This window comes from Rutidosis leptorrhynchoides, chromosome 5 (assembly GCF_046630445.1).
Source record: "Rutidosis leptorrhynchoides isolate AG116_Rl617_1_P2 chromosome 5, CSIRO_AGI_Rlap_v1, whole genome shotgun sequence".
Lineage (NCBI taxonomy): Eukaryota > Viridiplantae > Streptophyta > Magnoliopsida > Asterales > Asteraceae > Rutidosis > Rutidosis leptorrhynchoides.
Window position 1 is genome coordinate 382,437,583 of NC_092337.1, and position 72,089 is coordinate 382,509,671.

Here is a 72,089-nt window from a genome sequence, read left to right on the forward strand (position 1 = left end):
GTATAGGTATTCTATATAATTAGAATATCATCCGACATCCGAAAATCATTTCATATCGAAAACCCTTTATCTAATCATACGAAATGGAACTCACCACTAGTTCAAGTCCCTCGGATTCCGATATGGAATTTTACCTAAGCTCCAAAAGCAGCGTCACCAGAATGAATCAATCAATCAGCCATCCCCAATTCATCCGATAGGTTCGTAACCTCCTCAATAATTGGAGATAAGGAGAAGGTGATCCCTTCCATCCACCACATTGCCCTCTTGGCGATGAACCTGAAGCACTTACCGGCGAACCGGTCTGAAACACCATTTTCTCTCTTATTTCTAGAGTATCTCGTCACGATTACATACTACACCAAATTCTAGATTTTATTTATCCGCTCGTCCGAACCGACAATCACCCCGGTGTAATAGAAGAAGTCAACGAGCTTCGCGCTCGGGTAGTGGCTTTGGAGAATATGGTGCAAAGGTTACAAACACCAGCAGCAGCACCAGCAGCATAAACAGTACCACCATCAGCAACACCAACAGTACCATTACCACCACCAACAACAACCGCATCGCAAACCTCAACTTCACAATCTGTCCCATGAGCATCGACGTCATACGCCCTGTAGATACTAAGAAATACCACAACGATGAAGTATTGATTCATAACTTCATTGGGAAAACATTCTACGACGATTATGTAATTTCTAAAGTTTAGAAATTATCTATCCTAGCCTTAACCATAAATCAAGTGAGTTTAATTTAATATTAACTCATTAAATCTATATTACATCTGAAGAAATATACACATATATTTCCATAAAGACTGTAATAAAATTCTGTTGTACAAAATATTAATTGTGAAATTTTTTTTAAACGGGTAGGTAATACCCGAGAGATATATAAATTCACAATTAATATATTACATTTTTCGAATCTGATTAAGCAAATCATCAACTATACTCCCAAAATCTCACAACAATATACATTCTTGTATAGAAATCAAAACAACCATTCTCACCCAAATTTGATTACGCATTCTGATTTTGACAAATCAAAATCCAAGTCATGATTTAACAGAAGACATCACTCTTAGATTCCTACATCTTTCAAAGCTATACTTTGACTTCAAAACCGTGTTAGAACATCATATGTATATTAACGATTACAAAGTGTGTTCAAACTCTCCGAAGTTTTCGAAGACACTTCAAATAATGAACAATCGTGATGATGATCCAACCACATATTACCCACATTTATGTACCTAAAAAGCTCTCGAAGCCATAGTCATAGTTCGACGCGTATCCGTGTCAGACCCTTTGGCATTTATTAGCTAAAATAACTTTTCAATTCCTTTTCAAAGTAGACAGTTTTGTCACAGCTCCAGCAAGTCAACTTCGACTTTTCAGTCGGATTAGTCTTATTATAACCTCGATAGATACGTTGCCCTTTCGTCATCGTTACTGGGGACCTTTCATATCTCGCCACCTTAGCAATAAACTTACCAACAACTTCAATTATCTTTGACTTTTCGAAAAATCATTATATTTAATGAAATCATATCATTTACTCATTCGCATCTTGTAACGAGAATTGTCATACGAATCATCGAAAAACAGTAACCAGAATTTTGAAATCTCGCAGCATGTCTACGCCAACAGTTATATGTGTACGTAAAACGTCTATTTCCAGGACTTACATACTTTGAATGTGAAGTTCTGAAAAATATTTTGAACTGCAAACTAGTTCTTGAAATGCTGACGAAGCATCAAAAACTGTAAACGATCTTAACAGTAAAAAGTTTGATGACAAAGAATAGTAAGGTGGTAAAGCTGAGAAAAAGAGAAGGTTTGGAACTGGAAAACGGATTGAACAGACTATGAAGGAGGCTGTGGACAAATCACAAAGACTAAATCTACCTTCAAAGAATCCAAATGATTCAGTGCCTGCTAAAGTCATTAACGAATACCTTACTCTTTATTCTAAACCTTTACAAACAAATCTTCATCATCATCCATCAATATTAGAAATTCTAAGATATTATCATATCTTTCATTATAAATATCCGCGATATTTCTGAAGATATTTTCACAACTAATCTTATCTGAAGTCATTTATCTCTTTTCGCTATCAGTGTTACATCATATAAGAAACTATTAGTTTCTATATTCTATAAACTTTCGAGTTTAAATTATGAATGTTTTAAAGTAGTGTTGGGAACTGAAGCATGAGTTAGTATAATATAATGACACTTGATCAACGTGATTATATTACAGTAAGTCATGCTGAGTTTCTAATGGGACATGACGATTCACAGACCATGCCGTCATCATGTTCCATGTTACACGACTCTTGTATTCTATTTAATCTCTAAAAATATCAAGAATATATTTTCTTGATGATTCGGTCTTTTCAGGGTATTCTGGTAAATTAACAAATCAAGATCGTGCCATTACCATTTCCTTCTTAGAACATTAACTATGTTCATTCTGAAATTCATATCTGCGAATACTGGACAATTACAAACGTTGCTTAATCGCAAGAAGAAGAAACGAAAGGACAAAACTCCAAAATAGAAATTGGAGTATAAATCGCAGCAAATAGAAGGGAGCATTAACTGTGGATGTCAATGATTATAGAAGACAAAAGCAGGGGCTTTGAAATATAAGGGAAGATATAAAACCCAACAACCACCCAAAAATTATAAACCGTATATATCGATGCATATAGCAATATAAAGACACGGAAGAACTAAAAACACTATAAAACCGAGAGTATAGTAGAAGTAAATAGATTCTTCCGGAGGCAGATGAAAAAGAAGAACGACAGATATGAAAGTGAGGAGTATATCGAGAATCAGTACTGGATAAAGCATATTGACAAATACTTTAAAATATGAGTTGAGGGAGAAAGAATAGAAGGTGTGAGTTGTAAGGAAACGAAGGAGGTGGATTTATAGTGAAATACCTGACAGAGAAATCAAGATGGATTATCGTATTAATTCGAAGAGAATCATAATCTCCTTAATCACCGAAGCATCAAATCCAACATAGATTACAAAGATTTTCTTTAAATTCGGAGATCAATTGTGATGACGTCAAAAGATATGACGAATCACTATAATCTTATTTCCTTCATTTACGATAACTTCCCTCATACACTTTGAGTAATCGAATTATTTTATCCATACTTCTTAGACATGATAAAACTTCATAATCATCATAATAACATTCTCATTGTTAGCCATAACGACCTCTATCAAATTTCGGGGACGAAATTTCTTTAACGGGTAGGTACTGTGACGACCCGGAAATTTCTGACTAAATTTAAACTTTATCTTTATATTATTCTGACACGATAAGCAATGTTTGTTAAGTTAAATCTCAAGGATTTTAAACTATGTTTATACATTCATTTAAACCTCGACCAAATTCTAATGATTCACGAACCATTAAATGAACATATATGAATATGTATGTATATGTGTATATGTTATAAATTGAAAATGTCAACAAAGTATTTAAAAGTATAATGCTTTATATGAACGTATTTATTTCAATATGATTATCGATGAAATTAAAAAAATATATATTAAATGATTGAATTATCAGAAACATTGAATTATGATTACAAGTCTCTGTTGAGAGGTCCACTATGATTTGAGAAATCTATTCCTCTTAACGATATTCGGAATAATTTGTAAAGCTATTTATAAATAAAAATAAAAAGTGTCATTTACGAAAGTTAGACAAAAGCTAGTAGAGAATTGGTTTCCATAATATTCTATTAATCTATTTTCAAACGTACAAAAACGTTTTCAGTTTAAAAAAAATTTTATTATTAAACTTTTATAAATATCTAGAATCACTTTTGACAACTCATTACTTAACCAGTATAATAAATATAACGATATTTATATTTTATTTCATTAAATATATATAACGATTTAAATTAATATTATATATATTTATACACGTATTATACATACATAGTTTTTATACTTTTACTATACTTTAACTTTACCTTTACTTTACTTTTACTTTACTTTAACTTTAATAATTCATACTTTAATAATTCACTTTAATAATTCATACTTTAATAATTCACTTTAATAATTCATACTTTAATAATTCACTTTAATAATTCATACTTTAATAATTCACTTTAATAATTCATACTTTAATAATTCACTTTAATAATTCATACTTTAATAATTCACTTTAATAATTCATACTTTAATAATTCACTTTAATAATTCATAATTTAATAATTCACTTTAATAATTCAAAAATCTATTATAAATAGAATTCAATAGGTTTCATTATTTCATAGAAACTTGAAAATATATTTCTCTAAACTCTCTCAATCGATTTACATATATATATATATATATATATATATATATATATATATATATATATATATATATATATATATATTTGCTCTGTATTATTTCAAGATATTATTAGTATACATAAAATATTACGACGGAGTGATGTCCGAGTGATTTCAAAATAGTTTTTTTTTTAATGAGTCGAAGCTAAGAAAATTATGGGTTATAGCTATGGAGGTGATGGGTATGGTTCATGGGTATGCTCGTGAGGTCAATCTAGTGTTTATCATCTCCGTTGCGTCTACGTACTTTCCTGCAATATTGAATCTCAATATTGATACGTGAGCACTCATAACTTAACTTTTATATATCAATAGTGTATCCCTGACTAGTGATCGAGTATAGAGGATTATGCATGCTTGTACATTCGATATTGTCCTTAGATAGGTTTGTTGAATCCTAAATTAGATACATATGATACTGAGATAGGGTATATGATATGCATGTCATTGGAAAGCTAGCGAAAAATTAAGAACTTTTCATTTAGATATCGAATGGTTTCAATGAACGGATTTGAAGTTATAGTCAACTGAATTTTAGTATTAATGTTAAAGTGATTATTATTACTATCGTCGTTATTATTTTAATAGAAATATCATTGTTATTATAAAATATCATTATTACTATTATGTTAGTATTATCATTTTATCATAATAACATTTTTAGTAAATATAAATATTGTTATTTTTTTATAGAATAATAATAATTATTATTACAAAATAATACAACTTTTACTTATTATTATTATGATCAATATTATTTTATCAAATAAATAGGGGATACAAAGATATTTTTACCACGCGTAATATAATTACATTAATAATACTTACCACTATAGTTTTAAGATATTAAGTGAACTTTATAAATTTTACTACTTAAGATATATAAAAGTATATTTTATCATATATAAACGTTAATATAAATTTTTATTAATAAATGACTTTTATTATTATAAAATCTAATAAATATATTTAAATATATAAAATGACTATAGTTAAGTTATATAATAAACACGTATAAATTTTAGAAGTCATTTTGGGTCAAGTTGACTTTTGTTGACTTTTGCATATTAGTTTCGAGCATTAGGATTGTGGTACACTATGACTTGACCAAAAATTGTTAGACAAATATTGACCAACATATAAATATATATAATTAATATAGGTTCGTGAATCCAAGGCCAACCTTGCACTTGTTAAATGACGTTATATGTATTTTTACTACGAAATACAGTATGGTGAGTTTCATTTGCTCCCTTTTATATATATTTTTAGGACTGAGAATACATGCGCTGTTTTTATAAATGTTTTACGAAATAGGCACAAGTACTAAAACTAATTCTATGTGGGTTTAAACCAGAAATATACCCTTAGCTTGGTAATATTAAACTACTTGTCTATGTACGGTAGGCGCGAATCCTAAAGATAGATCTATTGGGCCTGACAAACCCCATCCCGACTATGGGATGCTTTAGTACTTCGAGGTTATTTTAAACACACCTGATCTGGTGTACTTCAGAGGGTAAAACATGAACGTTAAGGCTTGTTACCGGGTGCCTACAATTTATAGAATACTTTTATACACTTGCGAGTGTGCATATATTTATAAACGGAAATCTTGTGGTCTATTAATATATTGAAATGATTGTTATGATAAACCTATGAACTCACCAACCTTTTGGTTGACACTTTAAAGCATGTTTATTCTCAGGTATTAAAGAAATCTTCCACTCTGCATTAGCTCATTTTCAGGATATTACTTGGAGTCATTCATGGCATATTTTGAAAGACTTTGCATTCGAGTCATTGAGTTCATCAAGATTATTATTAAACCAATTATAGTTGGATGTATTATGAAATAGTGTGCATGCCGTCAGCTTTCGTTGTAAAGAAAGTTTGTCTTTTAAAAATGAATGCAATGTTTGTAAAATGTATCATATAGAGGTCAAATACCTCGCGATGTAATCAACTATTGTGAATCGTTTATAATGTATATGAACGGGTCCTTTCACTTACGGTTGAGATAAGGTATAAGATATGCATGTCCTTGGAAAGCTAGCGAAAAATTAAGAACTTTTCCTTTAGATATCGAATGGTTTCGATGAACGGATTAGAAGTTATAATCAATTGAATTTTCGATATTTTTATTAAAAATGATTATTATTATCGTCATTTTTATCATCGTTCTAGTTTTATCTTATTATTATCATTATTATTATCTTTATCAATAAAAGGGATTTATCATTAAAAATTGTTAATTTTTTTTATTATTACTATCGTTATTATCGTTAAAGTTATTATTATTATTATTATTATTATTATTATTATTATTATTATTATTATTATTAAAAGAACCATTATTTTAGAAATCATCATTATTAAACTTTCCAATTTCATTAAAAATTTATTCGTATTATCAAAGTTGTTATTTAAAACTTATCATTTTTATGAAATATCCATATTTTATAACCATTATTGCTAAAACTACTTTTTATTTAAAATTTCATTAATCGTTGTTAATATTATATTATTATAACAAATATTTTGTACTTATACTAAAATTAAATTAACATTACCTATAATTATATATTAAGAATATTAACATTTCTATTATGTATATACAAAATGAATATATATATATATAACATGTAAATTTAAGATATAAAATATATTAGAATTCAGTACAAAATATATATATAAACTACAACACTAAATATATAAATACTATATAATTAATAAATAGAATTATTTGATGTTTATTATATGTTTTGATATATAAAATTGATATAGGTTCGTGAATCCAAGGCTAACCTTATACTTGATCAATGATGTTATATGTATTTTTACTACAAAATACAGTGTGGTGAGTATATAGTCCCTTTTAAACTCTAAATATTTTGGGATGAGAATACATGCATTTTATGATTTACGTTATGGACATAAGTGATCAAAAATAAATTCTATGTTGAGTTGTACCATGGCATATTTCTTTATACTTGGTAGCTAATATTTACATGAGGAATGTAAACGCGAATCCTGTTGATAGATCTATCGGGCCTGACAACCCCAACCGGGCTGGACGACCAGTTTTCAACGGTTGCACAGTACTTCGTTTCTGTATACTACACTTGGTACGGTGTAGGGATTATTTAAGAATATGCTGCGATGATTTAAATGTTAAGTATGGTTACCAAGTGCTCAACTACTTTTACATACACTTGCGAGTGTATTATGTTTAAATATATGAAATCTTGTGGTCCATAGTTATAACGCTGCTAGCATCAAACCTATATCTCACCAACTTTATGTTGACGTTTTAAAGCATGTTATTCACAAATACGAATTAAGTCTTCCGCTGTGCATTAGCTCATACTAAGGACATTACTTGGAGTCGATCATCGCAATGGAACCAAATGTTGATGACTTTGTCCAGTGGATAAGGACGGGTTTTTACAGGTGGTATCAGAGCAGTGGTCTTAGCGAACCAGGTCTTACATTAGTGTGTCTAACTAGTAGTTGTTAGGATGCATTAATGAGTCTGGACTTCGACCGTATCTACATGTCAAAAAGTTTTGCTTATCAATTCTAGTCGGAAATCATCTGCTTATCCTCCTTAGAAAATTGCATGCTTATTATTCTTAAGTCTAGACACGTCTTACTGCATTTAGTGCATCGATAGTGTAAAGACAAAATTCATATCTTAGCATATCTGTTATTGTTACCTTTGGCTGACATCTTTTCAAATATTCTCCGTAATTTACGGGATTTTGGTATTATATATACATATATGAATTATGTATTGAAGAATACCAAATCTAACTCCTATAATCTATTCCAAAAAAAAAAAAAAAAAAAAAAAAAAATTCATTTCCCCGATTATACAAGATGGATTCCGCATCTAGTTCGAATTCCTCAGACTCCGACAGCTACGCCGATATGGATTTTCATTCGAGCTCCGAAGGCAGCGTCACCGGAATGGATCAACCAATCTCCCATCATCTATTCTGGATGAATTGGGGATGGGTTCGTAATATACTAAATTATTGGAGACAAGAAGAGGGTGATCCCTTCCATCCACCAAATTGCCCTCTTGGCGATGAACCTGAAGCACTTACCGGCAAACCTGTTCGAGAAACCATTTTCTCTCTCATTTCTAGAGTATCACGTCACGATTATATACTATCCCATATTTCGAATCTCGTTCATTTGCTCGCTCCAACCGCCAATCATCCCGGTATAATAGAAGAAGTCAACAAGCTTCGCGCTCGGGTAGTGGCTTTAGAGAATATGGTGCGAAGGTTGCAAACACCAGCAGCATAATCCGTACCACCATCATCAACGCCGACAGTACCCTTATCACCTCCAACCACAACCGCATCGTAAACCTCAACATCGTAATCTGTATCTCGGATATCAATATCACACGCCTCAATATCACCATCTGTACTTTGAGTATGATCTTCGTTCTACATATCGTTCTACATCGATTATCTTCGCTTTATATATCGTTCTACCTCATTTATCTTCGTCCGACATGACGATTATGTAATCTCTAATGTTTTAGAGATCATATAATCTAGTAATAACGATAAATCAAATGAGTTTAATATCCTATTGACTCATTAAATTCATAATTACATCCGAAGAAAATATATATGCAAGTATATTTTCATAAAGATTGTAATTAAAAATTCTTTCGTACAAACTATTAATGATGAAAATATTTTAACGGGTAGGTAATACTCGAGGAATATTTAGATTTCACATTAATAAGTTACATTGTACATTCTTCAAATCTGATTCAACGGTCATTTACTATCCTACTTACAACCACCGATATACGTATCCGTTCACCAAAAATAATCATTTTCATTCAAATTTCATATTTGGATTTTGACCTATCAGAATCCAACAAGTGGCATAATGAAGAAAACATTGAACAAAATAAAATTTGTTAGAAACAAACGGATTAACTAATTGAAATTTTGTTAAGAATCCACGCTAACTGTTCCTAGCTAACTGTTCCTAGCTAACTGGTTACATTTTATTTATCGCAATTTAATTATCGCAATTTTATTTATCATCATTTAATTTCTGCTATTTACTTTTACGCACTTTAAATCGGGACACATGTACACAATACGTCGGATTAATTCTGAGACAATACGTTGTACACGGGTCATGATATATATTTATTTATTTTACTCACTTTAAATAACGGGACATGTGTACAAGGTTTTGACCTATCATATCGACCCATCTGTACATATATTTCGGAACAACCATAGACACTCTATATGTGAATGTGAGAGTTGGCTATAAAGGGTTGGAGTTGATTCCGAAATATATATATATGGTTTGAGTTGTGGTCAATACTGAGACCGGTACACGGGTCACGATACGTATTAATTAATTTGAATATTATATATTAATTTATATATGAATTTATTGGACCATTGGACAATCGGACTATTGGACTGCTAACTTTGGACAATTAAAATGAGTTAAAATATTGATTATAACATATGAAACTAAACAATTCTTCAAGTTTGCCACTTGATTTCATCTTGAACCTCAGTTGTACCTCGATAATTACAATCCGCGTTCAAATCTTTCATGATTTCTGAAAACACCTCGATCGGGAGGATGAACCAGCTGTACTTCATCTACGGAAGAAAAGATTTATGCCCCTGAAAAACTCTCGAACCCAAAGTCATAGTTTAGCACGTACCTGTGTTGAATCCTTTACCATTCATTAGCAAAAACAACCTTACAATTCCTATTCAAAGTAGTCAAATTTTGTCACAGCTCCAACAAGTCAACTTCGACTTTTCAGTTGGACTAACCTTATTATAACCTTGAAATATATACGTTGTCCTTTCACCGTCGTTACCGGAGAACCTTTTATATTCCACCTTATTACCATCGGCGTTTAATCATCTAAAAACACAATTCTCCTGAAACCACCTCAGTTTGATAACCGATGACCCAGATCCGTTAACTTTGAAAATGATGACGAAGCAGCATGTTGTAGATGATCTTAACGGTCAAAAGTTGATGATAAAGAAGAAAGTGTTAGGAACACTCAATAGAAAATTTAGCACCGAAAAGTGGATTATGTGAAACTATGAAGAAAACCGTGAACAAATCACAAAGAATAAGTTTGACTTCAAAGGATCCAAATGATTCAGTACCTGCTGAAGTCATTAACGAATACCTTGCTCCTGACTCTAAACCCCTGCGGACAATATTCTTCATCATCATCTGATATTAGAAATTCTAAAATATCATCATATATTTCATTATAAATATCCTCCATATTTCTGAAGATATTTTCTTAATTTTCTTATTTGAAATCATTTACCTCTTCGCGCTATCTGTATTACATCATAAAAGAAACTATTTTAGTTTCTAAATTCTGAAACATTCAAGTTTAAGATAGGAATATTTTGAAGTAGTGTTGGGAACTGAAGCATGAATTAGTATAATATAATGACACTTGATCAATGTGATTATATTACAGTAAGTCATGCTGAGTTTCTAAATGGAACGTGATGATTCACAGATCATAACATCATCATGTGCCATGTTATACGACTCTTGTATTCTATTTAACCTCAAAAAAATCAAGAAAATATTTCTTGATGATTCGGCCTTTTCCAAGGTATTCTAGTAATTTGACAAGTCAAGATCGTGCCATCACAATTTCCTTCCTAGAACATTAACAATGTTCATTCCGAAATTCATATCTGTGAATTCTAGACCATTACAAGCGGTGCTTAATAGCAAGAAGAATAAACGATAGGACAAAACTCGAAAATAGAAATTGGGGTATAAATTGCAGCAAATAAAAGAGAGCATTAACTGTGAATGATAATGATTATAGAAGACAGAAGCAGAGACTTTGAAATATAAGGGAACATATAAAGCCCAACGACAAACCAGAAATTATAAACCATATATATCAATGCATATAGCAATATAAAGATACGGGAGAACTAGAAACACTATAAACCCAAGAGTATAGTAGAAGTAAATAGATTCTTCCGGCAGTAGATGAAAAAGAAGAATGACCGATATGAAAGTTAGAAGCATATCGAGAATCAGAACTGGATGGAGCATATTGTGAATACTTTAAAACATGAGTTGAGGGGAAAAGAATAGAAGGTGATGAAATATGACTAGGAACTTAGAAATCAACAGATTTAACTCACACAATGGCGGAATAAGTGAATCAAACCCTCTAGTGAATAGGTTAAGTTTTTTTTTTGATTAATTTAGTCAAACCACAACTAAATCAAGTGTGATTAGATCAACACCTAGAGCTATTATTCATCACCTGGGTGATTTGGACTGAGAGAGAATCGGAGGAGCTCACTAGATCTGAATGTGTGTAGCAAATGAGAGGCTTAACCTAAAATGAAGAACATAAGACTTTATATACCCCTGTTGTTAACTCACCCATACGATTCATTCATCACACGTACGAGTTGGCTTCATCAGCCGTACAAGTGATCACTCACTCGTGTCTTCTCATTTAGGTTGTAATTGTGACTTAGCTCAGCATCAACCGTGTGTATGAGCCTGTCAGCCGTACTAGTGAGGCTTCACTCGTACGTCTGACTAAGTCTAACATAGTCAAACATCTAAATCTCATTCCTGCAGTTCCTGTAACCACATACAAACACGAATAGGATAATAACGAGTAATCATGGTGGCCTATAAACTGTTGTACCTGCAATAGACGTGGGTAGATGTCTAGGGACTTGCATAAAATGCATCAACAGAAGGTGTGAGTTGTAAGGAAACGAAGGAGGTGAATTTATAAGAAAATCTCCGACAGAACAATTAAAATGGACGATCGCATTTAAATCGGATCCTAATTCCCTTGATTACCGGAGAGTCAAATCTTATTAAGAAGATTTTCTTCAAATCCCTTGAAATCTGGGAATCAATCATATCTACGTCAAATGATAAGATGAATCTACACTTACTCATTTCACTCTTCTATGTTAGCTTCATTCGTACTCTTCATATAAATGGACTGTTTATCCAAATTATTCGCTGATGATAAAACTCTAATTTTCAGCCCGTATGCATCATGAAAACATACTTATTATCATTCACGACCTTTCCACTCAAATTTCGGGACGAAATTTCTTTAACGGGTAGGTACTGTGACAACCCGGAAATTTCCAACCAAATTTAAACTTTAATCTTTATATGTTTCCGACACGATAAGCAATATTTGTTAAGTTAAATTTCAAGAATTTTAAACTATGTTCATACATTCATTCAACCTCGACCAAGTTCCAACGATTCACGAACCATTAAACGAATATGATTATATATGTATATGTGTATATATATTATAACTTGAAACGTAAACAAAATATTAGATTAAATACTTTATATGATTGTATCTGCTTCAAAATGTTTATCAATGAAATTAGAAGATAAGATCAAATGATTGAATTATCAAATATATTGAATTATGATTACAAGTCTCTGTTGAAAGGCCCACGTTGATTTGAGAAATCTTTCCATTTTAACAATATTCGAAAAATGGTAAAGTGATTTATAAATAAGAACAAATTGTCAATCATTGAGAACTAGACAAAGGATAGTGGAAGATTGAATCTCATAAAGACTCGATTGATCTATTTAGTTTCAAACGTACAAAACCGTTTTCAGTTTAAAAAGAACTTTATTATTAAAACGTATATAACTTTTATAAATATCTAGAACTACTTTTGACAACTCATTACTTAACTTGTATGATAAAGATAATGATATTTATATTTTATTTTATTAAATATATATAACGATTTAAATTAATATTATATATATTTATACGCGTATTATACATACATAGTTTTATACTTTTACTATACTTAAACTTTACCTTTACTTTATTTTTACTTTACTTTAACTTTAATAATTCACTTTAATAATTCATACTTTAATAATTCACTTTAATAATTCATACTTTAATAATTCACTTTAATAATTCATACTTTAATAATTCACTTTAATAATTCAAAAATCTATTATAAATAGAATTCAATAGGTTTCATTATTTCATAGAAACTTGAAAATATTTTTCTCTAAACTCTCTCAATCGATTTACATATATATATTTACTCCGTATTATTTCAAGATATTATTAGTATACATAAAATATTATGACGGAGTGCTGTCCGAGTGATTTCGAAATTGTTTTTCGAGTAGGATAGGATTAAGGAAATTATGGGTTATAGCTATGGAGGTGATTGAGTATGGTTCATGGGTATGCTCGCGAGGTCAATATAGTGTTTATCATTTACGTTGCGTCTACGTACCTTTCATGCAATATTGAATCTCAATATTGATACGTGAGTACTCATAATTTAACTTTTACATACTAATAGTGTATCCCTGACTAGTGCTCGAGTATTTAGGATTATGCATGCTTGTACTTTTGATATTGCCCTTAGACAGGTTAGGTTGAATCTTGAATTAGTTACACTTACGGTTGAGATAAGGTACAAGATATGCATGTCCTTGAAAAGCTAGCGAAAAATTAAGAACTTTTCCTTTAGATATCCAATGGTTTCGATGAACGGATTAGAAGTTATAATCAATTGAATTTTCGATATTTTTATTAAAAATGATTATTATTATCGTCGTTTTTATCGTCGTTCTAGTTTTATCTTATTATTATCATTATTATTATCTTTATCAATAAAAGGGATTTATCATTAAAAATTGTTAATTTTTTTTATTATTACTATCGTTATTATCGTTAAAGTTATTATTATTATTATTATTATTATTATTATTATTATTATTATTATTATTATTATTATTATTATTATTATTATTAAAAGAACCATTATTTTAGAAATCATCATTATTAAACTTTCCAATTTCATTAAAAATTTATTCGTATTATCAAAGTTGTTATTTAAAACTTATCATTTTTATGAAATATCCATATTTTATAACCATTATTGCTAAAACTACTTTTTATTTAAAATTTCATTAATCGTTGTTAATATTATATTATTATAACAAATATTTTGTACTTATACTAAAATTAAATTAACATTACCTATAATTATATATTAAGAATATTAACATTTCTATTATGTATATACAAAATGAATATATATAACATGTAAATTTAAGATATAAAATATATTAGAATTCAGTACAAAATATATATATATATATATAAACTACAACACTAAATATATAAATACTATATAATTAATAAATAGAATTATTTGATGTTTATTATATGTTTTGATATATAAAATTGATATAGGTTCGTGAATCCGAGGCCAACCTTATACTTAATCAATGATGTTATATGTATTTTTACTACAAAATACAGTGTGGTGAGTATATAGTCCCTTTTAAACTCTAAATATTTTGGGATGAGAATACATGCATTTTATGATTTACGTTATGGACACAAGTGATCAAAAATAAATTCTATGTTGAGTTGTACCATGGCATATTTCTTTATACTTGGTAGCTAATATTTACATGAGGAATGTAAACGCGAATCCTGTTGATAGATCTATCGGGCCTGACAACCTCAACCGGGCTGGACGACCAGTTTTCAACGGTTGCACAGTACTTCGTTTCTGTATACTACACTTGGTACGGTGTAGCGATTATTTAAGAATATGCTGCGATGATTTAAATGTTAAGTATGGTTACCAAGTGCTCAACTACTTTTACATACACTTGCGAGTGTATTATGTTTAAATATATGAAATCTTGTGGTCCATAGTTATAACGCTGCTAGCATCAAACCTATATCTCACCAACTTTATGTTGACGTTTTAAAGCATGTTATTCTCAGGTACGAATTAAGTCTTCCGCTGTGCATTAGCTCATACTAAGGACATTACTTGGAGTCGATCATCGCAATGGAACCAAATGTTGATGACTTTGTCCAGGTGGATAAGGACGGGTCTTTACAACAGCTGCCAATCCATAGGGAAAACCAGCTAAATTTGAGTTTGAGCTGAGAGGGGTACAAGGATTCAGGAGTATCACTAAAGCTGACTTCAGGAGGATATTTCAGCTTCCTCTTGTACAGAATGCTCCTGCTTTTCCTGCTACTCAGCAGATGATGAGCTCAATCTTCCAACTTGGTTATGTTGGAGCTACCAATGTTCCACCAGCTAAATTTCAAAAGAAGTATCTGCACTCTCGGTGGTATGTGATCTTCTTGATCATTAACAGATGCTTGCTGATGACAAGGAGTGGATCTGACAGCCTAACTGTGCCAAAGCTCAAGCTGTTCTACTCATTCACAAGAGTGGAAACTCCGGATTATGCAGAACTCTTGTGGGATTTGGTTCAAGCACAAGTTGATAAACCAAGGGGTTTATACATCCCTTGTGAAAGGTTTTTCTGTATCTTTATCCATGATGCTATAAATGCTTGCAGAAATGCAAATATTTTTGTACCAGGTACACATGGATTACAGATGAAGAGATTTGGGGAGTTGAAGATGAATACCCCGGTGATTTCCGATAATCAATTCAATGCGCCAATTCCAAATTGGCTAGTGAGGTTAGCTGAACCCCAAGACGCTCGAATGCGTTCTTATTTTGAGGATGTAGGAATACCTCTACCGAACCCGGTACAACAAGTAAAAGTTGAACCCGCCACGGTTCCAGCCCCAGAGGTTGTAGAGGAACTTATAGTACAACCACCTGGGCCAACTAATCCTCCACTTAGGATAAACCTCAAACGCTCTAGGGTAGCTCACCAAGCTCAACCCGTGAGGATCAGGGAACCTAGTTCACTTAGGATTGAACCAACCCTTTTCACAACACCTGAGGAGATCAGTGAAACTGATTCTCCAGCAACTGAATCATCTCCCAAACATTCTCCAAAGAGAACACGATATATGCCTGATGAGATGATTCAGATTTTGCCAACTCAACGAGTAACTAGATCTAGGACTACGACTCCTATCGTACACCAAACAGTTACTCCAACCATTAGTGATACGGACCAAGACCTAGAGCCTATTAGGTCACCTTCACCCATCTCCGTATCACATCCAACAATAACAGTAAGCCCTACACTAAATGAAGCACAAGCTTCGGTAGGCAAGAGAGCTGAAAGCAAGGATGGTAAAAAGACCAATCAGCTCATCCAATCTAAACAGGACTTAATAATAAATCTTACTGAGCAAGGTGCTTAGGCATCTAAGGAAGTAAAGTCTTCCTCTGCAGTAAAGTCTGCATTGACTCAATCGATTGAGGAAACTCAATCATTGAAGTCCAGAACGGCAGAAGGGGAGCCGAAAAATCTTGAAAAGGCACCCTGCGTATCGGATGGAAATCCTCATGTGCCTCAATGTACAACAGGGTCTAGAGGTCCGGCTTATCTTGATGAGGGAGATCTGTCGCGTCCCATGGAAACGAGTCAACATGACAATCCTTTGGGATATTTATCAGACTTCCAGCAGACTGTTCCTTTGGTTTAAGAAATTGATCCATTGGTTTAAACCACTTCTCTTTCGGATTCTGAATCTCAGGGTCTGGAGGAAGAGTCGTTAACTGAAAGAGATGTGCCACCTCATGGTATATCAATGATTTCAGGAGTCAGAGATAGTAATATCTCTGCGAGAGCTAAACCGACGGGTAGTTCTGCTACTCTGTCAGAGTCCCATGAGACTAAAGTCATGGAGGCGGGTGATTCGAAAGAATCTTTGCTGGTGACAACTCCGGTTGTTACCCAACCTCCATCAGAAGGGGATATCATGAATCTGACTAGTAGTTTGTACAACCCTACATATAAGACAATCTGATCCGGTAACGGAAAGTGATGATGAAATGAATTCTTCTGATGAAGATGAAGACAATCTTTATGTTAATCTAAATGATGATGATATCTTTGATCATATTGAAGACGATAATGCTCCAATAGATGACACGACAAATCCTACTGATCATTCATCAAATTCTACCCCATCATCGTTTTCAAATCCAACAAATGCAGATGAAAGTTCAACTTCTAGTACTTCTACTTCAAGTGAAACAGTAAATTCCAGATTCAAATACAATAACGGTATATTCTTTAAGAATAGGGAACAAAAAATTCTATTGTGAGTTGAACATGATTTCATAACGTTACGAAACACATTCATCGAAGAAAATGTGTATAAGATCTTCTGCATTAACAAAACGCCAAGAAGTAAAAGGTTTACCTATATAGGTTCACGATTTCTTTCAGCTAATGAAAGAAACTGGTATGAGTTTATGTGGAGGAAACATATCAACAAGAATGAAGATGATTTGTGGCTTCAAAGAAAATATCGTATTTCAGAAGTGTTAAAGATTACTCTAGTCGGAGTAGATATAAGTGAGAAAAGAGACGTCATCAGTCAGTTCCATGTTATTAGAGAAGATGAGAAGGAGTACAAGTTCACAGATGCTGATTTCCAGAATCTAGATATGCTTGACATCATTCACATCTACAACTACCTCAGTATCATCACCAATCGACCTTTTGCTAAATCTCAAGCTTTGGAAGCTGTGAAAAGATACATGATGGAGACAATTGAACTGATGAGACGTAAAGATTTTCAAATTGGTCTCAAAGCGAATAAGAAAAAGATTCGAATAACTTGTCCGAATCAATTCACAGAGGGACTGAAGGATATGGGAATGTTTCAAATGCAATTCGAACCCGAAGGGTTTGTATTTGTGAATTCTCAGAAAGAAAAAGTGTTCATCCGCACTGAAGAGTTAAACAAATATTCAGATTGTACACTCAAGGCTGCACTGAAGTATCTTAAAATTCGTCAATGCAAGTTTGATGACATTGACATGAAAATGGGTCTTGGAGAGTTCATAAAGCATATCAGAGATCGTTCCAGATCCGTACTAGACAATTTGAGATTCTTCGTGGCCAAAGAAAACGAAGGTATTTTAAAGAAATGGATGAATATCCATTACATGAGGGAGATCCAAGAAAAGCGTGGGGCGTCTGAAAACCTTCCAAGCAAATTTCAGAAAATCAAGTTGAAGTTTCAAAACCAGATGATACACGATGGAAACTAACGTTTGGACCTCTAAAGACTACTAAATAGGATTATATTGTAAATTTCACAATTAACACTAAGGGAGAGATTGTTAGGACCCCGAAGTTGTATAGTGTTAATGTGAAACATGCTTAAATGAAGGTTCCTTAGAAGAGGGCTATATAAGGAACCTATGTAATTCTAATTAGATAGCCATTGTGTTGTAACTGAGTTCTAGAAGCTGTGGAATGTAAATTTTACCGATTCTCTCTCATACCGAGTCTCCTTCTTAATTACCGAATCTCATTCTAACTTGTCTCATCTTTCAATCTCAACATGATCTGACCTATCACATATAACCTACAAATTCTTAAAGTATAAACGAATATAAAGGTTCTGATACTCACAATTATTACATTGTTACTAACTATATTCAAAGTTATATATTTAGACTAGTTTAAAAGTATATTTACTTATATTGTAACGTACGTTGCTCAATTAAATTCACATTTGGCGACAATTTAAATCAAAATATATTTAACAAACCAAAAATATAAAGATTAAATATTTATATTTGTTATATTCTATATTAAATGGTCAATATCAGCGTTAGATTAACATCTCATGTGATATCAAACGGATATCCATTAACCCACTCAATCCAAGATGTGAATATGGGTGAATGAACTTAAATTAAATGGATATGGATGAACAAAAATTTAATGGATATAGACGTGAATAAAACATCATCTGATCCATATCTAATCCATTGTCATCCCTACTTGGAGCACCATGGCAATGGAAGAACATTTGATAGCATCGGTATCCTTCCTACTGAGCTCCCAACCACGCTCCAAGGACTAACCGATAAGTATAAACTCTACATCGAAACCCGTTGTAAAATTCCTTATAAACTACGTTTGTCCATACAATTTAATTTTTCCGTACTTTCTAAAATTTTTTTTTTTTTTTTTTTTTTGCTTAAATCTATTGTTAGTTGTTGACGATTAATAAACAAATATTTATATATATGGTTAAGATTGTATATATCATTGACATTACTAGAGATAATATTGTATAACAATTCCTAAAATAAAGGATTCATTTTTTAGGATTGTAATCTTGGATATATTTGTACAACATTTTATACAGGACCGCATAATGAATGAAACAAAACACATAATTACATTCCTTTATGGTATCAGAGGTATAACACGGTTTTACCTTCACCTTCTCAAAAGTATTCGGCATCTTCTTCCCTCTTTTCTATCTATTATTCCGATCAATCAATTACATTAATCACCATGTCTGAAAACAATAAACTCCATCCATCAATCAATGTCAACAATATCAGTAACATCATCCCGATTATGCTCGAGATGGAAAACAGAAAGTATGAAAATGGGCCGAGTTATTTAAGATTCATTGTCGTGCCTTCCTTCTTATTAATCATATCGTTCCTGTTATTGTTGTTTCTTCTTCCGAGTCATCGAAAACATCCTTTGTTACTCCTCCTTCTAAAGAAAGTTGGGATCGACTAGATTCTTATGGTCCTGTAATAAATTTATGGCACAATCTCAGCCAAATTATTGTCTACCATCTTTAAGACGAACAATATTGCACAAGCAACTTGGGGCCACTTGTGTGATAGCCAGCGCCAACCCGTAGTGGATGTTCTCCGCTTTGGCCGACACAAGGTAGCTCACGGTTTTGCTTCTTGAGACTCACCCTCAAAACGCCTCCACTAGAAAAGGTATCCACACCCTTATAAGGGGTGTTTTGTTCTCCCCCCACCGATGTGGGACGAGTTCTCACACTCTCCTCCACTCATGACACTGCATCCCCGCAGTGCACATCGATGCGGGCCCCAGATCTGATACCACATGTAACAGCTAACGCCAACCCGTAGTGGATATTGTCTGCTTTGCCCCGACACACGGTAGCTCATGGGTTTGCTTCTTGGGACTCACCTCAAAACGCGTCCGCTAGAGGAGGTATCTACACACTTATGAGGGGTGTTTTGTTCTCCTCCCCCATTAATGTGGGACGAGTTCTCACAACTTGAAAATACATGTTTCATGACAACCGACATACCTGTGTTGTTCACCTTCGTCATCGGTTCACCAACACCAAGCCCGATGACTTTTTAAACATGTCCTCGTATTGTCAAGAGCTCAAAGTTATTGCCGATCAGTTGTCTAACGTCGGTCCAAAAATTGAAGATGATCATATTGTCTTGCAACTTGTTATAGGCTTGAATGAATCATATGAACACATTGCTTCTCATATTAATCATATGGAGCCTTTACCTAGTTTCCATGAGGCGAGATCTAAACTTCTGCTTGAAGAATCACACAAAGCAAAACAAACCGTTGTTGCAGCGAAGATTTCGAATACGACACTTGTTTCGATGACTAACAACTCAAAGCCTTCCCCAATCTAAAATTCGAGTCAAACTCCGCATCTAGAGGTATCAGCCAGTACAACCGCGGTCGGAATTCTCACCGTGGCAACTACAGAGGGCACGATGGTTATGGCCATGGCAGGGTCGAGCATTTTTGTTTTCTAGTAACAATTATAGTTGACTGAATGGTCCTTACTAATGTCGATTTACAATTGAAAATGCGTTCGTGTCAATTTACAATTGAAATGATTTCAAAATATGTACAATAACAATAAAACATCATTAATTTCTACTACATCTTATTGAATACGTAAATATAATTCTAATTATGTTTTGCATAAAACTTAAAAGTAGTGTGTTAAATTGAAAAAGCTTAAAACTATACAATTCATTCATAATTTTATTTTTTTGAAGGGTATTAATTTGTAAAAGTTTAAAAACTGTGTTAAACTAAGAAAATTTAAAACTATATTATTCATGACTTTATCTTTTAAAAAACGAGTAATAATTTCCCTAACTCTAATTGGTCGTATGGCCGTTGGCCGTGCGGCAAAATCAGTGGGCTTCACCCTCATGTCCGTACCTAACTACACCATGGACCAAGACTAGTCTCACAAATGGCCAGCCCTGGTATTGTTTGGGAGTGTTAGGAATATGAGAGAGAAGTAATGTTTTGCCTTATTTAGTTTTGATTTTGTATAGGTTATTTAGAATTGAAGCATTGTGATCGTTAGGGTTTTGCACTTAAAGATGATTTTGTGTCATGTTATTAACCCTTTATTTAAAAGGACAAAGGGTTATGAATAGTAATTTTTGTGCTTAAAACGTTTGTACATGAAGTTCCAATAGTTGTACCCACAAGGATTATAAACTAAAACATAACCACCAAAAAATTCAGGAGCCGAAATGTAAATTACTTTGGATAACAATTGTAACTTCATACGTGTGTAAAGGTTAACTTCAAGGGGTTAAACGGTAATTTCTTTATTTTTTTTATAGAACCCCCACTAAACCCACCTAAATTTTTGACGGACTTTATCTCTTCGTTGGACTCGAGTTATGTTTCACCTACATAACCATTAAACACGAAATAATTTTATGGACTAAATGCAATAAGTTATATTTGAAACGGAACACCGACTCATAACAATTGCTTTTCAACTAGTTACAATAAAACTAGTTACAAACAAATGCCAGAAGAAGAAAAAGAAGATATATAAGAACAATAAGTTTGATTAGCTGATGAATCCTAAATCGGTGCCTAAGTTGAAGTTAGTTTGAGTAGTATTTGTATTTACTCAGCGGTATAGTTAATTTGTTCTTCTATGCAGGTGCACTTACTAGTAAGGCATATGTTATTGAATAGAAGCTAAGAATCTGTTGAAAATATGTATGCTGTATAGTTAAGATTCATGACCCTGAACCCATTATGACCCCTCAAATATCATCTAACATATTTACAATTTAGATCAATCCTGCTCTAGGATTAATTTTCAAATCCTTATCTTGAGATATTCTGTATTATAAATGTTAGTATTTGTTAGAAATTGAAAACTAGTAGAGTGGTAACTAATATGAAACTTGAATCCAACCGTTACAAGACGTAAACTGCTACTTCCCACAAAGTGCAAGATCCTTTTTAGAAGGTCTAAAACTCAAAGCATATAGACTATAGATACAAAGATTGGCTTGCTTTGATTTAACCGAAAATTCGTTAGAAGTGGTTATGAAGGCAGGAACATTGCATGAAGGAGAAGTGCTTTTAATCAAGGTTGCTCTACAGTTGTTAAGAAATTCAGCTTCTTTTGCACAGTTAATCCCATCAACAGAAGGTATATCAAGCTTGTACACTCCATATCTGTCTGTTGTTCTGTTGACGGAAAACGATATCTGCTCTGCTGTTCTTGGTGAAGCTACTTTAAATTTGCAATCTATTGTTACCTCTGCCGCTGTATGTATTCTCACAAAATTAGTATTTCAAAAGATTAACAACATATACACAAGGTGTGTGTGTGTGTGTGTGTATCAGGGCCGTCTCAACAATTAATTCATAAGTCCCTGATCGATTATAAAATAGGCTCTATAAACGTTAAATTTTTCAATACATATAATTGATCTTTTTAAGCTAATGATATGTAAAATAGGTAATTACGAAGTAAAATTAAAAATTTTAGGCAATGTTCAGTTGCACACTTTGCACATGCCCTGAAGTCATCTCTGGTGTGTGTGTGTGTGGGTTAGTTAGGTGCCTGGGCGGCTGCAAAGGAGTTAGGCTTTTATCAAGATACAAGCTTTAGTGATCAAACATATTTCCACCGAAGGCTAGAAACACGCTTGAGTGCAATAGAATGAGTTTTTTTTTAGGTACAAAGATGTTAACTCTCCGGTCCGGTTACCATGACATGCGGAGTGTAGGTAAAACCCTAGAGGGGAGTGAAAGAGTTAGGAGCCGTATGAGGCGTCCCTTAGGGTGTCTTTTGGGTTGAGGGTCTACCCTTTGTTTATAGAGGCGATAACATGGTTTTGGGGGAAGGCATTTGGGCTGCTAACGGACCAAGCCCAAATAGAAGCTGATAAGCTATATGCATCATCATTTAGCACAAAGAACAAGCTTGATCTTATAATGCCATTGAACTTATGAAGTTCTTATGTAATATGCAAGTGTACAAATATAATCCACATAAAGTGAATTATGGATAGAATATATTTAGTGATAAAATTTTCACTATTATAACTCGATATTCATTAGAGTATTTCAAGATAGCCTATTGGTTGTGATCCTGATATCCTCATAAGAAGTCTCAGGTTCAAACCTCACTAGCACCAGCATTTGAAGTGCCCAGTTGGCCAAGAAAAAGGTCTGTAACGGTCACGAGATAACCCAATTAAACCGCGTACATGTGACCCTTCCTCGGATAGACTGAACAAGATAAAACTTTATCCGTTAAGCGTTTATTTATATTTGAAAAATGTGTTTGGTTGTTGGATATGTTGCAACCTGGTAAGAAGTAGCTGTGGGTGGAGAAAGAGTTGTCGGAACAGGCGTCACAGTATACAACACCAACGACCGAGATACGAGGATTCGGGTGTTTTGAAGCGTCAACTTGTAAAGAGGTTGAGATTGCGATTAGTAACGAAACGACGACAAAAAGTGTTGATGAATCCATGGAAGTAAGTTAGTATTCAATTGGTAGGCAAATGTTTGGGTTTGTGGTGGTGATGATTGTGAACTAAGAATGAGATTCAAGAGTTATGGATAGACAGTGAATTGTTGTTGGAAACAAAAACATGTGAATGTATTTTGGCTTCATGTGCACAAGTGATTAACAAAGGCTCGTTGCTTGTTACTCTTGGTTAAAAGTCACTAGCTGCTTTTTGTTACTGATGAATTTTTAGAAGTTTTTTTGCTTTCACTTGACAGATTAAACAACTATTTGTACGTCAATTTAGCTTGCCCCTAGTCTCTTAAGTCCTATCATGAGATTGGTGCTTTTTGTGATAAAATAATTTTTTTGAAGTTTGCCTTGTTTGTGGACTCCATGGTGATATAGATACACCTTTTCAACTATTTTTATAGACAAGCATTACAGCTTTCTGCAGCAAACCAAAAACCTTCTTTAAGTCCACAATAGCCTACCCAAAATTTCAAACTACAATGTGTCTGGTTTACAATTTTGTTAGTTAAATCAGTTTGGTTTTGAAATTTTTGGGAGAAAAATCAAAACGAAAATCAAACAAAAAAATATCACATTTGTAAAACGAACCGAAAAACAAAATTGAGTTCTTTTTGATTTTCGGTTAAAGTCAACAAAAGTAAAACAAAATAATTATAACTAATACTACTACAACAACAACAATAACAACAACAAAACCCAATACAACATGCGTGGTGTATGGGGATGTGAGATGTAGACGATGCTTCCCCTATCTTTAAATAAAGACAAGTTATTTCTCCACCCAGAGTAATACACTTCAAGAAGTAGAGAAAGTCCTCCCTCTCTCTTCGATAGATAGATAAAGAGATTGCTTTCGAATGAACCTCCGGCCAATAAGTAGGAAATTTTTAAAAAAATAATATAATATAAAAGATAAAACATGAGACGCCATAAAAATGGTAGGATCAAATTTCCATGGGTTTTAAATCCTGCACATTCAATTTATGCTCTAAGTGGCAGCCAAGTCGTCAATAAATCGACGCTTGCTGTTGTGCATTTGTTTTTCGGTTTTAAACTAGGTTTGTAATTTACATATATTAATATATCGATATATTATTAGTTGAATTTCAGTTTTAATCAAACTCGAAAAATTTAAAACCGAACTGAAAACGATTTAGAATCCGGTTTTTTTACTCGGTTCGATCTTTAGATTAAAGAGTGTTTCAAAAACCAACATTGAACACCCCTACTACATTGTTTAATTTGTTGCTCCAATAATCGCTTTATTAAAATGTTATATAGTTGTAAAAGTAAATTTTTTGTTTTGTGGTAGTATTTAGGAAGTAAATAACTATCCAAATAGCCTAGCAGTTGGGTCATGTGCCATGTCTCATATTTAAACGTCACTAACATTATATAATGTTAGGTGTCAGAGAAAAGGTCGAAAATGTTTTCGGGATAACGGGATAACTCAGTTAAGCCGTATACATTGAAGCGTGTACATTGAAGTAAAAATATTTATCGTACCCGAAAAGCCTGAAAGAGGAAATATCCGTTTACCCGTCTACACAATGGTCTTATACTGATTAAACGACAGTCACAGAAGATCTGTCCTTATGACAATGGGTTCGAGTCCAGTTTAGCACATTATTCGTGTAAATTTATGTAGGGGGTGTGAGTTTGTCGTTCTAAAAAAACACACACACACATGGTTAAAGCATAAACATATTCACATAAAATTGTATATACACACCACTAACAAAATGTTGACCATGTCTGTACATATAGTAACATCATACTCTATTATTTACAGCATGAACAATTGACTAACCCATACCTGCACTTGAGGGAAGGAAGGCCGGTATAACTGTCCGTCTATTTACAATGACCTGCATTCCCTTCGTATATATATATACGTTCTTCTACTTTGTGTAAATACTAAAATGTACTTGCACCTTTTCGACTATATACGGATGATGACATCACGAGTATGACCTGACCAATGACCGGCCTTTAAACAAATTTCCAAACAGAAAGCTCATTGTTGTTTCTTCAGGTGGTGGCTCGGGTGACTGACTAGCGTTCCATTTTACATGCAGTGCTGCTTGTTGCCCGATTTGTCTTTGAATAGAATCTATAGTCTTGGGGTCCACGGGGCTGTTACCCGTCATTGCAGTAACGTAAAACTTGTCTTTCGCTTTTCCTCGTTCGGTTGAAATCTCGGCTCGTTTTATACATAAACTATTTTCTCTAAAAACCCTGGTTACATCAGAAAGAAGTCCAACACGGTCTGCTGTGCACAATTCCAGTTCTAGCGCCTGCATAAAATTTAAGTAGATAAAATTACAAGGACAGTCCCTGTGGTTTGTATCATTGCAGGTTTAGTCCTTCAACCTTTTTTTGACAAGGTCAGTCAGTGTGGTTTGCAACTATTGCATAAACAGTCCCTTCGTCTAACGGACGTTAACAAAATTCCGTTACACGAGTGTATTATCGTCATTTTAACTATTACTACTAATCATAGAACAGATTTCAAATGAACCACACACACATATATATATATATTTGCATAATATTACATATACCTCAAAAGTCCTCCGCTCAATTGCAGCTTCAAGACATTGCATCACACGCTCTCGCTCTGCCTCTGAGCTAACTGGACTCCCATCAACATGTCGAATATAATATTCCTGCATCCATAGGAAAAATTTAGTCTAATTTCAGAAACTAAGTAAAGGCGAGTTCATGGTTGCAAACGGCGGTTTGGTGACTAGCCCGTCCATATTCGAAGAAAAAAGTTAATCGGTCACCGTTGGTCAAAAGTTGACTTTATGTCTGGCCTTGTTCTCGTGTAAACGAAAATTCCAAGCCCATCTAAAATTAGCTGAGAAAGACACAGAACATAATTATATTATAGAAAACATTATAAAAAAACCTATATATTATTTAAACTAACGTCATCTTATTTGTAAATCAATTTTTTACAATTATTTTGTTTGAAATATTTATATTTAATATATTTATATTTAAAAAGTCAGCGTTGGTCCCGGGTCCCGTCTCGACCCCATTTTGACCGACCAGACCATTCAACTCCATTTCGTGTATTTTTCAACCTTGATGACTTGTATAGGATCGTTGCATAATTATCCTTTTTCTATTCCATTGACCAGAACAAGATGTTTGGAGAAAAAAATAGCTCTTTGGTGCATTTGATAAGGCATTATTGGTGGAAAAAAACTGTTGGATAATAGCATTTAGGTTGACTTAATGAATTGACTAAAGAGGTAGTAAACATTTATATAAATATAAACTAACTCATTATCTTAAATTTTTAATGTATAAACTAGGGTACCTGAAAAGCCTCCATTTTGCCTGTGTGAACCACACCATGGAAGACTACATACTGCATATCAGTTAAAGTGCAGATAATATCAAACAAAAGCTTCGGCCGGTCCCTACAAAACATAGTAATAACCGTGTAATCCTTTTCAACACAATCTAAAACCGTAACTTTAGGCCTTAAACTATTTTCCTTATCTTCTTGTTCCGCTTTTTCATAATCCCGCTCAGCAAACATAATTTGATGTAACCTTCTCTGTCTGTGTGTCAACCCAGGGGTCGAAAGTGTCATTTTAGCAGTCTTTAAATCATCGTTTCCCTTCAGAATATTACAAAGCAGTTTTTTAATAGTTGATAGTCTCTTTGGATCTTCAACTGCACATCCGGTTTTTTCATCTGTTACATGTACAACAGCTGCAGCTCGGGCATTATGGGTCCATATTTCAGCATTGACTACATTACAACCGAGATCAGTTAAAACTGCGGAAACTTCGGATAATAATCCGGGTCGGTCTGTTCCAACTAGTTCGATTGCCGTGTAATCTTCAGAAGGCTTAAGTCCAACTGAACCGCTCAGTGATGGTACGTAGAACGCATCACTTTCAAGCACCTGCCAATACACCATCAAATTTACCTAAATGAAAATGCTGCATAACAAACAAATGATGAAAAGCACAACAAAACAAATAGGTAGAAGACACTACAAAATCATAACAAATAAAATAACTAAAGGTTGCAATATCAACCCATTCACATATTTATCTGTTCACTAGTGTCACTTTTTAATCAATCTGGCCAAAAGAAGGCATTTATGAAAAATAAGTTATATAAGGAATGGGTTAAAATGTCCACAAACAATTTTATTCAAATAATTTAATATTAATATTTTTGAAGTCAAATCTAAGGGATTAAGTACTTATGAGAATATGAGAATATTACGTTATAAAGAAAAATGCCTTTTGGTTGCAACCAGACCAGACGTGACCTGACCCGTATTAGAAATGACTTCTTAGATACAACCCACCTCTAATTTAACATCAACCTCTTCCTAAATTTAACAAAACTTTAAGCTAACTATTAGTATAACCAGCAAAAGTACATTCCAAATAAGTCGAATTCGATAAGGATTTATACCAAATAACGTTTCCTACCGTTTTTATGTAGCTGACCAACTCTTGATCCATAACCTTGCCTCCATCACGGTAAATAACATTAAACACTGTCAAAATCAAGAAAATAGAATCAGATACTGCTAGCAAAAGAACCATACAAAAAGATATAAAGTTAAAATTAAAACACCATATACCATCCATGAACCATCCCCCATCTGACGAAATATACGCTTTCGTAATCACAAGGTCTAAATCCGCAAGAACTTGAACAACTTCCAATAAAATACCATGCTTATTTACACTTTCAACCTAACATACAAACCACTAATCATATGAAAAACTAATAACATCAACAAGTTGAAACACATGATAGCATAATTCACACTAAACATACCTGAATTATAGTTGTATCTGGTGATGATTTGTTATCAATTGTAACTCTGCAACAAAAAATACATAAAACTTGAACAACAAACATAAAAAGGTGCGCACACAGATACGCAGTCACACATATAAGGCATACTATAAACCCTAATTGAAGTACAGTTTCAGAGCATCATACTAAACGGTAACAAATTACTTATTGATTAAGGATGAATTACATGATATTAAAACAGAAAGAACAATTTTAATTTAAAATTAGAAAAAATACCTAGGTGGATTCATCCTCCTGATGAGTTTTGCATATTCATCTTCCATTATAACCGTAGAAATATCAACAAGTGAATTGATTGATTGATTGATGGAATATATCTATGAATATGTAACTGAAATGAAATTAAATAAAACTGAGAGAATTTAATTTTTATTTATATACAGAAAAAGATAAGATTGGAATCAGGTCTCCTCCAATTGGTAAGGGATTGGAATCAACTCATCCAAATCCAACTAATATTAATAATAAGTTCTTTTTATTAATTTTAATTTGGAGAAATTTGATGATAAAATAAAAAGGGAAAGAAGGATGAAAGAAAGGAGCAGTGGGTGGGTCACTAGATACTCCAGCCAAACGTGAAAAGTGCTTCGCTAAAGGCTACTGTAATGCATTTTTTTTATTTTTATATTAATACAATATAAATAAATTAGTAATAAAAAATTAAATTAGATTCAATTTAACTAAATAAAATTGCGTTATTATTATTTAAAATTTAATACGGAGTAATAATATCGTAATTAATTAAAGTAATTAACCCACGCGCACCAACAGTCATGAAATCGGCGTTACTTGTTCACATGACGGATTCATTTTCATATTGACTGATAGAAACGAAATCAATTCATATCAAGGATCTCTTTATTATCTATATATTTCTAATCTCTTATGTTATGATGTCATAAAAAAATAATTATCCTTCATAAAGATAAAAACGAATAATTATTTATCTTCTAATTTTTAGTAAATTATTTTTTTCTTTTTATATTAACAACTAAATAATTATTTCGTATTATTTTTTCCTTCATATAATAATTGTGATTTTAAATTCTTTTAAAAAAATAAAGAGACATTTGTTATTACTAATAATTATTATTAAAAATATAAATACTTAATTTTAGAGCAAAATTTATTATTATTATTCAATTGTTTACGAGATTAATTACGTTACATATGTATACAAAATACACGTCTCAATAAAATGTTGTAATGTAGACTTTTATGACAAGGAAAAATAGCAATTGTGGTTCCACGCGTGAATATGTTTACGTTCATTTATTCTGACCAAGTTAAGTATAACAATATGTTTGTAAAAACAATGACAAGTTTCTTAGTCAGAATCTGTGGTTCCATAGGTCATCAAACTAAATGTTTTAACATTTACGTTCACTTAATACCTAAAACATATCATTAAATTATTTTATTAAAAAAAAAACGTGGTTTCACGGGTCATTTAACTGGTTTGTTATATACTCCATATTTTTTTTCTGCTTTGAGAGTAATGATAATGATAATTCTAATTATTTTTATTTAGCAATGGTACACACATCAATTTTACAAAAAAATATACCAAAAATAAGCGTTAAGTAATTCCTATCAATTGTACCTTTTATGTGCCAATTTAATTATAATATTTTTCAAACTATTTTTAGTTAAATACGTGCTTTCATGAATAAGGTTGAAGTTTCTATATGGAGAAATAGGATGTATCGATTGTTTTTATTTCAATTAGATGAGTGTGGTATTGACTTTCATTCTGTTCGTTGTTCACATCGTGATGATGCTATCGAAACACTCAAGCACTCTTTGATTCTTTGTAAACATGCGTTAGAGATTTGGGAGATTGTATATAAATGGTAGGGGTTGAGTGATCATATACATAGGTACGTATATGTATATTTTAAGTGCAAAAAGCAATACGAAGGCAAAACCAATCAAAGATGCGTGAATTAACAAGAACCACGCAGGTCACATTACTGCATTGCAGAGTCAAGCACAAATCAAAGACTGCAAAAACATCCCGCTTGATTACTGCGGTATAAGTCGGTATGCGCAAATATGGCATCCGCGAAGACTCCAAACCTATAAATAGGGAGCTTGGCCTCTCATTTTAGGTTGTTGATTTTGGAGTTTACCTTAGCCCTTGTGAATTACTTGTGACTTCGCCCAAGAATCATCATAAGTTCGGCACAAGGTAAATTCATCAAGATCGGGACATGGTGATTGATCACTCGATATTAGTAAAAGACGATCATAAGGTCCCAAAAACAATCTCAACACCCCATTCCTGTAACGACCCGACTTTTTCGACTTATATTTTTGTGCTCTAAACTTTCACGAAACTGCGTATTTATGCGTACTGTGTTAGATTATATTATGGGATCATTATTCATGTTAATTACTTTCGTTAATATCTTACAACGTGATGTTAAGTGCGTAACCACTTAACTTGATCCTCGAATGCTTTTATGACCGTTAGTATCACTTGACGTTTAGAACGAGCTATGTACTTTGTACACGTTAAACTTTGGTCATACTTGAAATATTATAACTACGTAATACTAATTGTTATTTTCTAATGACAATTACTTGGCTTATTGGTTGCTTAATTACGCTTAGTAATTTACTAATGCACACTAGTTAGTCTTGTTGGACTTTCTACCTTATTGGACTTAAGCCCACCCTACTCTAGCTAATGGACTTTTAAGTTAGCCCAATTTTAATGGAATTATGACCCATTAAGAAGTAGGACAAAAACCCATTAAGATGAGCCAACATACTAGCATTTTTGTTAACCATTACTACACATGTTGCATGGGATCCCAACAATAAGCACCACCTTTAGACCACCACCATGCAAAAAGCAAAAAGTTGTCCCCTTGTCCCCCATGAAAACCATGGCTATATGCACCCTCCACCACTATAAATATCAAGCCTATTTCACCCATTTCACACTTGATCTCATTCTCATTTTATACACACTTTCTCTCTAGTCTTTCTCACACTAAAATTGTAAGTTTTAAATTTTCTTTTTCTTCTTTTCTTCTTAAACACGACATCATCATCATCATCATAAGATCAAGCTTTTTAGCTTTTTGATCTTGTTATATCTTGTAGATTCAAATTTTGATTTGAATCCTTCAAGAACATAAAAGATTCAAGCTTTCTAGCTTTGGATCTTCATTACTTTGTTGGATCTAAGTTTTCTAGCTTATGATCTCTTTATTTTTGTTAAAAGATCAAAACTTGTGTTTATGATCTTCATGGAACTTGAAGATCTAACCTTTTACTTTAAAGATCTTCAAGAACATAAAAGATTCAAGCTTTCTAGCTTTAGATCTTCATTACTTTGATGGATCTAAGCTTTATAGCTTAAGATCACTTTGTTTTTGCTAAAAGATCAAAACTTGTGTTTATGATCTTCATGAAACTTGAAGATCTAGCTTGTTGCTTTAAAGATCTTCAAGGACATAAAAGATTCAAGCTTTCTAGCTTTGAAATCTCATAATTATTGTTAAGAAATCCAAGCTTTCTAGCTTAGGGTTTCATTACTTTGTTTGATCTAAGTTATGTGACTTAAGATCTTGCTTGATTTGAATTAAAGTTTGTAGCTTTAATCTTGAATAGAACTTGTATTTGTGTTAAGACTAAGAACATGATGTAACCTTGGTTCATCATCCTTCTAAAACTCTTAAGTGAGTTGTAATTCTTCTTAGTCTTGACATAGTGTGTTGATGGTTGAAACTTGGTCAAAGTGATGCTAAAACATCAAAGAGTTGTACATTTGAAGCTTACATGCATCAAGGATGAGAACCGTGATGAGCATCAAGCACCAAGAAACCCACCGGAGCACTTGTTTTCTGTTTTTCGGGGTCTGATCAGACTCCTGGAACTTCTGGAAAGTTATTTTTCAGATAGTTCGGTTCGATTAGATGAATTTTCGTTTAACACTCGCCTAAATACGATATACAGTTTAGGATTTATAGCCTTCCGAAAATCACTACGCCTTCGTAACGACGTGCTGAAATTTCTGACCTACTCGCGCTTGAACCGTCGCCACGGTAAAACGACATCGAGTTAGGATCTGAAAATTGGACAGCGGTAAGAGGACTCACAAACGGAGCCTTGGCCAATGGCCGCGCAACATTTCAGTTTGTATAGAGGTCGTAGCATCTGTCCGAAGTCAGCCCTTTGTTTCGATCTCCATTCTTGTTGAAAACTTACTTTATCTTTTACAAATGATGATGATGATGATGATACTTAAGACTTAAATTATTTACTTTTAAACTTTTGGGGACAATTTACTGACTTAGTAACCTTTGACTTAGGTTAAGGACCTTTCGGACCGACTTACTACTTGCATACTTTTCATATCGACTTTTACCGCACATTCACTGTGAGTTATAGCTCCCTTTTTACTTTAACTATTTTTGGGACTGAGAATACATGCGCTTTTTATGTTTTTACATACTAAACACGAGTACTTAAACTTTATATATGTGTGGGTGATATAACGGCACAAAGATTTCCCTTAGCACGGTAACGTTTAATCATTGGTTTTTGAACCGGTGAACGCGAATATTAGATATGGATCCATAGGGTTTGACATCCCCACTCGAGCTAGTCGCGCTAGCATTTAACGGGTGTTTAATACTTCGAGAACATACGCACTCGCCAAGTGTACTTTTAGGGAGTGATATATTATTTTACGTTAAGTTAGTTACCGGGTGCCCACGGATAAGCATATACTTTATCATACAGATTTGAGATACTGTTTTGAATACGAAATCTCGTGGTCTACATTACTTTGCTGCGCACATTAAAACTATAGCTCACCAACATTCGTGTTGACTTTTTAAGCATGTATTTCTCAGGTGCTTAGACGTTGTTGATTCCGCTGTTAGACTTGCTGTTACAGACTCGCTGTGTTAGACTTCCGCTGCATTGTTTAGAGATGTCTCAATCATGGAACATTTATTTTGCATTCACAACTTACGTCTTTTTAGTTATGGCTTTGTAATGACCTTTGTGTCACGTACTTATGTTAATGCTTTCTATTCGTAGAAGCACTTTATCTTTTGTAAAACATAAGACGTTGGTAAATACGTTATCTTTTCATGAATGCAAAACTTGTTTTAAAACAGCATATAGTGTTGTAACCGTGTAATGATCCTGTTGTTGATGATCCGTACACGTTGATTTTCTACGGGGCGTCACAATTCCACCCTCATTGCACTCAATCCTTTAGGATTGATCAATTGGCGCCATCCGTGGGACACGAATTGGAATTGAAATTCGAAAACTTACTTTCGTGAAATCGAATGATTAGATTCGAAATTCAAATCTGATCGTGTTCTTGTTTGTAAATTGCATGTTGCTACATCTGACGACGTTAGAGGTTGCTACATCTGACGACGTTTGATTTCCAAGAAAATTATGAATTGAGCAAGAAAATGAAAGAGTTACTTGCTAAATCACTTGGAAATCTTGTTACTATGGAAGAAACTCGGCTAAGTACCGCAACTAAGGAAATAATTGCGGCACGACGCAATCCTCAACAGATTACTACTACCTACGAAGAACATACCATAGAGGAAATTCAATTAAAATCCACCTTCGCAAGCTTGCAGAGAAATGCGGCTAAAAATTCAGCACCTAAGAATACTGCGAAAATTCCAAAATTTCAGCGTCAGCAAAATGATAAATTAGAAGATAACTCAAAGATTGAAGATATTGCAATACTAAAGCGTAAATGGACGGCAATATCAATTTCTCGCTATGAAAAAGGCGAAATTTCACAAGCAGCAGATAAAGAGTGCGCAATGGTTGATTGTTTCATGCAAAGAAGTTGCGCTAAATCTGCCACACATGCAAAAAATGTTGAACACAGAAATAAGGGTTCAACAAAAATGAAAAACTCTTGTGGCTAAAATTTTTTCCGATAAGACTGAAAATCTGCAAGAAGCGCAAATAATAAGCATGGTGCAAAAAATAAGAGGACTCAGAAAAGAAAGGCCGCAGAAATGTTAGAAAAATGGCAGTTAGCGCCAATAACGTTTCCACCTGATGTTATGCGAGGGGTATATGAAATAGTATTATTTTTTTACAAGGAAATACTATTAAATACGATACAATTTTACACAAGTGATTTATTTATTTATAGAATGGATATACCTAAACCTTGCTACAACACTTATAGGCAGTGTACCTAATCGTACAATAGTGTAGTTTTTAGTAAGTCCGTTTCATTCCACAGGGAGACTTAAACTAGTTCAACGCTATATTAGTTTTAACTTATAATTGCAAAAATACAAAAATATAAATATGTAATATTATTATTATAAAAGGGGGGTTTTTTACCGTTTAATGACCGGTTTGTCGATTTTAAAACTTTAGTCGCAGTTAAAACTTAATGTAAAATATAAATATAACTTAATTTAAAGCGTAAAGTAAATAACGATAATGAAATTGCGATAAATAAAAGTGCGATAAAATAAAATTGCGATAATTAAAGAGTACGATAATTAAAAGTGCAATTAAATATAATGACAATAAATAAAAGTGCGATAATTAAAAGTGCAATTAAATATTAAATAAAGGAAATTAAATATGAAATAAAGGAATTATGCTTATTTAAACTTCCTTAATCATGATGTTTGACGTGTTGTTTTTAGTTTATTCCCATGGGTTAATTGTCCTTTGTCCTGGATTATTCGATATGTCCATATGGATTTGTCTATAATAGTCCATCAGTCATAATCATAAAATGCGGAAGTCTTCGTCAAATTATTCTTATTCCCGAAGTCAAATATTCCAACTAATTGGGGATTCGAATTGTAACAAGGTTTTAATATTTTGTTTAATGAATACACCAGGTTATCGACTACGTGTAAACCAAGGTTTTACTACTTTGTTAACAATTACACCAATTATCCTTGAATGTAATCCACCCCTGTTTCAACAAGTCTATTAACTATTAATCCAGTTCCGTGTCCGGTAAAATGAACAATTATTGGTAATTATAGATATCCCGCCCACCGTACCCAGTCAAGCGTACGTGGTTATATATAAATGCATAAAATTATAAGTCTATATATTAAATCAACGAGGTGTTGTTTAGTTAATATAAAGCCCATTAATAGCCCATAGTCTAATTTCCACAAGTGTCGTTCTTTTGTCCAAATCCCAATTATGGTACAAAGCCCAATTACCCAATTTTAAATATTTTAGTCCAACATCATGATTACTTCATCTTAAATAAGCATAATAATAATTTAGCTACGAGACATTAAATTAAAAATAACATTAACCATAACTTACAGTGATTAAAAATAGTGTAGCGTTACACGGACAGAATTTTGACTTACACCCTTACAACATTCGCTATCATACCCTTATTATTATAATTTAAAATTAAAATTAAAATATAATATATATATATATATATATATATATATATATATATATATATATATATATATATATATATATATATATCTTACGAGTGAGTAAGAAGGAAGAAAAAGATGGATGAAGGATATATGATCAACCAAAACTGTGAATTTATAGGCATGTGGGCTGTCACCTACTGCCATGCGATCGCATGGATTTTTGCCTTCCAGGCCATGCGATCGCATGGCCCCTTTTTCCAGCTCACAAGAGTTTGGCTCCTAGCTTGCCGACGGTTTTTATTATAATATATAATATATAAATAATTTTAATAATTATTTAAATATTATATTATATTTATGTGCATAGTTGACTCGTAATTTTTAGTCCGTTGCGTCGAGCGTTGAGAGTTGACTTTGGTCCCGGTTCCGGATTTTCGAACGTCCTTGCGTACAATTTAATATCTTGTATTTTGCGTTTCGCGTCTTGTACTCTTGTAATTTTGAGACGTTTCTCATCAATAATTTGAACCACTTTGATTGTACTTTGTACTTTTGAGCTTTTTGGTTGTTTGCGTCTTCAATTCATCGAATCTGTCTTTTGTCTTCACCTTTTATTATTTAAACGAATATCACTTGTAAATAGGACAATTGCAACTAAAAGCTTGTCTTTCTTGAGGGATAATGCTATGAAATATATGTTCGTTTTTAGCATTATCAAATATTCCCACACTTGAGCATTGCTTGTCCTCAAGCAATATAGTCTTGAAATAAAAATACTAGAATCACTTCTTTATTCTTCACACTTTGTACATCAGTGATTTCTATACGGCGGTATAAACAATGGTAGTAACGATGTGGTTTACAGTCCCACATGACTATGAAAATTTAGATTCTTAAGGAAATTGGATCTTTATGAAAACATTTGATCTTTTGAAAATACTATTTAGCTTTTACCCTAGATAAGTTTTCCGGAACAACCCTTCACCAGTGTTTGCAAAATGTTTTTGTGGGTTTGGTGGGTTTCAGATTTGAAAATTTTAGCTCAAAACTTGCGGTTTTGTGTCACCCACTTGCTAACCTTGTATTGGGAAAGCAACACGTCCAGTATACTTGCTCCGTATATTACCTTTTGGTAAACTACCGTCCGGTTGTAAAGGAAAGCGTTGAACAAGCAACTGTTAAGGCAATGTCCCCTGACATGCTTTTAATTATGGTCTATAACGTGTCGGATGCAATTACTCTCCTTGGTAGGAGCAATAGTAAAGCTCACCCTATAGTTTTTCGGTCTGGCACAAGGTCATGTCTTTGACCATGCTATGCAACCACCGTTCTTACGGTTGACACCCGATTTGGTTCAGGTGACCTAATGAATTCCAGGTGAATTCCTAGGATTTTACGTTCAATGGTAATGAACGCATTAAAAATGGGTTTTTAGAAAACAAATCGGTTTTAATTTTGATCAAAATATTTTCTCGTTCAAGCTCGAGTTTAGATATCATCGAATTCCATGAGTTTGTAATTCTCAATCTTTAAGGTCAATCTCAAGGATTGAGTAATATCAGGCTTAAAAGCTGATTTTTAATCTTTTAAGGAGATTATCCTTACTGGGGGTCTGATTCATTAGTCTTATCAAGCTAATTTGCACGGCGTCCTCCCCATTTTACGAGACAGATCCTCTCATGTTTAGGATAAGTCTGACCACTTGGTGACCCTGTTTGATGCTGAGGTCCGTGGATTTCCTGCTGATTTTAGAGATGACTTTTCTAGATTTTTCGTCAACCTACAGCTGGTCTGGACGACAACTTCCTGACCTAAATCAAGAAGCGCGTTTCTTTTTCGGAAGACTTTACTTCCTTTTAATGATGGAATTGATTCATCGTGTAGATCCATCTTTCTTTCAAATATAGTACAGTTTTCCGGGTAAAATGGTTAATTTTGTCAAAAACAAAAGTATCTTTGTACAAAATATGTGATATATGTTTTAAAGAACTTGGTAAATTTTTCCCACACTTGACTTTTATTTTCCTTTCTTTACCTTTTTATTGTCCTCTATTCCATTTTAAATGAATTCTAATATTTTAGGTTGTTTCTCAATTTATGTCCTTTCTGAGGTAACAATAATTTCGGTGTTGACACCTAGTTTTATCGTTCATAAATATGTATAAACATGATTTTGAATTCATTTATTTGAAAATTTTAAAAAATTTTACTAGAATTGGGTAGTCGGTATATAAGACTAGGGCTGTTCTTTATTATCAGAGAGCACTAGATTCTAATACAACTACTGTGTTACTAGTATTTTTAATGGTAACCAAGTGTATAAATTTAAAAATTTTAAAAATCCGAAAGAATTTAACCCCTTCCCACACTTAAGATCTTGCAATGCCCTCATTTGCAAGAAATCAGTAACAATTTAAATTATTGAGGGTGATTAGCGTAGAAAATTGATTAAATTTTACCAAAGTTGGCGTTTGTTTTAAAAGCAAAGATTTTTGGTTTTTTTTAATATTTTTGGCATACTTTAATTCAATAAGATTAAAAATAATGATAATAAAAGTTCTCGTCCCTCCCTTGGGTAGAGCAATTTTGGTTCAACGACCTAGTTTTCAACTCACGACGAATTTTAAAAATCATATTTTTAACTTAGCGAAATAAAGTAAATTTTTGTTTTTAAATTCACACTAACTTAAATTTAAAATGCATAAAATTAAAAATTCATATTATTAAAATTTTAAAAATTCACACTAAATTTATATTATAATTTTGTTTTTATATATACAAACTTATATTAAAATCATAAAAAAAATTTCAAATATTTACAAACTTAAATATATTGATTTTAAAAGTTTTACAATATTAATTTAATATTAATACATTAATTTTAAAAATAAAGTAAAAATTAAAAATTAAAAATCTTTTTGGTCTTTTATCCCACTTTAATCAATCAAATATTATCAAAAATATACGCCCCTCTTTTCGGTAAAGTAATTTCAGTTATATTACCTAGTTTTACTCCTGAAGAATTTCTGAAATATTTTGGGTTGATTGATTAAAGATATTTATACCTTAAGAATAAACGGTAAATTTCGCAGTGATGTAATAAATTTTTGTATGATATCAATAATTTCGGTCGCAAAACCTAATTTTATTGAATACCAATTTAATACTTTATAGTGAACGATTTAGCGTTTATTATCAAAAGGTTAAAAGCAATAAAAATAAACATAAAAACTGTACATACTTACCTGTGAAATAGAATTCTTAGTGACCTGCTTTAGCCCACTCATAAGATAGTCGGACTAATTGGTTTTCCATAGCTACATAGACGTAACCTCGAGCATTCAACGTTTTTTCTTCGAAACATATGAACGGTCCATCTCTGGATAAAGTAACGAATTCGGTATTGGAATATGTCTGATTATTTGAACATTTACCTTCGTGTGACCATTTTTCGCATTTGTGACATCTTTCAAGGTGTCATGCTCTTCTTTTCGCTGCGGATTTTGATTTTCTTTTACCAAAATGTAACTTATTATTTTCGTTCCTGTATTCTTTTCTTACTCCGTCCAATTTGCCTCTGATTAATGATACCAATTCACTTGGAAGGGTGTCATTATTACGTTTAGTGATCAAAGCGTGTAGCATTAGACCATGGTTTAATTCACAGGAAGTCTTCATCTCGTAAAACCTAAAAAAATAAAAATTCAGAATGGGGGAAGAAGACTAGTTCTTTAGGGTCTGCTAGGGAAAGACCATTCGGATTCCATTCTCGGAAACTACACGAAAACAGAACATCTAACTCTAACAGAAATACTTATTATCCTTTAAAGACTTGATTCTTCCTACACTTAGTTAGCTATGGTGTTGAAATTGTGATTAAATTCGTTGTCAACTTCCATCGGACTATCTATGTAATGTTTAACTCTGTGACCATTAACTTTAAATTCAATCCCATTTAAATTTATTAATTCTATTGTTCCGTACGGGAAAACTCTTTTGACTATGAATGGTCCAGACCATCTTGATTTCAATTTTCCAGGAAATAGCTTGAATCGTGAATTGAAAAGAAGAACTCTGTCTCCTTCTTTAAATTCTTTTGAACTTCTGATTCTTTTATCATGCCATTTCTTCGTTCTTTCCTTATAGATTAACGAATTTTCGTATGCTTCATGTCTCAATTATTCTAATTCGTTTAGTTGACTTAATCGTAGACGTCCGGCTTCATGTAAATCCAGATTATATGTCTTCAAAGCCCAAAATGCTTTGTGTTCAATTTCTACTGGAAGATGACATGATTTTCCGTAAACGAGTCTAAAAGGTGTGGTTCCAATTGGAGTTTTGTAGGCTGTTCTAAAAGCCCAGAGTGCATCCTCCAATTTCATGGATGATTCCTTCGGATTTGATCCTATGATTTTCTCTAGAATACGTTTTAATGCTCGGTTGGTATTTTCAACTTGTCCACTTGTTTGTGGATGATATGCGTTGGAGATTTTATGAGTTACTCCATATCTTTTAAGAACTTTCTCAAGTTGATTGTTACAAAAATGAGTACCCCGATCACTTATTAAAGCTTTCGGTGTTCCGAACCTAGCAAAAAGACGTTTTAAAAAGTTGACTACAACTCGTGCATCGTTAGTTGGGAAAGCTTGTGCTTCCGCCCATTTAGATACATAATCAATGGCAATGAGAATGTAGAGATTATTATGAGATTTTGGAAATGGACCCATAAAGTCAATACCCCAAATGTCAAATACTTCACATACTTGAATGACATTTTATGGCATTTCATCACGTTGACTTATTTTTCCGGCCCTTTAACAAGCATCACAGGATTTGCAAAGAAGGTGTGCGTCTTTGAAAATTGTAGGCCAATAGAATCCAGCATCGTAAACTTTTCTTGCTGTGAGCTGAGGCCCATAATGCCCTCCTGTTGGTCCTGTGTGACAATGGTTTAAGATTTGACTAGCTTCATCTCCGAATACACATCGACGTATTATTCCATCGGGACAACTTTTAAACAAATGTGGAACTTCCCAGAAATAATGTTTTATATCACTAAATAATTTCTTTCGTTTTTGGTATGATAATCCTTCTTTAAGGAATCCACATACTAAGTAGTTTGCATAATCTGCAAACCATGGAATTTTATTATAATCTATCTTCAATAGATATTCATCTGGAAAGTTGTCTTGTATGGCCGATTCATTTAGAACTTCTAATTCGAGATTTTCAAGACCAGAAAGATGATCAGTGGCGAGATTTTCTGCTCCCTTTTTATCTCGGATTTCAATATCGAACTCTTGTAAGAGTAAGATCCAACGAATTAATCGTGGTTTGGCATCTTGTTTTGAAAATAGGTATCTAAGAGCATAATGGTTGGTATAGACCACCGTTTTAGCTAGAACGAGATATGATCGAAATTTGTCAAAAGCAAAGACAATAGCAAGGAGTTCTTTTTCAGTAGTTGTATAGTTCGTTTGTGCTCCTTGTAACGTCTTACTAGCATAATAAATAGGTTGAAATCGTTTTTCAATCCTTTGTCCTAAAACGGCTCCCAATGCAAAATCACTTGCATCGCACATTAGTTCAAACGGTAGATTCCAATTTGGAGTTATCATGATCGGCGTATTAGTGAGTTTCTCTTTAAGAATATTAAAAGAATTGATGCATTCATCTGAAAAGATGAATGGAGCATCCTTTTCAAGGAGTTTGTTCATAGGAGTGGCAATTTTAGAAAAATCTTTTATGAAACGTCGGTAAAAACCGGCATGTCCTAGAAAACTCCTAACTCCTCTAACATTGGTGGGATGTAGAGGTTTAGCAATTACATCTACTTTAGCTCTATCCACTTCAATTCCTTCCTTTGAAATTTTATGACCAAGAACGATGTCTTCTTTAACCATGAAATGGCATTTCTCCTAATTAAGTACTAGGTTTGATTGTTCGCATCTAATAAGCATTCATTCAAGATTAACTAGACATGTTTCAAAAGTATCACCGAAGACTGAAAAGTCATCCATGAAAACTTCCATGCATTCTTCTATCATGTCGTGAAAAATCGCCATCATGCACCTTTGAAAGGTTGCAGGGGCATTGCAAAGTCCAAATGGCATGCGTTTGTAAGCAAAAGTACCATAAAGGCACGTGAACGTGGTTTTCTCTTGGTCCTCGGGTGCTATTAGAATTTGAAAATACCCGGAAAAACCGTCAAGAAAACAATAGTAACTGTTTCCAGCTAATCTTTCCAACATTTGATCAATGAAAGGTAAAGGAAAGTGATCTTTTCTGGTGGCGTCATTTAATTTTCTATAATCAATACAAACACGCCATCCTGTTACAGTCCTAGTAGGAATAAGCTCATTTTTTTCATTCGTGATGACAGTCATGCCACCCTTCTTAGGTACGCATTGAACTGGGCTTACCCATGGACTATCAGAAATTGGATAAATTAAACCTGCATCAAGCAGTTTAATAATTTCTTTCTTAGAAACATCTTGCATATTCGGATTTAGTCTTCGTTGGCGTTGCACATATGTTTTATGACCTTCTTCCATAAGGATTTTATGTGTGCAATACGAAGGACTTATTCCTTTAATATCGTGAATTTTCCATGCAATAGCTGGTTTATGAGCTTTTAGCACAGAAATGAGTTGAGATTTTTCATTTTCAGTAAGAGAAGACGATATTATTATAGGTAATTCAGATTCACCATGTGAATAAGCGTATTCCAAATGGTTTGGAAGTGGCTTTAACTCTAATGTCGGTGGTTCTTCTATCGATGATTTATATCGATATCTGTCTTCCTCTTTTAGCATTTGAATTTCTTCTGTTGTTGGTTCATATCCATTAGCCATAAGTGTAGCTAACATTTCAGTTTCATCAATTGGTTCAGTTCCTTCTCCTAAAGAACATTCTCCTGTTCCTTGTAATTCTGGAAATTCTTCTAACAATTCTACATGTGAATCTATAGTTTGAATATAATAACATGTATCATCTGCAGATTGCGGTTGTTGCATTACTTTATCAACAGAAAAGGTAACACTCTCGTCCTCTATACTTAGGGTCAGTTTCTTTCCGAACACGTCTATTATTGCTTTAGCCGTGTTTAAGAATGGTCTTCCTAATATGAGAGGAACTCGAGAATCTTCTTCCATGTCCAGAATAACAAAATCTACTGGAAATACTAAAGTACCAACTTTAACTAGCATGCTCTCCATTATCCCTCTAGGATATTTTACTGATCGATCGGCTAGTTGCATGCTTATTCGTGTTGGTTTCAATTCTCCAAGGTCTAGTTTAGCGTATAGTGAATACGGCATTAAATTTATACTAGCACCTAAGTCTGCCAATGCTTCTATTGAACTAAGACTTCCCAAAAAACATGGAATCGTGAAACTTCCTGGATCTGATAATTTTTCTGGTATCTTATTCAACAACACTACAGAACAATTAGCATTCATAGTAACAGCCGAGAGTTCTTCCATTTTCTTTCTATTAGTGATTAGATCTTTCAAGAATTTAGCATATCTAGGCATTCCTGAAATCACATCAATGAAAGGAAGATTGACATTTATTTGTTTAAACATATCCAAGAATTTGGATTGCTCGGCTTCAAGTCTCTCTTTTCTCATTTTACTAGGGTAAGGAAGCGGTGGTTGGTATGGTTTAACATAAGGTTTAGCCTTAACTATGTTATCTTCATTAACCTTTTCAACTACCGGTTCTGTTTCCTTATCTTGTTCAGATTGTGGTTCTTGTGGAGTAGGAATAGCTTCATCAAAAATTACAGGTATTTCAGGTGGTTTAAGTGTAATACCACTTCTTGTGGTAATGGCTTTAGCTGTTTCATTCCGGGGGTTAGCATTTGTATCGCTAGGTAGACTTCTCGATTTTCTTTCACCTATTAACCTTGCTAGGTTACTTACTTCTTGTTCCAGATTTTAAATAGAAGCTTGTTGATTTCTAAATGCTTGAGCATTTTGTTCATTGGTTTGTTTCTGAGATGTGAAAAACTGTGTTTGAGATTCAACTAGCTTCGACATCATATCTTCTAAATTTGGCTTTTTATCATCAGTTTGTGGTGGTTTGTTTTGAAAAATAGGTCTTTGCTGATTGTAAGTATTGTTGGATACTTGTTGATTACTAGGACCTTGTTGATTGTTGTATGGAACATTTCGGTTATAATTTTGATTTTGATTGTAGATTGGTATTGGCGGTTGATAATTATTCTGATAATTATTTCCAGGCCTTTGGTTTATGTATGAAACACTCTCTCTTTGTTCCATTGTTAGTTCAATACTGAGACAATCTTTTATTAAATTTGGTCCTCCACACTGCTCACAACTAATTCGTATTGAGTGTATATCCTTAGTCATCTTTTCCATTCTTCTCTCGACAGCATCTATCTTTGCGGAAATGGAATCTAAGTCATGGCTAGAATCGACTCTAGCTGTTTTAGATGATCTAACGATATCTTTTTCTTGGTGCCACTCATGTGAGTGGGAAGCAGTGTTATCAATAATTTTGTAAGCATCAATTGCTGTTTTCTTCATAATAGAACCACCAGCTGCTATATCGATGTCTTTCCTTGTAGTGATGTCGCATCCTTGGTAGAATATTTGTACTATTTGACAAGTATCTAAACCATGTTGCGGACATCCTCTTAATAACTTTCCAAACCTTGTCCACGCTTCATATAGAGTTTAATTTGGCTTTTGCGTGAACGTAACAATTTCTCCTTGAAGTCTCACGGCTTTAGATGCCGGAAAGAATTGTTTAAGAAAATTTTCAACTAAGACGTCCCATGTATCAATCGCCCCTTCAGGTAACGATTCCAACCAATCTTTGGCTTCTCCCTTTAAAGTCCAGGGAAATAACATGAGATATATCTGTTCATCCTCCACTTCTCTTATTTTAAATAGAGTGCAGATCCTATTAAAGGTACGAAGATGTTCGTTTGGATCTTTCTTCGGTGCACCACTAAATTGGCATTGATTAGTCACCATGTGTAGGATTTGTCCTTTGATTTCATAATCTGGCGCATTAATGTCTAGTTGAGTAATTGTGTGACCTTGGCCAGCCCGTTTAGCTCGCATTCGGTCTTCCATACTTAGAGGTTCCAGATTCTCCATGATTGAATTTGTTGAATCTGAATCACTATAGGATTCTGATTTAATGGTTGGTTCCTCTACAATCTCTGTTTGAATGATTGGTGGTTCCGGAGGAAAGATTAGTGGTTCAGGATCTCTGAATTGCAACTGAATATCCTCCGGATTCTCAATTGTGAGGTCGGGTTCAAAAAATGGATTATCGGAAATTTGAATTGGAGTACTTGGTCGAATTGATGACGATTCTAAAGAAAAATCAACGGCGACAATATTTGCTAGATGTCTTGATCGAGTTACAGGTGATGAACATACAAAAGGTGGTGAACGTTTTGCTCGGTGCATTCACTGAATATCCTATTAGTTATAAAAATAAGAAAAATTATATAAGTTATCAAATTAATAGACTTTTCTGATTTTGCCCACGTTTCGAATAGCCAAAAGATGCAGCAGAGGGGCAGGATTCGTTTGGTCTCAATATAATTGAGTACTGTTTGGCTCCAATAACCCGGTCCACGTACAAATCCAACTATTACTACGAACCAGAAAATTTTGATGTCTATCAATTTAACCACTTAAAATAATTTTTCGTTTTGAAATTTTAGAGAAGAAATAGAAAAAAATTCTACGTCCTATAAACTAGAGCGTCGAGAAATAAGAAAGAAAAAGAGTGCGTCGAAAAACGTCGAAAATAATAGGCGTCGAAAAATAAAAATAAGAAAGTAGCGCGTCGAAACTTAAAAAGTCTAAAAACTAAGAATTAAAAGTTGCGTCTAAAAATATTAAAGCTTAAAAGGAATACTATATCCAAAATGGCAATAACTTAAAAAGGTACTAAAATATAAAAACGGCGTCGTAAAATTCTAAAGCACCTAAATCTTAGTCTAAAGAAAAAGTACTTAAGGGATTTTACGGCAAAGCCTAAAAATCTAGAAATAAAAATAACTATGGCAAAAAACTATGACTTAAAACTAAATACGAGCGAAAAATACAAATATTATGCTAAAATAAATTAAAAGTTACAAAATATAAAAATAATCTTAAAATTGTAAAAAGTACAATTTTTATAAAAATATTATTTTTATATTTTTATTTTATAAAAGTATTAATTTATAAAACTAAATAAACTAAATAATACAAATTAAATAATAAAACTAAAACTTAAATAATAAATAAATAAAAACCTAATTAGGGTTATAATAATAATAATTATAAATTAATTAAAACCCTAAACTGGTCGGCTGAGGTTTCAGACCAGTCAAATCACCTCATGCGATTGCATGAGGTGTTAGTTGATTTTTCATGAGGTCGCATGAGCTGCGGATCCCGGCCAAATGCTGGGCTGCTACAGTGTAGTGGCCCGAATGTTTTTTTTTTTCTGTTTTCTGTTTTAATAAATAATTATATAAATAAATAAAAACTTGTATTTTAAAAACTAAAATAAAAATAAAGAAACTTTATAATTTTATATATATATATAACAAACTATTAAAAATATATAAATATTTTGTTTTTCTTTTCTTTTTATATTTTCGGTTTTTAATAATTAAAACGTATATTTTTACAAAAAAAAAACTTTATAAAAAAATCTTTTTTTTTTATATATAGCGTTGCGCTTCCGGTGTTTAAGCAAGAAGTTTCCCGGCAGCGGCGCCAAAAATACTTGATGTTATGCGAGGGGTATATGAAATAGTATTATTTTTTTACAAGGAAATACTATTAAATACGATACAATTTTACACAAGTGATTTATTTATTTATAGAATGTATATACCTAAACCTTGCTACAACACTTATAGGCAGTGTACATAATCGTACAGTAGTGTAGTTTTTAGTAAGTCCGTTTCGTTCCACAGGGAGACTTAAACTAGTTCAACGCTATATTAGTTTTAACTTATAATTGCAAAAATACAAAAATATAAATATGTAATATTATTATTATAAAAGGGGGGGTTTTTTACCGTTTAATGACCGGTTTATCGATTTTAAAACTTTAGTCGCAGTTAAAACTTAATGTAAAATATAAATATAACTTAATTTAAAGCGTAAAGTAAATAACGATAATGAAATTGCGATAAATAAAAGTGCGATAAAATAAAATTGCGATAATTAAAGAGTACGATAATTAAAAGTGCAATTAAATATAATGACAATAAATAAAAGTGCGATAATTAAAAGTACAATTAAATATTAAATAAAGGAAATTAAATATGAAATAAAGGAATTATGCTTATTTAAACTTCCTTAATCGTGATGTTTGACGTGTTGTTTTTAGTTTATTCCCATGGGTTAATTGTCCTTTGTCCTGGATTATTCGATATGTCCATATGGATTTGTCCATAATAGTCCATCAGTCATAATCATAAAATGCGGAAGTCTTCGTCAAATTATTCTTATTCCCGAAGTCAAATATTCCAACTAATTGGGGATTCGAATTGTAACAAGGTTTTAATATTTTGTTTAACGAATACACCAGGTTATCGACTGCGTGTAAACCAAGGTTTTACTACTTTGTTAACAATTACACCAATTATCCTTGAATGTAATCCACCCCTATTTCAACAAGTCTATTAACTATTAATCCAGTTCCGTGTCCGGTAAAATGAACAATTATTGGTATTTATAGATATCCCGCCCACCGTACCCAGTCAAGCGTATGTGGTTATATATAAATACGTCAAATTATAAGTCTATATATTAAATCAACGAGGTGTCGTTTAGTTAAAATAAAGCCCATTAATAGCCCATAGTCTAATTTCCACAAGTGTCGTTCTTTTGTCCAAACCCCAATTATGGTACAAAGCCCAATTACCCAATTTTAAATATTTTAGTCCAACATCATGATTACTTCGTCTTAAATAAGCATAATAATAACTTAGCTACGAGATATTAAATTAAAAATAACATTAACCATAACTTACAGTGATTAAAAATAGCGTAGCGTTACACGGACAGAATTTCGACTTACACCCTCACAACATTCGCTATCATACCCTTATTATTAGAATTTAAAACTAAAATTAAAATATAATATATATATATATATATATATATATATATATATATATATATATATATATATATATATATATATATATATATATATCTTACGAGTGAGTAAGAAGGAAGAAAAAGATGGATGAAGGATATATGATCAACCAAAACTGCGAATTTATAGGCATGTGGGCTATCACCTACTGCCATGCGATCGCATGGATTTTTGCCTTCCAGGCCATGCGATCGCATGGCCCCTTTTTCCAGCTCACAAGAGTTTGACTCCTAGCTTGCCGACGGTTTTTATTATAATATATAATATATAAATAATTTTAATAATTATTTAAATATTATATTATATTTATGTGCATAGTTGACTCGTAATTTTTAGTCCGTTGCGTCGAGCGTTAAGAGTTGACTTTGGTCCCGGTTCCGGATTTTCGAACGTCCTTGCGTACAATTTAATATCTTGTATTTTGCGTTTCGCGTCTTGTACTCTTGTAATTTTGAGACGTTTCTCATCAATAATTTGAACCACTTTGATTGTACTTTGTACTTTTGAGCTTTTTGATCGTTTGCGTCTTCAATTAGTCGAATCTATCTTTTGTCTTCACCTTTTATTATTTAAACGAATATCACTTGTAAATAGGACAATTGCAACTAAAAGCTTGTCTTTCTTGAGGGATAATGCTATGAAATATATGTTCGTTTTTAGCATTATCACCACCAGTACAAAATTATGCCATGTCTGAAGAGCCAATAATTATATCTTGTAAGATTACGAACACAGAGATAACAATCATGAAAGTGCATGTAGACACTGGAAGCAGCGTAGACGTAATATACGAATTTCGTAAATTACCAGAAAGCATCAAAGCAAAAGTAAAGCCTACAACGGTTTCATTATCTGGATTCGCAGGAGAATCTGCATGGCATGTGGGTCAATTATCGCTAAACATTGAGCTTATTGATGAGTTAGACGCAAAGTTAATGCGGCAATCATGGCTAAATTTGTATGTTATTCTGTCTACCTCTCGCTACAATATGCTGTTAGGGCGCTCTGCGTTATACAAACTTGGCGTCATTTCCTCGAAAATACATGGAATGATAAAATTCACAACATTAAAAGGAGTTGCAACAATGAATTCTACATAGACAGAACCAATTTGTGCGACAATTAATGCGCAAGGGGCGGTTATAGAAAATGCAGGCGCAGAAGATTATATGGTTGTGGTAAATTACGCATATCCATAACAAACTATTAAAATTGGCAGTGATTTAAATGTTGATGTGAAGAAAAAGTTAGTGCAGTTACTTATGACACACATGGATGTCTTTGCATGGTGTGAACAAGACATGACTGGAGTCCTGCGAGAAATAGCGGAGCACAAACTCAATGCAAATCCTGTGTTAAAACCAATCATTCAAAAGCGCAGAGGCATGGATCCAGATCGAATGAAATGGTTGTGCGGAGAAGTAACAAAGCTTGTTAAGACAGGAATTCTGCGAGAATCAAAGTATCAAACTTGGGTTACAACCCCGGTGCTTTTTAAAAAGCCTGATGGATTATGGCGAATGTGCATAGATTTTAAAGATATCAACAAAGCCTGCCCTAAGGATAATTATCCGCTGCCAGAAATAGACTGGAAAGTTGAGTCACTTCATGAATATCCTTATAAGTGCTTCTTGGACGCTTATAAAGGGTATCATCATATCCCAAGCAGAAGAGGATGAAGATAAAACTATGTTTCACACTAGCAAAGGCATCTACTGTTATATCAAGATGCCCTTTGGACTTAAGAATGATGGCGCAACATATCAACGGCTGATAGATAGCGCATTCGAAAGCAAAATTAGGCGCAATCTAGAAGCGTACGTAGATGACTTAGTCATTAAAAGCAAAACGCAAGATCAAATTATACTCGATATCATGGAAATATTTGAGAATTTGCGAAGAATTAACATGAAGTTAAATCCATCCAAATACAGCTTTGGCGAAAAAGAAGGAAAGTTTTTGGGATATTATGTTACTAAATAAGGCATTAAGGCTAATCCCAAAAAGATAGCTGCAATCGAAAACATGACTGCGCCCAAAACAATAAAAGAGGTGCAAAGCCTAACAGGCAAGTTAGCGGCTTTAACCAGGTTCTTATCAAAAGCAGCGGAAAGACAGTTGTCTTTCTTTCGAACGTTGAAATGATGTCTGAATAAGAAAAATTTTTTATGGACAGATGAAGTAGAAAGTGCATTCCAAGATATGAAAAAGCTACTTGCAACATTGCCTACACTTACAGCGCCTATAGATGGAGAAAAATGCAGCAGAAAAGTTCGAGCATTTTGAGCTTGCGCAAATTCTAAGGAGTCAAAATAAAAAGGCAGACTCATTAAGTAAATTGGTGGCTTTAACTTTTTCGCATTTTCAAAAGCCAGTGTGGGTTGAAGAATTACCCAATAAGGCAATTGATGGTGAATTAATTGTTGCGGTTGTTGAAGAAACACAACCAAATTGGATGGATCCTATACTTAAAAATCTGCGCAATAATACACTACCCGAAGACAAAAAAGAGGCCCGATTGGTGCGAGTGAGATCGCCTATGTATATCATTAAAAATGATGCCTTATGCCGATGCGGACCGTTAATGCGGTGTGTGGGACCAGCGGAGGCAGAGATAATTGTTAATGTGGTGCATAATGGCTCTTGCGCATTTCATTCTGGTTATAAAACTATTGCATCTAAAATAATGTGAATGGGTTACTTCTAGCCAACCTTATATCGAGATGTATCAAAAACAGTAAAAAGATGCAAAAGTTTTCAAAGGCATGCACCGCAAAAATAGAAGGTCCGGGCATGCAATGATTTCGGTTAATTCACCATGGCCATTTTACAAATGGGCCATTGATATTGTGGGGCCATTTCCTACGGGTGCAGGGAATGTAAAATTCTTAATTGTGGTAATTGACTATTTCACCAAGTAGGTAGAAGCAAAGGCATTGCGCACAATCACGGGAGTGCAAGTTTTAAATTTTGTGTGGGAATATATTATTTGTCGATTTGGAATTTCTCGCGAAATTGTCAGTGATAATGGTGCGTAGATAGCGAAAGATCCTTTTAAAAGCTGGTGCATAGAAATGAACATCATCCATAAGTTTATCTAAGTTGCGCATCCACAAGCTAGTGGCCTGTGTGAAGTCACTAATTGTGATATAATTAGTGCAATTAAAAAGCGCTTAAATGAGAAACGCACGGGATGGGTAGATGAACTCTCTAATGTACTATGGGCGCATCGCACAACTTTTAAAAATAGCACTGGTGAAACACCCTTTAGTCTTGTGTATGGTTCAGAAGCAATGATTCCTGCTGAAATCTTCGCGCCAACACATAGGTTGCCAACTTTATGAGGATACGAATGATGAAGCTTTGCGCGAAAATTTAAAATTTGTTGAAGAGCGCATATTGATTGCTGCAATAAGAGAAGCAAACAACAAGCAACAAATCGCAAAATATTATTAAAAAAAAAGATGTGTGCATTAGCCTTCGATGTTGGTGAGTGGGTTTTGAGAAATAATGAAGCAAGTCGCGCAGAAAATGTTGGAAAATTAGGACCCAGCTGGGAATGTCCTTACCAAATAACGCCAATAAACTCGGTTGGTTCTTATAAGCTCGCATACGTCGAAGGAAGAAATATCCCTAATGCATGGCATGCTACGTTGTTAAAATGCTACTACATGTAGTCCTTGATTGCATGATTATGTTTGTACGAAAAATCTAAAAGAAATATTGTTGTCATCGCGAAATATATTCATGATTTCAGCAAATGAATAAATGATATTGAATTTCATCGCGTATAGATGTGCGCTTTAATTTTGCAAATCTATGAATGGTTGTTTAAGTCCATGAAAATTAGTAAAATGCAGTAATTACCTAAGCGATAGAAAAGCCTGCTTAAATGAATCACAAAATATTATAAGTGTTGGCGAAATGATGAAACTTATGCATATTATTTCCCTAAGTATTTGAATGAGCTTAACTTAGATGCTTCGCAATAAACACTTAGCGTATTATAAACGCATTTTTTCCTAAGGGTCGCCTCGGTGGACTTAGAAGATTCATAATGTATATAATTATACAGAAAAAGATTGTTTCGCAACAGTAAATATTTATTATGTGCACAATAATGAATATTGAAATTGCAAAGGACAAGTCTAGAAATTTTGAATATGAAAAAGAAACAAAGCGCTATATAAATGAAAACAATTTCAATTGAAACAAAAAGAAACTTTATTAATAACAACGCAGAGATAGCTGCGAAAGTAAGTACATGAAATATGCGCTAAAAGTTGTGCCTATGAAATCGTCCCTATTCTACACTATCTAAGTCAAGGTTAATAATGTCCTCGACAATTGCATCCTTGTTTTTGCTCATGGCAATAAGTTTACGGATTGGGATTTCACTTATCTCCGCATTCGCATTATTAAAAACTTCTTGCGCCTCTTCAAGAGGGCAAACGAGATTTGCTATTTCTTGCGTTAGAGGGTTTAGTATATCACAAACCTGAGAAAGTTGTGACAAAAAATTAACCCGTTGTTGCTGATGAGCAGTGACGTAAGTCTCAAAGCGATGAGAGATGGGCTGAGAATCCATTACTTTCTGCCCAAGAAAGGGCAAATGATCACGAAGCTTCACAAAGTTGAAATATGCAGTTAACATGGCAAATAGGGCTTGATCGCGTTCGATTGTGAGTTTTACAAGCTCTTCTTTCATGGCCTTGTTGGTCGCCTTCAAATTATTTTCATCAATTGGTCTTGGCAGACAATTGATTCTTCAAACTTTTCGCATATTCTTTGACAGCTTGAAGTTCTGCAGAAAGGGAGGAACACTTCTTCTCAGCCTGGACTAACTTAGAATGCTCGGTTTAAAACTTGAGCTTCTCACTCTTAAAAATGTCATAAAAATGCTCTTGGCGAGCAATCATGTCAAAAGCAGAGTTAAAAGGCCATCTAAAAGTTTTGCACAAAACAATTATGTGCGTCTGCAGAGGATAATTTAAAAATTCATGGCTGAGGTCATCTGGTATAGCCAGTTTCATCTGTTCGTGTTGTTCCATTGCAGCAGATGAACAAGCGCATAAGTACCCAGGAAAACCATCAATTTTTATTGAGTTAACAACGTTTGGAGGTGTGCTAAAAAATTCCTCATATTTGGCGGTTGATGGGGTATGAGGTAACTTTATCAATTGGATTTCTTCAATAGAAGGACTGCCAGTTGGATTAACTGTAAAAAGTGCAAAAAGATTAGTAGCATTGACAAAAGATTAAAATGATAAAATAATAAGCGTGTGCAAACTTACTTGTTTTTGGGTCAGTGTTGTAATCAGATATCACCGGGGTATCAACAAGATCTTTAGAACCTTGCTTGGTTCTTTTCTTTTGGGAAGTTGCAGGAGAAGAAACTTTGCACTTATTTTTATCCGTTTCCTCAGAGGTTCCTGATATGGCATCCTTCTTAGCTAATGGCTTTGGGACTTTAGGATCTGGGCTCTTTAATCGAGCGACAATAAAATGCTTGGTATTATCCTTCTGATCGATTTCTTGAATCTTCTTTTTTGAGAAAGGAAGTATTGTGAAATTGCAGATAGAAGGTTGATTTTTTATGCAAACAAAGAGAAAAGATGGCAGTGTAAATTTTCTTAGATCATGTTGTGTTGATATATATAGACCAATTTGGAACGCCAACGGTTCAATTCAACGGCTATAAAGTGCGTGGCAATAATTCAAGAATGACAATATATTCGTTACTCTGCTCTGATTAGATGGGCCTAATAAGTCTAACGGGTAAATATTTGCTGCGCTAAAAATTGTTTGCGGATTGCTGGAGGAGCGTTTTTAGCTACATTTTTTTAGAGTTTGTTATGTTACATTTTTGTTTCAAAAATATAACATAATAAACTGGGGGGACTTGATCATATACATAGGCACGTATAAGTATATTTTAAGTGCAAAAGGCAATACGAAGGCAAAAGCATTCAAAGATGCCTGAATTAACAAGAACCGCGCATGTCACATTACTACATTGTGGAGACACGTACAAATCAAAGACTGCAAAAACATTCTACATGTTTACTGCGGTTTAAGTCGATATGCGCAAACATGAGGAAGGTCAACCCTTATCTCATTTCCAAACCTATAAATAGGAAGCGTGGCATCTCATTTTAGGTTGTTGATTTTGGAGTTTACCTTAGCCCTTGTGAATTACTTGTGACTTCGCCCGAGAATCATCATAAGTTCGGCTCAAGGTAAATTCATCAAGACCGGGACATGGTGATTGATCACTAGATGTTAGTGAAAGACGATCATAAGGTCCCAAAAAATAATCTCAACACCCCATTCCACCCTCATTGCACTCAATCCTTTAGGATTGATCATTGAGAAGTGTAGCTGATATAAGCATTGGAGAAGCATTTCTTGAAGAATCGAGACACATCGATTCAACTTTGGTGAGAAAAGTTTAGCAAACGGTGAAATGGACGTGAAGATTCCTTGTACGGAAAACCGCAACCTTAAGGTTTTCAATAATAAGAGTTGGAATCCTCCGGTTGTTCTTAACGAGATTCAAGTGAAAAAGCTATGAATGGATTTTGAGAAGGTTAAAGTGTAACACTGCACTTTTTTTTATAAACACGACATAAGTCTTTATATGTTAATTATCAGACAATCATAAATAACCATTACATCATCATTAAGTAAAAACACCAGTGTTACTTAAAACATTCATCAAGGCTCGTCATATTACAAAATATCATAGTTTAGTTGTGTCAATCATCAAAATCCCAAGACAGACTTGGCTCAAGTCCAAACATTGGGGAGAAGATATGAGGGATTAGTACAACGTTAAGTGAACGAAATATCCAACATATAGTATTAATAATCCAAGTACAGTTTTACCATACAGTTTCAAGCTCAACTTTAATCTAACATAACAACAAACAATCTACTCAACTTAGGAGGACCAGTGACCCTGCCAGGACACAATCCTAGTTGATCGAACTAGAGCTGCACCGATAGCCCTTGCTATTGTCACCCAGTATATCCCTCCTGACGCAACGCTTGCTGCGATTGAAATATATTGTCCAATACAACGACAATTCAGCCCAACCCATATATTCAAGGTTGACCCATTTCGTCCCTTCTATGCATAAACAGTTTCGTCCCTTTTATGCAAATACAGTTTAACACATAATGCACATATAATCATAGATAACATTTCATACTCAACCATATATCAACATATTTTCAAAATCATAACAACGCATGCCGACAAATAGCGACTAAAGCTGTTACTATCTAATAATAACATTAACCAATAGATCATTATAATCTATACTAATCATATCAGCACATAAGAACTACACTTGTTGCCAATAATAATATCTGTAGGGATACTCTCACTCACCCGGTATTACCAAGGCAAGAACTCAGAGATATAATATTCGGAGTCTTCTCCTTTCCTTTATCACGTGAGAAAATCATATCCCAAGTCACAACACATTTCCATTCATAATTATAACAGTTAAATTGTAAACGGACTAAATAATTACATTACATTTGTTATAATTATACGTTTATACTTATTTAGTTGTCTTACTGATTCGTTCATAACATATTTGCTTATTTAAATTGGATTTTGTTAGGACTGCCTAACAAGGTGTTTTGTATATCTGATAACTAGTAAATATCCGTGTGATATCGGGAGTGGGGTTTCAACCCACTTATTGAGTATAGTGGCCTGATATCTCTTATTTCCCTTTTTTAGCAATAAAACACACATGCACCTGATACTCCCAAAACTTCTAAACTCCAACTTGCGATCTTGTTGGATTGATTGAATCAAGTATTGTTTTTTGTTCCTTGATACTTTAGTAGCTTATTAAAGGTATGTGTATCAAGATTCATGCTTAGATTCTTGTTAAGTTAGGGTTTATGTTCATAAATGACCCAAATAGGTTATTTGGTATGATTTGATGTTGGTTATGTTAGTTTGATCCTAGAAACTTATTGTATGTGTTTGGTGTAACATTTGTTCTCTAGAAATTTGACCAAAACAGTTTGAAATCAAATTTTTGGGTGTCAAACTCGAAAGTAGTTGCTGCTACTGTCCTTCATGAACCAATCGGATGACATGTCATCCGATCGGATGAGATGGTCATCCGAGCGGGTGAGCCACCAAAATGGGTCGGGTGATCCTCACTCGAATGAGTGAGTTGGTCAGTTGATCGACTGAGTTGGTCAGCCGATCTTGTGAGCTGCTAGGGTGAGATCTATTTCATGTCACTCGATCGAGTGAGACCCCAACCGATCGTGTGTAACTTTATCCGATCATATGAGATCTCGACCAAAGAAAGAAATCCCAGCTGCCTAAGTGTGACATCAGCCGACCGAATGAAACCTCAGTCGACCGGATGAGATCTCGGTCGAGTGAGAGTTATCTCAGACGAATGACCTGTCAGATTAAATGGGTAACTTGTGAATCTGTATGTTAATCTGCGTTGCTGTTGTGAATCTATATTTGTGCATAGGTGATGTATGCATGTGAAACCATGCCATTGCATAAGAATGTGACTTTGGTATAGGGTCGGTGGTAATCTCGGACCATTTGTATATGATTGTGTATAATCACTACTCCGAATACAAGTATAGTTGGAATATGGATATTGACTTGTGATGTATTATTCTCAGTTGATAAAGACCAAGAGAAGGCTCAATAAGATAAGAACTCTGAGTGCATTCTTATGCTGGTGATCGGTTAGTAGAATCTATGAATATAGTATAAAGTAGCAAGTTATGCTATTATGGTAATACTATTTATTTGGATTTCCATGAGATAGAATACTACCATGTGTTAGATAATTTCCCTGATGCCATGTGTTAGATAACGATTTATATGTTTGTGTTTTTGCGATACTATGTGTACATATTCTAGAGACTAACTGAGTCTGAAAGGTTGGGTCTAAATGAAGTCAACTGAGTTAGAAATGTTGGGTCCAGGTACCACTGTTTGTGCAGTATAACATAAAAGTACTCATGTGTTGTGTCTAAAAGGTTATGCAGTTGATTCAGTAGTAAGGACTATCAGTAAACTCTAGCACGATCAACTAGTGGTTGCAGGTTCTTACAAGCCGTCAATCCTCATATTATTCTCATTGGTGTTAGGTGTTAGAAATTGTATTGGCAGATGCATGATTTACTGTAAGCTAAATTTTTAGCTAGTTTCATTCACTTAGCTTTTAGCACAAGATACGTTTTACAAGATAAACTTTGATGTCGTTTTTGTTTTAATGAAATAACTTGTTTAACGTAACACCAGTTGTTGAAATAGTCTGTAATGATGTATATTTAAAGATAGTATATATATATATATATATATATATATATATATATATATATATATATATATATATATATATATATATATATATATATATATATATATATATATATATATATATGGGCAGGTTCAATGGGGATGTAACCAATCGGGGGGAAGCGGGGGGATGCAAAAAATTTTTTTTTTCGTTTTTTTTGAATTTTTTTTCCAGCATCAAGATCACACGAAAATATGAACATTTAGAAGAGACACTGTGTGATGAATGTTATTATTTAGGCGGGAAAACGATCGACAAAAATAACATTCAAGATAATATTGTTTGTGAAGAATATGAACGTTTTTTTTCATGTTTTGTGAAGTAAAATTTAGCCCAATTTAGAGTTTAGAGTTTAGGGTTTAGGGTTTAGGGTTTGGTATTTTGGGTTTATGGAATAAACCCAAAACACCAAACCCTAAACCCTAAACCCTAAACCCTAAACTCTAAACCGTTCGTGTTAAAAACTCAATCTAAATCCTAAATCTAAACCCTAAATCTAAACCCTAAACCCTAAATTTCTAAACCCTAATATCTAAACCCTATAAACCCTAATATCTAAACCCCAATAGCTAAAACCTCAAAATACGTTCGAAAAACACGATAATTGTTATATATTACTTCTTCGAGCGTTTTCCCGCCAAAATAAAAATATTTATCACAAAGTGTCTCTACTAAATGTTCATATTTTCATCTCATCTATAATGTTCGTGAACAAAGTTTTTTAAAAAACGAAAAAAAAAAGTTTTTGCTTCCCCCCGCTTCCCCCCGAATGGTTACTTCCCTCTTGATCCTACCACTATATATATATATATATATATATATATATATATATATATATATATATATATAGATTTAATCAAGAGGAAAGCACTTTTTTAGGGGAAAGTAAATTTTTTTCAAATTTTTTTTAGGCATTAAGATCACATGAAAATATGAACATTTAAAAAAGATACTTTGTGATGAATGTTATTATTTTGACGAAAAAACGCTCAAAGAGAAAAATGAAAACCTGCATCATGTGTAATATTATGCTTCTGAGTTTTTTTTTTAGGATTTAAAAATTAAGGTTTAGTAATTAGGGTTTAGAAATTAGGGTGTTAAAAATTAAGGTCTAACTATTAGAGTTTAGAAATTAGGGTTTAGGGTTTAGAAATTAGGGTTAAATTGAAAACACTAAACCCTAAACCCTAAACTCAAAACACTATTAGGGTTTAGAGTTTAGGGTTTTGGGTTTTGGGTTTAGGGACTAAACTCAAAACACTAAACCCTAAACTCTAAATCGGGCTAAATTTTGAAAACAAACGTCATATAAGATGAAAGAAAACAACGTTCCAAAAATATTATTAGGAATAACATTACTCATGATGAATGTTATCAATTGTTTCTTCGATCGTTTTTCTGCCTAAATAATAACATTCATCACAAAGTGTCTTTTTAAATGTTCATATTTTCACTTAAACTTGATGTTTGAAAAAAAAAATTCGCAAAAAAAGTGTTTCCCTTTTGATTATAACCCTATCCAATGTGATTTTTAGAAAACAAAAAATGACAGTGTTACAGTTATGGTCTTATTTTTCCCTACAGTCCATCTGTGTATATGGCTTGTTTTTATTCGTTGTTGTAGCCGTTTTGACTTTGTAACATTCATTTTTAAAATAATACTTAAATTTCCTTTAAAACAAATAAATATAATAAGGAGTTAGCATTTCTTTTTACTCTTAGATCATTTCATATCATTTCATATGGTTTGATCAATGTTGTGGTGATAATAACTTCACTACTAGGTGATGTAATGTTGTGGAAAATGATGTTATATTGTTAATGTTGTGCAAAAGTGTCGTTGAAGGTTTTGACATTTTAGTAAAATACGATTGATAGTTTATAGAAAAGAGTTAATACAATAAAATAAATACATAATGAATAACAAATGACAAGCCATCAACACTGTTGTTGAAAATATTATAGGATGCCCACATCCTAAAAAGTTTCACCCACAACGCCTTATGTAGGCGTTATGGACGTTCTCCACTAAGAAGTAAAAATGTAAAGTAAATACTAAATGTGTGATAATTGTACTACCTCCGTCTCAAATCTATTGTTTCCGGACAAAAACACACAGTTTAAGAAAAAATACATGTCACATGTACTTTTATGCTTACTTTTCAGTCTTACCCTTTACTTTTTACATATCTTTTTGTCATATATGCATAAAGTAGGGGCACAAAAGACTTTTATCACATTATTATTTTCCATTTATGGATACGGACAATTAATTTGGGACATTCTAAAATGGAATAATGGACTATAGATTTGGGACGAAGGTAGTATTTTATTTAAACTATGTATTTATGTTATAAGACAATAATAATATGATGGTATGGGTACTAGGGATCCAGTTTGGTAGCATTGACGAGCCAGCGAAGTCAGGGGCTGTTTTGGTGTCAAGTCTGAACAGAGTCAAGGTTTCAGATGGAGTGGTTTTGGCTTCGACAAGTTGTGTGGACAAAGGATCAATTAAGATTTTGAATCAAGTCCAAATAGGTAGGTCTCCATGATTGCAAAATGATGAGGATGTTTGTGATTTTGGTGATGCCCTCAATTTATTCAAAGAACCTTTGGAGGTGTACTTAGTCAAGAAGAAAAAATCGATGACCAGAGTGGTGGATGTAGATGTGTCGACAAGGCATGATCAAACTGTTAATAGATCTTCAGTTGCAAACGCGAGTGGTTCGGGCACTTCGATAGGAAGTGATTCGGACAACGTGTTATCGTATTCGTATAAATCGCGAAGTGGTAAAAACATTGTTGCAGAAACATCGGACGGGAAAGTAACATGGCAGGATCTTAGATGCCAGAAACGTTTGCCCAAGGCTGTTTAGATCGGAGCAATTTTTGTAGCGACCCGAAAAAATCGTCATTGACGGCGCCGTCTACTTAGGTCCCGTCACGTGGTCATAAGTCTTTAAAACAACATTTGACCAAAATATGTCACATTCATTTCAAAAGTAAGGATGTTTCAAAGTTTACAAAGTAGTTCCACGACTAAACATGTTACAACGTTTTAAGTACAATTGAAACCTATGCGACACAATTTAAGTTAAGTCAAAAGACACTCCATGTATGCATGTATACTCGACATCCAAGCAAGTATCAAAATAGTGTGCAGAAGCATGTATCACTTAGCGTTCAAGGACCTGAGAAAAACATATAGAAAACTGTCAACGAAAAACGTTGGTGAAATCATAGGTGTATTAGTAAACGTATGTATTTGAACCACAAGATTTAGTATAAGTTGATTATCCAAATCATTTGTATTCCAAAGATGTTGTTTGTATCACGAGCACCCAATTATCAAGGCTTAACTGAATGTTATCTCTGAATCCATAGTGTTAAAACATACACTATACCGATAAAATTATATTTCATTCGCTAACGGTAGCGAACCGTCCGAATGAGGGTTCGTCAAACCCGTATGGCCACACAACATAATTACTCGCTTACACCCTACAAGTGTAACTAATGATAATTGAATTGAGGATTTTTGTTCTAACTCGTACGTGGAATGTTTGCTTTCGTACTTGTGTTCAATGTATAAAAGTATAAATCATTTATGTTTTCTCATCCCAAGTATAAGTATAAAAGAGTAAAAGTGGGACTATGATCTCACCTTGAGTGCACGAATAAATAGGTACATCACAAAGTAAACGTGTGCAAGAACAAATGCTAGTCTTGACCTAAACAAATAGGTTGTATCAATATCAGTAAACACGGTCGGTCAAAGTTGCGCAATTAGTCATATGGCTTGTTACGACTCGATTAATATAGCATGTGAGTCAAATTGTCAAGTTTCATGCATGATATAAGTATAAACGCAAGTTAGAACGATTGCATAAGAGTTTGGTTAAGTTTGACTAAAAGTCAAACTTGGTCAAAGTCAAAGTCAAAGTCGACGGGGTCGGGTCGGGTATCCAACAATTTTTCTTCAATTAGTAATCATATATAAACGTGTTGGCCAAGTTTCATGTTAATCGGAGTTGCGAGTAAGCGGGGTTGAATTTCTGAAAACACATAATAAGTTAGTCTACTTTTTCTGCACAGGAGCGGCGCTTTTGAGGACCCAGAAGCGACGCTCTTGTTTCCAGGAGCGGCGCTCCTGACGTCTGAAGAAAAACTCCATAAAAGGCTGACCAGGAGCGGTGCTCTTAGTGCAGAAGCGGCGCTCCTGTACCTGGGAAAATGCTGTTTCTGAATTTTAACAAGTGCACGAACCAAACTTCAAACAAACACAACTAATGAATTGTAAACATTCAAAACACGTATCTTATATCGTTGGAAAGGTAATTTAACTAGGAATACAACTAAACACCTTTCATAATCCAAAAACAACATTTACAATAATCAAATCCAAGTTGAATGCTCATTTAATGTTCATCATAAATGCATCAAGTTCATAAATGCATTTTGGTGACTCGGGAATTAAATGCACACATATAATACGCCGTTTTGTAGTTAATTATGCATACAATACTATTAAACACTTACAAACAACATTGCAAGGCATTTAAAGCATCAAAATTTCACTTTACTTCTACCCAACCGCAACTCAAAAATCATAAATCTGACAATTATATTTATGAAGCTTTTTCATGTCAACCTACACACCAAATTGAAGCTAGTGATGCTAGTAACACATTTAATACATGTACTTTTAACATCTAATAACATTTAAGCAACTAAATCTCAAGATCAAACACACTCATTTCAAGTTTAAGCTAGTTACATCAAAATGACAAGAACAAGCATATAAATCACATATTCATGTTAGACTTGAGCCATAGACACTAATTAACACACTTTTAAGTTTAAAAGATCAAGAACAAGAAATTTAGTGTTTTTAGAAAGTTACCCAAATGAGATGAAGTTGGTATGGATTTGAAGAGGAAGATGCAAGGATTCCAAATATGTAATTTTGTTTTGAAGACTGCATTAGAAAGAAAGCATTCGGACCACTATCCAATTATGCTGAAGGATGATGAGAAAAACTTTGGCCCTAAGCCTTTCAAGTTATTTGATGCTTGGCTTGATGTGGATGGTGTAGATCAAATCATTAAGGATGCATGGGATATACAACCCTCAGGTAATAGACTTGACTGTGTGTTCAGGAACAAACTCAAGAATGTAAAGGAGGCATTAAAAAGTTGGAGCAAAACAAAATTCAGTAGACTTGATAATGAGATAGAAGCATTAAAAATTGCTGCGCAAGAAATGGAGACTAAAAGCTGAATTAGGACAGTTGGTTAGTAGTGAAATTGTCAAATGGCAGAATACACGCAAAGAGTGGCTTCAAAAGGAAGGAACCAAAACAAAAATGCTCAAACAAAAGGCTCGTGTTCGATGGATACTCGAAGGTGATGAAAACTCTAAATTTTTTCACTCCGTTATCAAAAGAAAAAATAGTAGGAATAATATACGAGGGATATCGGTTAATGGGCTTTGGGTTGATGAGCCCTCGTGTATCAAAGACGCAGCTTTCAATCACTTTAAATCACTCTTTGTAGAACCTGATGTTACTAGACCAAGTCTTGAAGACCTCAATTATCCCTCGATCTCAATGGAAGAAGCTAACCGACTTGAATGCCCGTTTGATGAAAAGGAAATCCACGATGCTATTTTTGATTGTGGTAGTACAAAAGCACCCGAGCCGAATGGATTTAATATGCACTTTTTCAAAAAATATTGGGATGTCATCAAAGTAGATATCATTAGTGCTATTAGTTGGTTTTGGGATAAATCTGAATTTTCAAGGGGTTGTAATGCATCTTTTGTTACGTTGGTTCCGAAGAAAAACGACCCTCTTTATTTAGGTGACTATCGACCTATAAGTTTAATCGGGAGCTACTATAAAGTAATTGCTAAAATCCTCTCAAATCGATTAAGAAAAGTCTTACCTTGTCTCATTGGATCCGAACAAAGTGCTTTTATTAAAGGTAGATACATTTTGGATGGTACGCTAATTATAAATGAAAGCATAGATTTTCTTAAAGCAAAAAAGCAAAAGGGTGTCATATTTAAAGTTGACTTCGAAAAGGCATTTGATTGCCTTAATTGGAACTTTCTTATGAAAGTCATGAAGAGTATAGGGTTCGGTTCTAGATGGCAAAAATGGATTTTCTCTTGTCTAAGTTCCGCCTCTATTTCAATCCTAGTGAATGGTTCGCCTACAAGTGAATTCTCTTTAAGTCGTGGTGTTAGGCAAGGCGACCCGCTTTCGCCATTTCTTTTTATATTGGCTGCAGAGGGTTTAAACATTTTAGCAAAGGCAGCTACGGAAAGAGGGTTATTCAAGGGTGTAGAAATTGGAAAAGACAAAGTATTACTCTCGCATCTCTAATATGCGGATGACACTGTTTTTATTGGTGAATGGAGTCGAGAAAATGTATATAGCCTTCGTAATCTATTGAAGTGTTTCGAGTTAGCTTCGGGTTTAAAAGTCAATTTTCAAAAAAGTTGTATATACGGGATCGGGGAAGGGTTCGATGAAGTAACTCATTTAGCAAGTCGTACTGGGTGCCAAGTAGGGAAATTCCCCTTTACGTATCTCGGTCTTCCTATTGGGGCTAAAATGAATAAATTAAAGGATTGGAACCCGGTTATCGATAAAATCAAAAATAGGCTTTCGGATTGGAGAATGCGTTCGATGTCTGAAGAGACTCTACGTAATCGGTTGATTCCTAAAAAACTAGAGGTTTTCGTTTGGAGAGCAATCAAAAAACGAATCCCGGTTAGGGTCGAGCTTGATAAAAGGGGTATTGATCTTCATAGCTCTAGATGCCCACTTTGTGACCATGATATAGAAACGGTCGAGCATTCTCTAATCTTTTGCAAGCATTCATTAGATGTGTGGAACCGGATCTTCGATTGGTGTGGTTTGGGTAACTTTTCAAATCTTAGCATTAGTGAGATCCTGCGAGGCAAATCTTCGAATGTTATGTCTTGTATCGGGCGGCAAGTTTAGCAAGCTATTGAATGGGCTAGTGCGTATTACATATGGAAGAACCGGAATAACAAAGTGTTTCGTGGCAAAATTTGGTCCGCTCCGATGGATTTAAGTGAAATACAAACAAAGTCATTCGATTGGATCTCTCACCGTATCCATGGAAAAAAGTTGGATTGGCTCACTTGGTTGAAGAGTCCGAATACTTATTTTTCATTATAATTGTCGTGTGTATTGTTAGTTAATGTCGTGTCGGGTTTGTCCGCTCACAAACCTATTCTTCCTGTTTGTTCATGTAATTGTTGGGATGGTCTAGTTGGCCTTCCCTGTTCTCTTTGTTTCTTTTGGTGTGGTAATAATATCTTGCTCTTCAAAAAAAAAATGTTTTGAAGAACGCTTACTAGAGCGAATTTAGATGATGAATTTGTGTTTGAGGGTTTGAGAGCATAAAAGTGGAAGTAGTGAAAAATGAGGAGGATGAAATGAATGGAGGAGGATGAAGTTGACTAGTTGACCTAGTCATGACTTTGCTCACTTGACAACTTTGGTCCCTCAAGTTTAAATACGGGTGCGCGAATTAACCAAACGAATTACCTTAAATACGTAGAGTAAACGAGAGATGTTATAATTAAATAACGGACTTACATTAACTTAACGGAAAGCAAACGGAAAAAGGCGGGATGTTACATTACCTACTCCTTAAAAGAAATTTCGTCCTGAAATTTAAGTAGGCGTAGTAGTCATTGTTTCTTCCTCGAGTTCTTGCGTTTCTAACTATACGAATAAGTGAGGATACTTTCTTTGCATTTGATCTTGTCTTTCCCAAGTAAACTCGGGTCCCCTTTTGGCATTCCAACGAACTTTGACAATCGGGATTTTGCTTTGTTTTAGCGTTTTGATGGAGTGGTCCACAATTTCAACCGGTTCTTCTACAAAATGAAGTTTTTCATCAATAGTAAGCTCCTCGAGAGGGATGACGAGTTCGGGTTCGGCAAAACACTTCTTCAAATTTGATACATAGAAAGTAGGATGAACGGAGCTCAGTTGAGGCGGAAGATCTAAACGATAAGCAACGGTTCCAACACGCTGCAAGATTTCGAAAGGACCAATATACCGTGAATTTAGCTTCTCGTGTTTCCTGAAACAGATTACACCTTTCCAAGGTGTGAATTTTAACATTACGCGGTCACCGACTTGGAATTCGAGGTCGTTGCGTCTAATTTCGGTATAGCTCTTTTGACGACTACGGGCCGTCCTGAGCCTATCTCGGATTTGAACGATCTTCTCGGTTGTTTCATGAATGAGTTCGGTTCTGGTGATTTGTGTGTCGCCTACTTTGGCCCAACAAAGAGGTGAACGGCATTTGCGACCATATAAAGCTTCGAATGGTGCGACGTTAATACTCGCGTGATAACTATTGTTGTAAGAGAATTCGGCGAGAGGCAAGTGCTTGTCCCAAGCTTTTTCGAAATCGATAACGCAAGCTCGTAGCATGTCTTCCAAGGTTTGAATTGTGCGTTCGCTTTGTCCATCAGTTTGCAGATGGTATGCGGTGCTCATGTCTAATCGTGTTCCCAACGCTTCTTGTAAAGTACGCCAAAATCTAGAAACAAAACGGCCATATCGGTCGGAAATAATCGATAATGGTACACCGTGACGGGCTACGATCTCTTTAATGTAAAGTTGTGCAAGTTTCTCCATTTTGTCGGCTTCCTTCATGGCTAGGAAGTGGGCGAATTTGGTGAGACGGTCTACAATAACCCAAATAGTATCATAACCGCTCGCCGTTCTTGGTAGTTGTGTGATAAAATTCATTGTTATTCTCTCCCACTTCCATTGTGGAATTTCGGGTTGTTGAAGTAGTCCAGACGGTCTTTGGTGTTCGGCTTTGACTTTGGAGCAAGTTAGGCACTTTCCAACATAAGTAGCAACGTCCCTTTTAATGTTCGGCCACCAATATTGTTCCTTGAGGTCGTGGTACATCTTATTGGCACCGGGGTGAATCGAATACCTTGACTTATGGACTTCGTCTAGAATAAGGCTTTGCAAGTCCCCATAACTAGGCACCCAAATTCTTCCGGCGAAATATCGGAGTCCGATCTCCTTAACTTCGAATCGAGAGGCGAGGATGTTCAAGCGTTTGAGAGAGATGTTTTCATCCTTGAGAGCCTCGTCTTGGGCTACGCGTATTTGGTTATGGAGATTGGTGTGGATGGTGATGTTTAAATCTCGGACACGAAGAGGCACCGCTCTTTCTTTTCGACCTAAGGCATCGGCTACTACATTTGCCTTTCCCGGATGGTAACGAAGCTCATAATCGTAATCGTTCAAAGTTTCAATCCACCATCGTTGTCTCATGTTTAGTTGTTTTTGGTCGAAGATATGTTGGAGGCTTTTGTGATCGATGAAGATGGTACTTTTGGTTCCATAAGGTAGTGTCTTCACATTTTGAGTGCAAAGACAATGGCTCCGAGTTCGAGATCATGTGTCGTGTAGTTTCGTTCGTGGATTTTCAATTGTCGGGAGGCTTAAGCAATAACCTTCCTTCATTGCATCAATACACACCCAACACCATGTTTCGAGGCATCACAATATACAACAAAATCATCATTGCCCTTGGGGAGAGATAAGATAGGAGCGGTAGTTAGCTTTTTCTTCAAGATTTGAAACGCGGACTCTTGTTCGGTTGCCCAAACGAATTTTCTTCCCTTGTGAGTTAACGCGGTTAGAGGACGTGCAACCAAAGAGAAATTTTTGATGAACCTACGATAATACCCGGCGAGGCCTAAGAATTGTCGAATGTGAGTAGAAGTAGTAGGGGTTTCCCATTTGCTAATGGCTTCAATTTTTGCGGGATCGACTTTAATACCTTGGTCGCTTACAACATGACCAAAAAATTGAACTTCCTTCAACCAAAATTTACACTTAGAGAATTTGGCATAGAGTCGTTCTTGTCTAAGGAGTTCAAGTACGAGTAAAAGGTGTTGTTCGTGTTCTTCTTCGCTTTTAGAATAGACCAAGATATCATCGATGAACACAATAACGAATTTGTCGAGATACGGTTTGCACACGCGGTTCATAAGATCCATGAATATCGTCGGTGCATTAGTTAGACCAAATGGCATGACAAGGAATTCGTAACTACCATAGCGAGTCCAAAAAGCGGTTTTGGAGACATCTTCCCCCTTAACCCTTAATTGATGATAACCCAAGCGGAGATCGATTTTTGAATATACACAAGATCCTTGTAGTTGATCGAAGAGGTCATCGATGCGTAGAAGAAGATATCGATTCTTAACCGTCAATTTGTTTAATTCACGATAGTCGATGCACATTCGTAGGGATCCATCTTTCTTCTTAACGAATAAAATCGGAGCACCCCATGGTGAATGGCTAGGTTGGATAAAACCACGGTTAAGTAGTTCTTGGATTTGACTTTGCAATTCTTGCATTTCGGATGGATCAAGTCTATATGGTGCATGTGCTATGGGTGCGGCTCCCGAAATAAGATCGATTTGGAATTCTACCGGTCGATGAGGTGGAAGACCCGGCAATTCGTCGGGAAAAACTTCGGAAAAGTCACTAACAATTGGCACATTATCGATATGCTTCTCATCGGTCTCTTCTTTCTCAACGTGGGCTACCATCACGAAACAACCTTTACGAAGGTATTTTTCAACTTTAAGGCACGAGACAAGGTTGAGTCCGGTGCAACTCTTATCGCCATAGACAATCAAGGGTTCACCATTCTCGATAGAAATTTGAATTTCCTTGAGATCACAAAGGATATGAGATTTCGTTTTGGCTAACCAATCCATACCAATGATTACATCGAAGCTCCCTAGTTCTATAGGTATCAAGTCAATTTCAAACTCTTTACCCATTAAGTTTAACGTACACCCCCGATAAAATTTGTCGGCACTCAATAGTTTCCCGTTGGCCACTTCAATGGTATAAGTAGTATCTAGTGGAAGTGGGAGAGTGCTAAAAGAATGAGTCAAAGTCTTGGATACAAAACTCTTATCGGCACCCGAATCGAATAAGCAAGAGACATAAGAATTGTTGAGAAGAAACGTACCCGTGACTAGTTCATTGTCATCTCGGGCATCCTACGTGTTAATGTTGAAAGCTCGGCCGCGTGCATTGGGGTTAGATTTCTTCTTTGGGCATGCATTTCTAAAATGACCCGGTTGGCCACATTCGAAACAAACACCCGTTTTCGGTGCATTGGGCCCCTTTTGAGCGACGGTGCGGTAATTCTACAATCGTTGGCCACATGACCACTTCTTCGACATTTGTGGCAAAATGGCTTGCCACATTCACCCAAATGATGTTTGTAGCACTTGTTACAATAAGGTAGATATCCGGCATAACCCTTCTTGCCATCGGAGGTGAAAGGCTTTTTGGTGAAGTTGTTGTTATTGTAGTTGCTTGATTGAGTGGCTTCCCATTTTCTTTTGTTGCCAACCGATTTATCCTCGACCTTAGGTGCCGGTACTATGATTTCATCCACCGTTTCAATCAATTGACGGTCCATCTTTAAAGCTTCTTGTAGGTTAACGGGTTTGGATGACATTACCCCGTGTTTGATGCCCTTAGGAAGGCCATCCATGTAAAGTTCAACTCGTAGAGGCTCGGGATTTACAAGGTTTGGACACATTAGAGCTAGCTCGGTAAACCGTTGATTATAAGCGTTGAGGTTGTTTCCGACCGCTTTCAAACTTCTTAGCTCACTTTCGAGCCTTCGGGTCTCTTCGCGCGGAAAGTATTCGGTGATCATCTTTTCTTTTAAATCGGACCAAGAGAGAGCGTGAGCTTCATCGGTACCCACCGATTGTACATACGTATTCCACCATGTGAGAGCGATACCGGCGAAAGTGTGAGTGGAAAACTTGACCTTATCTTGGTCCCGGCAACTCCTTATGCTAAAAATGGATTCCGTTTGCTCAAACCATCGAGTAAGAGCAACCGGTCCTCCGGTCCCATCGAAAGTATGAGGTTTGCACCCCATGAAAGCTTTGTAGGAGCATCCCTCGTTTGAGTTTCCGACTCCATGATTGTTGTTGTTGTTGTGGTTGTTGTTATTGTTTTTGGAGGAGTGACCTGTAGTGACCCGAACTTTTCCATGTTTATATATATTAATTGAGATTGATATTTACATGATTAAATGTTTCCAACATGTTAAGCAATCAAACTTGTTAAGACTTGATTAATTGAAATATGTTTCATATAGACAATTGACCACCCAAGTTGATCGGTGATTCACGAACGTTAAAACTTGTAAAAACTATATGATGACATATATACGGATATATATATATATAGTTAACATGATACTATGATAAGAAAACATATCATAAAGTATATTAACAATGAACTACATATGTAAAAACAAGACTACTAACTTAATGATTTTTAAACGAGACATATATGTAACGATTATCGTTGTAAAGACATTTAATGTATATATATCATATTAAGAGATATTCATACATGATAATATCATGATAATATAATAATTTAAAATCTCATTTGATATTATAAACATTGGGTTAACAACATTTAACAAGATCGTTAACCTAAAGGTTTCAAAACAACACTTACATGTAACGACTAACGATGACTTAACGACTCAGTTAAAATGTATATACATGTAGTGTTTTAATATGTATTTATACACTTTTGAAAGACTTCAATACACTTATCAAAATACTTATACTTAACAAAAATGCTTACAATTACATCCTCGTTCAGTTTCATCAACAATTCTACTCGTATGCACCCGTATTCGTACTCGTACAATACACAGCTTTTAGATGTATGTACTATTGGTATATACACTCCAATGATCAGCTCTTAGCAGCCCATGTGAGTCACCTAACACATGTGGGAACCATCATTTGGCAACTAGCATGAAATATCTCATAAAATTACAAAAATATGAGTAATCATTCATGACTTATTTACATGAAAACAAAATTACATATCCTTTATATCTAATCCATACACCAACGACCAAAAACACCTACAAACACTTTCATTCTTCAATTTTCTTCATCTAATTGATCTCTCTCAAGTTCTATCTTGAAGTTCTAAGTGTTCTTCATAAATTCCAAAAGTTCTAGTTTCATAAAATCAAGAATACTTTCAAGTTTGCTAGCTCACTTCCAATCTTGTAAGGTGATCATCCAACCTCAAGAAATATTTGTTTCTTACAGTAGGTTATCATTCTAATACAAGGTAATAATCATATTCAAACTTTGGTTCAATTTCTATAACTATAACAATCTTATTTCAAGTGATGATCTTACTTGAACTTGTTTTCGTGTCATGATTCTGCTTCAAGAACTTCGAGCCATCCAAGGATCCATTGAAGCTAGATCCATTTTTCTCTTTTCCAGTAGGTTTATCCAAGGAAATTAAGGTAGTAATGATGTTCATAACATCATTCAATTCATACATATAAAGCTATCTTATTTGAAGGTTTAAACTTGTAATCACTAGAACATAGTTTAGTTAATTCTAAACTTGTTCGCAAACAAAAGTTAATCCTTCTAACTTGACTTTTAAAATCAACTAAACACATGTTCTATATCTATATGATATGCTAACTTAATGATTTAAAACCTGGAAACACGAAAAACACCGTAAAACCGGATTTACGCCGTCGTAGTAACACCGCGGGCTGTTTTGGGTTAGTTAATTAAAAACTATGATAAACTTTGATTTAAAAGTTGTTATTCTGAGAAAATGATTTTTATTATGAACATGAAACTATATCCAAAAATTATGGTTAAACTCAAAGTGGAAGTATGTTTTATAAAATGGTCATCTAGACGTCGTTCTTTCGACTGAAATGACTACCTTTACAAAAACGACTTGTAACTTATTTTTCCGACTATAAACCTATACTTTTTCTGTTTAGATTCATAAAATAGAGTTCAATATGAAACCATAGCAATTTGATTCACTCAAAACGGATTTAAAATGAAGAAGTTATGGGTAAAACAAGATTGGATAATTTTTCTCATTTTAGCTACGTGAAAATTGGTAACAAATCTATTCCAACCATAACTTAATCAACTTGTATTGTATATTATGTAATCTTGAGATACCATAGACACGTATACAATGTTTCGACCTATCATGTCGACACATCTATATATATTTCGGAACAACCATAGACACTCTATATGTGAATGTTGGAGTTAGCTATACAGGGTTGAGGTTGATTCCAAAATATATATAGTTTGAGTTGTGATCAATACTGAGATACGTATACACTGGGTCGTGGATTGATTCAAGATAATATTTATCGA

At 34.1% G+C, this 72,089-nt stretch overlaps 2 protein-coding genes across 3 annotated transcripts; both read right to left on the reverse strand.

Moving 5' to 3' along the window:
* Positions 1-22,400: 22,400 nt before the first annotated feature.
* On the reverse strand, positions 22,401-24,178 carry LOC139848161 (uncharacterized). Its single transcript, XM_071837894.1, has 2 exons — positions 23,827-24,178; positions 22,401-22,777 (listed from the first exon to the last, which is right to left on the reverse strand). The coding sequence occupies exons 1-2, from the start codon at positions 23,993-23,995 to the stop codon at positions 22,440-22,442; spliced, it is 507 nt and encodes a 168-aa protein (XP_071693995.1). The 5' UTR covers positions 23,996-24,178; the 3' UTR covers positions 22,401-22,439.
* Positions 24,179-25,717: 1,539 nt separating this feature from the next.
* LOC139850514 (ACT domain-containing protein ACR6-like) lies at positions 25,718-29,433 on the reverse strand. Of its 2 annotated transcripts, XM_071840085.1 has the most exons (7): positions 29,087-29,428; positions 28,829-28,874; positions 28,629-28,743; positions 28,474-28,541; positions 27,336-27,932; positions 26,569-26,673; positions 25,718-26,301 (listed from the first exon to the last, which is right to left on the reverse strand). In XM_071840085.1, exons 1-7 carry the CDS (start codon positions 29,131-29,133, stop codon positions 25,966-25,968), a joined length of 1,314 nt encoding a protein of 437 aa, XP_071696186.1. In that variant the 5' UTR covers positions 29,134-29,428; the 3' UTR covers positions 25,718-25,965. The 2 variants fall into 2 exon arrangements, with proteins under 2 accessions (XP_071696186.1, XP_071696187.1); XM_071840086.1 differs by lacking the exons at positions 25,718-26,301; positions 26,569-26,673 and adding an exon at positions 26,681-26,867 and having other exon boundaries at positions 29,087-29,433.
* Positions 29,434-72,089: the final 42,656 nt, after the last annotated feature.

Bases quoted from the DNA above. Each gene is read 5' to 3' on its own strand.
- LOC139850514 (XM_071840085.1), bottom strand. From the start codon at position 29,133: ATGGAAGATGAATATGCAAAACTCATCAGGAGGATGAATCCACCTAG. The intron at 28,542-28,628 runs GTATATGGTGTT...TGATTTTGACAG, and splicing joins TGGGGGATGGTTCATGGATG to TGTTTAATGTTATTTACCGT. The intron at 26,302-26,568 runs GTATATGTAATA...AATTTTATGCAG, and splicing joins TTGAGCGGAGGACTTTTGAG to GCGCTAGAACTGGAATTGTG.
- LOC139848161 (XM_071837894.1), bottom strand. From the start codon at position 23,995: ATGGATTCATCAACACTTTTTGTCGTCGTTTCGTTACTAATCGCAATC. The intron at 22,778-23,826 runs GTTGCAACATAT...GAATACATACAG, and splicing joins CCACAGCTACTTCTTACCAG to CGGCAGAGGTAACAATAGAT.